Genomic DNA, 72089 nt, shown 5'->3' on the forward strand with positions numbered 1-72089 from the left:
AACAGAAAATAATGAGGTGGGTAGCTAGCTAAGTGTGTCATTGTTACACAGTATTGTGTCATGAACAGAGCTTGTGCCCATAGAAATAGACGTGGTGCGTGTGCACGCGTGGGATGTTCCCCAATGCTAGAAGGAGGGCCCCCGAGTGAAAAAGTTTGGGAACCCCTGAGCTAGAGGTTGGTAGAGAGAAAAGCAATTGATTGACTGACCAGGGTCATATAAACCACCATTTCTCTCAAATGAAAAGTCTGCCGAGATAAAATGATGATTAAAAGCAACACTTATCCCATTTTTCTCAGTTATGCCAGAGTCAGACAGAACTTGCTTAGGCAGAGAAGAAGATGCATTTGTATGTGCATGTACTAATGTTTTCCTAAATGTAAAAGGATCTGCTGCAGAGTCAGAGCTTAAAAAGTAGCTTGATTTAGCTTACTTAATCGAGATAGTACATCTGCAATGTGTCGGGATGTGTGGTGCATGCATGTTTACTAACCTTCCGCTCCCATAGAAAGCTTTTGTTTGTTTAGTAAATGACATGGGTGCTATAGCATCTACAGCAGGGGTAGCCAATCCTCATCCTCCTGGAGACCTACTGGGTGTAGAGGCTTTTGCTCCAGCCCTACTCAAAAAACACCTGAGGTAACGTTGGCCATCCCCGATCTACAGTATGCATGATGCCAGCTCATCTGAGTGGAAGTTCTTTATTCCTGTATGCTGGGCATTAGGAGGAGCCATGCTGTCCATTCCTCCCTCCCTCTAAGATGTGTTTTGTAAAAACAAATGAATGTATTAATCCACTAATTAGTATTGGAGGCAACCTTTTTACAGCCAAACAAATGAAAAGAGGAAAAACATAACTGTGACTGACTGGCAGTCCAGGTGGTGTGTCATTAAGCTCTGATGTGCTGTGTGATTAAGTAGCCCCACAGCAGCTATGAGGCTGTGCTTCGAATGAATGGAGTGATAAATGCCTCAAATGAGTGACTTCTGTCTGCCTGCGGTCGCTATGGCAATAGAGGCAATGCAGAAATGGAACTGTGGAATTGGTTGCCATGGAGGCACGCTGTGATGCTTTGTGAGGCTCTTAAATCTGCAAATGTCCTTGTGCTGGAATGGATAATGGTAGGATTATTTTTTTCAAAGGTGGAAAGAGAGGCTTTTGTGTCAAAGGCTATTATAGAACACAATGGTTGTGTGGGACAATGCAAAGCATGACTCATTGTAACACACGGCTAAGAGAACAAAACATGGATGTCTTTTAGTTCACCCTCACTAAACACTTACCCTTTTCAATATCAATACAATTTTCTGGTGGTACTGAGTACTGACATATTGGTACGAGAATGTAAAAAAGAGAAAGAGAATGTATGAAAGACCTTTTCATTAAATAATAAAATAATATATACCAGAAAAGTATGCTGTGACATTTCAATTTCCCCCCTGGGGATCAATCAATATTAGTTGAATCAGAAATGTTTGTGCACGGACAGAACAAAAGCCAGAAAACCCTTGGCCCTCCAGATCTGCAGCGTCCCACCCCTATGCTAACAGAAACACATCTATCAGACAATCAATCGAAACTGTATTTCCTGTCCCCAGGTGTGTCTCGCCTGAAGGTGAGGTCAGAGGTACCGGTAACGGACCAGTGTTCCCCAACCCCTGCTACAGCCAGGCCATCTGTCATAGCCGTGGTGATGGCTACTCGTGTTTCTGCGTGCCAGGGTTCCAGGGTGTGTGCTGCCAGATAGAGGTGAACAAGTGTGTCACAGCCCTGCAGGAACGGAGCCACCTGTATAGACAGGGTGGGCAGGTACGACTGTCTCTGCAGCCCAGGGTTTACAGGTAAGATGAGAAGAGACAGCTCCTTCAGGGCTTTGTTCAGTAGTTACCAACTGGGAGAAAATGTTTTGAAACAGGCATGTGTTATGTGAATTTAGGTCGCAAACCCTCTTAAATGGTTTAGATCAAGGGGTGGCCAATCTTAGCTGCAGAGGTCCGGTATGTGAGTGCAGGCTTTTGCTCCAGCCAAGAAGTAACACATCTCTTAATAAACTAGTTTTTAATTATAACTTTGATAAGTTGTATCATGTGTGTTCCCGGTCACAGGATGAAGATTGCTCAGCACTGACCCAATGAGTAAAACAGATGCCATCTAGTGGCAATATCTATCTAACCCTCTGTTCTATAGCCTCTTCTATGCTATAGCCCATACATTCAAAAATAGAAATACAAAAACATGAAATCAGGATATCTATAGGCTTTCCATGCTCGATAACATCCAGTTATAGAAATAGAGATTTGCTCATGAAAGATCATCTATGGGTAATCCTAGCTCTTTAGAGAATCTTAGGAAAGATTAAATACACACTTAGAAAATATTATATTTTTCTATGTAGTCCATCGCCCTGTGTTCTGGTTTACAGTATGATTGATCTGCGATTCAGAATTACATAGTAGAACACAGATGAAAGCCACGCAGGGGGGCTTATGTCAAAACTGACACAGAAACAAACATTAACAACAACACGAGTAAAGGAAACAGAGCCTCTAATATCAGTATATAATGATCCGTAAGCCATTCAACATGAAAGAATTTGACATTGAGTATTATCTCCACAGGTGCATGTTGATATTCCCCTTCATGTTTCCATAAACTGACCTGTCCAGATGGTTTGGCCAGTGTGTATTATACAACCAGAGCCCTGTGACTGACTCTGTCGGCCATATTGGATGTTTGATGTTCCAGATGCCACCTGTGAGGTCCAGATTGACGAGTGTTAAGGGTGGGAGTTGTCATGACTACGTCAACAGTTTCTCGTGTACCTGCATGTCCAGTTTCCAGGGAGACCACTGTGAAAATCGAAATTGACGAGTGCCAAGACCAGCCATGCCAAAATGGGGCTCTGTGTCCTGAAGGGGTTTTAATGAGTAAGAAGTTTGTGTGTGTGAGAGATTAGAATTTTGTGGAGTAGAACAAGAAATGCCTGCATAATGCTTGCTTGTATAGCTTCACTTTTTATTGGAAAAGTAATTAGCACTGAAACTGAAAGATCTGTAACTAAAAATCATTATCGTTCAGGTACAGCTGCGACTGCTCTCAGACCACCTTCACTGAGTGACACTGTGAAACTCCTCTCCCTCCATGCAATCCCCAGCCCTGTGTCAACAGCGCCACCTGTGTGGAGGACGAGGGGAACTATACATGTGACTGCTGGCCAGGTACAGTACAGTACAGTCACACAGTTACAGAACAGAAAGCACAGTAGGCATGTCATTTGTTCTTGAAATGGCATCTGCAGCCCCTCTCTAGACGTCCCCTAAGAAGGTATGAGAGTAAGGTGGAGTGAGGGAAAGACAAGGATCTCATTCTAAGAACTTGGTGAGAGCGTGGTTGTCCTATGGTTATTTTGCATTCAAGCTTCCCACAACTTCCTGGAAATAGTGCAGGATAATTGCTTGGTTTTGGAACATTCTCAGCACATTAAGGAACTTGACAAACAAAACTTTATTTTCTTGGTTTCCTAAAGATTCACGAATGGTTCAATTTATTTTTATTTTAAGTATTATTCTAGGAACACTAAATGATTTGACATTGGGAATGTTGTCAAAGTTCAGAGAACTTTCAGAAACAACATCCTTCTGTGGGAATTTCAGTACTTCCATACAACATTCCACACAAGTTCCCATCTGGTTCGATTTAATGTCATGTTTTTACTACATTCTGGGAACGTACTCAAAAATGGTGTGACTTAACTGATGTTCTCAGTTCACCGGATGTGCTACCTGTCCCAGACCTGCTGTTTTAAACTCTCTAGAGACAGCAGGTGCTGTGAAAAGCTATGAAAAGCCAACTGACATTTACTCCTGAGGTGCTGACCTGTTGCACCCTCTACAACCACTGTGATTATTATTATTTGACCATGCGTGTCATCTATGAACATTTGAACATTTTGGCCATGTTCTGTTATAATCTCCACCCGGCACAGCCAGAAGAGGACAGGCCACCCCTCATAGCCTGGTTCCTCTCTAGGTTTCTTCCTAGGTTCCGGCCTTTCTATGGAGTTTTTCCTAGCCACCGCACTTCTACACCTGCATTGCTTGTTGTTTGGGGTTTTAGGCTGGGTTTCTGTACAGCACATTGTGACATCAGCTGATGCAAGAAGGTCTTTATAAATAAATACATTTGAAAAGGTAAACAATTTAATTTGATTGCTTTTCTGATTTCCGTGACAAGGTTGACTGCTGCTAGCAAGGCATAATGCTATGCTAGGCTATGATAAACTTACACAAATGCTTGTCTAGCGTTGGCTGTAAAGCATATTTTGAAAATCTGAGATGACAGGGTGATTAACAAAATGCTAAACTGTGTTCCAATATATTTCACTTGTGATTTTCATGAATAGGAAGATTTTCTAGGAAGATTTATGTCCGTTGCGTTATGCTAATTAGTGTCAGATGATGACAACGTTCACGGGATTGTGTGTCACTACAGGTTAATCTAACTGCATTGTCAGATTTCAAAAATGCTTTACGGCGAAAGCATACCATGCGATTGTCTGAGGACAGTGCCCCAAATCAACATATTTTTCAACCAGTACATTCTTCACAAAATCACAAATAGCGATAAAATAAATCCCTTACCTTTGAAGATCTTCCTCTGTTTGTGATCCCAAGGGTCCCAGCTACAACATGAATGGTCGTTCTGTTCCATAAAATCCTTCTTTATATCCCAAAAAGTCTGTTTAGTTGGCGCCATTGATTTCAGTAATCTACTCGTTCAACGTGCAGACAAATGAGTCCAAAAAGCTACCGCTAAACTTCGTCCAAACAAGTCAAATTATGTTTTATTTAATCCTCAGGTACTCTAAACTGTAAATATCAAATCAAATCAAATCAAATAAATAAACTATAATATGTCACACGGAAAGTAGTATGTTCAATAGGAAAGGCAAATTCGTAAGCGCGCGCCGAAAGACTGATTTGCCTCAGGTGGTAACCTTACAAAAACTCCAAATACTTATTCATTTTTCAAAAAAGAAGCCTAAAACCTTGAATAAAGACTGTTGACATCTAGTGGAAGCCATAGGAATTGCAATCTGGGTGACGGACATCCATAGAAACAATAGGTTTACATAATAAAAAAAATTCATTCTCGCCTGCCATATGAATTCTGTTATAGTCTCAGACATTTTTTTATTTTATTTTACCTTTATTTAACTAAGCAAGTCAGTTAAGAACAAAATCTTATTTTCAATGACGGCCTAGGAACAGTGGGTTAACTGCCTGTTCAGGGGCAGAACGACAGATTAGTACCTTGTCAGCTCAGGGATTTGAACTTGCAACCTTTCAGTTACTAGTCCAACACTCTAACCACTAGGCTACCATGCCACCCCAAAATGTTTTAACAGTTGTAGAAACTTAAAAGTGTTTTCTATCCAATGCTACCAATTATAAGCATATCCTAGGCCTGAGAAACAGGCATTTAATTTTGGGCATGTTCGTCAGGCAGAAATTCTGAAAAAGGCACCCTAGCCCTAACAAGTTATGTCAAGGTTGTGAACGAAGTGCTCCATTGTGGCATTGGGGTTATGGTATGGGCAGGCATACGGTACGGACAATGAACACAATTGCATTTTATCTATGGCAAGAGATGCACAGAGATGCACAGAGATACCGTGATGAGAGCTTGAGGCCCATTGTCATGTCATTCATTCACCGACTTCACCTCATGTTTCAGCTTTTATAATGCACAGCCCCATGTCGCAAAGATCTGTACACAATTCCTGGAAGCTGAAAATGTCCCACTTCTTCCATGGCCTGCATACTCACTAGACATGTCACCCATTGACCATGTTTGGGATGATATGGATTGATGTGTACGACAGCGGGTTCCAGTTCCCGCCGATATCCAGCAAATATGCACAGGCATTGAAGAGGAGTGAGTGTGTGTATCTCTCTCTGCTGGCCTGCATGTGTACATGTGTGTGTGTTGTCTATCCCCTCTATATGCGTTACACTCCGTCTGTGTCCTGTTCAGGGTTCAAGGGTCGTCAGTGTGAGGTGGATGTGAGTGAGTGCAGTAGCAGCCCCTCTCTATGGTGGCTGGTGTATAGAGCTGTCCTGGCATAGCCTGTATGGTTCAGAGCCTCTGCTTCCAGACCACTACAACCCACAGCACGCTGCAGGATTCATATGCAGCTACCAACCAGGAACCACAGGTAATGTCCCATAGAGACATTATGAATGATTATTGAGAACTGTCAAAAATTGTCCAAGGTTCAAATTGCTGGGATGCTTGATGATTCTATGCACTCCCATAACAAATTAGGGCATGCTCAATTAAAATGTGAAAACCATAAGTATGGATATGGATATTGGTCCAGCCTATTATTTAGGGCACGCCCAAGAGTCAATGATCAGCTCTCAGTTTAATAACTATGTGACAGGTACCAAGCATGTGTATGGTTGTGGCTTGGGTTTATTTACAGTTTTCACCCATTCACACTCTTCTTTTACAAAAGAGGAATATTCTAGTCGCCCTGCTGCTTACACAAGCCTGTGATCTGCCTGTAAGGCTCAGCAGGTAAGAGTAGTGGCTGCGTCTCCCAACACTGTTCTATAATTGACTTCCTAGCAGTCACCAGTGCTCACTCTGTAAAATGGCACTAATTGCATTAGTGTTAATCCTGAGGATCTGGCTTTCCCAGACCCCTGCCTGCAGTAGGACTCAGCACTGTGTTTAGTTGTGCATGGCTAAAGACGAGGACAGGGACTGCCGGATACCCTGATGACCTATGGTCACAATGAGATTGTACACGCAGTGGTAGTTGACATCTAGGCATGCGTGCAACTACTGTTTGGAAACTCATAAACCAACGCAATGCTGAACGTGGAAGTATGGATTTCGAGCATTCTATTGCTAAATGCAGGTATGGTTATGTTCTTCTTTGTGCTTTCATGTATGTGACTATTTGTTTCAATGACAATGCTATACAATCTCATTGAAGTAAATGGAATTAAGTGATTATTGTTGATCATCATTGTGTTTTAAGCTTCGGATCTTTTCTGTGTGTTGTTGTAAACTGGATTGAGAAAATATCTTCATCTAGTAACTTTTGTTGCTACTGTATATGAGATTGAATGGGTCTATTGGCCTGAATAGAAGCCATGGTACTGTATTTTACCACTAACATATTCTTATATTAAGAATAGATGCTTATGGTTTCAGAACCTATACTATTCTTTATCTGAAATCAAATGGAATTGAAAACTAGACATGGACCTTTTACTTTACTTTTACTCTTAATTGACATACACTAATCAATATAAATGTTGACACTGCCAGTTCTTCCATCAGAAACTGTCATGAACATAAAGCTCCCCGCTACAATCCAATCAAAGCCACATTTACTTTATCCCACCCCTGGTTAGCCACTATTGGCTTAAAAAGCCAAACGTAACACAATATCTGCCAATTAATTACCAGCATCATTTCCCCTCTGTCTTGTCATGACTGTCCTGTAAGAATCCGAATGGGTCAGATCGGCTTGGCAATGGATGGCAGTAACCAGACCCTCTCTCACCTACAGAGGGGAGGAGGGAGCTGCTGGGGGATTGACAGTTCACACCCTGTTGTAAATTAAAGGAGAGGAGATCTAGGGTCTCCCTCTCCAAAATCCACAAAGGAATGTGCTTTGTCTCCAGAGACTTTCCCCGCTGAAACTTTAACACGTTCAAAAGCGAATACTGGAACAATATTTCTAACATTAGAACGTGGGAAATGGTCAGAGGTGATCTAAAGAATAAAATTGTTATATGGGATGCTATTTTAAAGTGTTATAAAGGAAATACTTTAACTTAAAGTATATTGAATACATTTACGAAGTCTCAATCCTTACCGTTGTATATAAAATATGAACATTTATGAAAGTATTTTTGTTAAGATAGGAATCTGATTTTAGGAGCCATGAGAGAGAATTTGTCTCCTATAAACTTTGCAGAGTAAGTAGCCATGCCCCAAGTGCGGTCAGAGTGCGTGTCAGCCTGACGAAACCGTCCCTTTCGACCAGAGTGCATAAAAGGATAGGTAAAGAAATTAACATTTTAGACCAGAACATCGCCAGGCTGCAGCTGCTTGTGTAAAGTGGTTTGAACTTTGAATACCAACACGGCATGGAGAAGAAAACTCCCCTCTCAGACAGTCACTGGTACAGCTGATTAGCTGTCATAAAAAAGTATCTAGAAAAGTGCATTTAATTGGGACCATTCTACTATCCTTCAAACCATCCTTTTCTACTACTCTTCTAAAATCACTGTAGTACGCTACTCTCATCACCCAATGGGAACCATCGATACGGCTGGCTAGCCTATCTTCAAAGGAGCATCAGTAGATGAGACAGGTCTGGACCCCTTTCAGACAATCAGAGCCTTACAATCATGCCGCTGAAAGGTCCATCACCCTTCCTAAGGAGGGCTGGTTCTCACAGAGACCCACAGCTAATTAAGGCATTTCAACGTAAATACATTCATGATTTTTTATAAATTAGGAATAGAAAAATGAACTCTATATACATTATATATATGTACTTTGGGCCAGTAACCAAAAGGTCGCTGTTTGAATCAACCAGGTGAAAATCTGTCAATGTGCCCTTGAGCAAGGCACTTAACCCTGATGTGCTCCTATAAGTCACACTGGATAAATGTACAGCTATATCATCATCAATAAAACTGTATAACAGATAACTTGTCCTCGGGGCCGAACCTCTGCCTTCACATTTCAGATTAAGATTACTTTAATGGTCAATTGAAAATCCAAAATGTGTGTTGTGGATTAGTGGTTAGGGCCGCTGCCTTCAGAGCGCACATATGGACCTTTCGTGTGGTTACCTAGGTTACTCATTAGTTCACAGCAAAACACAATTTTCTTGTCTGCTTGCATTAGTCAATTACAAAACTACATTTAAGAAAAGTACAAGTCTAAAGATTACTTTTCAACATTGCCTGCGCCTGAGCGTTCTCACTGTTAAGAAAAAACGTAATGTTGCAGGGCGTCCCTCATACTGTACCTCTTTTCATGACGGTGCTAGCAGCCACGTGACCAACAACACAAACAAACGGACTATACAGATACAAGTAGTGATTGGAGTTACTAAACGGACTATCCACTTCATTTTCGAACGTTTTCAAAACTCGGAAGCCAAACGTGGGAACTATGGATACAACTTCCTCTGCGCTCTCGCATTATCATAATTAATATGCACACCACTAGAAGTCTCTGCATTAGCATGTCTCCGTTAGCCGATACATCCTGAAAAATAGTGTAGGCTACCTATGATTTCGTCCCATGTGATACTTTTTTTAGCATTGAGTTTATGAATTATGGGTTAATATGCATACGCTTCTAGTTTAGGCCATAGGCTACAACCCAAGCCTGTCAGTCTTTGTTTTGCTATGGCACTCCATGAACAGTGTTGCCTACACCCTGGGCTATAGGCTATGCAAGCCTCTCCTCATAGGCCATTCCTCTTCTCGTAAAGTCCAAGGAAAAGCTATAGTAAATGTATTTGTATAATTTTTTATTCTAGGCCTATTCAGCACTGAGCCCGTTCTTCAGGATCTCTGCTTTTTGCTGCCACTAGAAACTTGTTTTTAAGTCTTATTTGATAGTGAGGGAAACATTCATTGGTCAATTGTGTTCCTAGAGATTCTGGAAATGTCTCTGTTGACGTTAAAGTTTTTTGAGTGAATCCGAATCGTTTAGTTGGTTAAAGAAGGACTCCAGGCTATGGCTCTTTTCACAACTAGTCATCTGTAACATTAAAAGTAAAAGTCAATATTGTTAATGTAAATGGTAAATTAAATGGCTAGTTGCAGGACGAAGATGCAAGCTTACCTGTCATGTCCACAACAATGGAGCAGCAGACCAAGCAATATGCGAGAGGAGGACAATTATTCTGGTCATGTCAAATTCATTTATTTATTTTATTTAACCTTTATTTAACTAGGCAAATCAGTTAAGAACAAATTCTTATTTACAATGACGGCCGGTAATGGAATTTAAAATTGAAATAAGTTAAATAAAAATATAGGACAAAACACACATCACAACAATTCATTTATCAGGTACTGAGGCCATCGATTCTGTTACTTGTTATTCTTGTGAGATATTTCCATTTTGGGATAGTTATTCACTGAATTGCTAGTACTAGTTGCTCATTCTGCTACAGTGGTTACAAATGTCTCGCTCTCGGTGGAATGTGAATGCATTATCACATGATACTGCCTTCTAATCCCTTCCCAAAGGGCAGTAACCTAAGGTAGGTGCCTTTGGATGCAGATAGGAAGCATCTTTTGTATTTTGGACAATAACAGTATGCTACACCAACATTAGTTTCCCTTCATACAAAGTGTCAAAACAAGTGCCCAGCACTGGGCATGAACTTGTGATGCTCAATGCCAAAAGCATGCTGATCAGACCACTGCACTACAGCAGTTGACCATGCAAGGCATTAGAATACGTGATGGTATGAGGTCGGTTGGTTTGCAGAGCCTTACCCAAATCATAGAGCCTGGGGTACGGTATTGCATTGTGTAGTCCACAAACACGGCATAAATGCCTGTCAGTGACAAAGGTGTCGAAGTTGACCTGACAAGATGTCGATGATGATGAGGGTCAGCTCAGAGATGGCATCACGGGGTACATGACACCGCAGGCAGCTTCCTCTAGTCTAGAACTTAACGTCACACCAATATAGATTACACATAAACAATTATTCTAAAAACATAAACAATACATATATGGGGAAGGCTAACATGTCTCCAGTAACAAGTAATAGTGTAGTCATGTACTATAATAAGTTACATACATTATTCATGATTCATAATAGACGATAGTGCTTTCAAAGATGAGGAGAATAAGTATGTTTTCTGTACTGGAATAGCAGGAAAGGTGAAGAGTAAATAATTCCCACCTGGGAGCAGGGCTTAGAAAAAAAGTTATTTAAAAAAAAGTTATGGGTTTCCACACCTTCACAGACTAAGCTGTGCCAATCATAGTATCATTGACCCACATCAACGTCCAGTCTCCCTTCCCTTCCAGGTACCCTTTGTGATGAGGTAGTGGACATGTGCAACCCCAGCCCTTGTGAGAACGGGTCTCAGTGTCAGAGCCTTGTGGGGGGCTATGTGTGCCACTGCTCCCAGCAAAGCCTTGATGAGTTCCTGTATGGGGGCCAGAACTGCAGCGAAGAGTTGGTGGGCTGTGAGGGCCATGAGTGTCAGAACCAGGGCTCATGCTCTCCGTTCCTAAGCGACGGGCATCATGGCTACTCCTGCCACTGCCCCCCAGGCCACACCGGGCTTCTCTGCCAGACCCGCACAGCCTTCTCCTTCGAGCAGAGCGGCTACCTGTTATTGCGGAGCCCCATGATGTCCACAGAGGCCTCCTGCAACATCACCCTGAGTTTCCGGACAGTGCTGCCCAGGGCCGTCCTCTTCCAGCGGGGCAGTGGAAGGCTGATCCTGGGTCTGGAGCTGTTGGGGTGCCATCTGAGACTCAGCCTGAGGAGGGAGGCCTCGGCTGGGGGTAGGGCAGAGGCCCTGCAACTTAGCCAGACACTGGAGCTCCCCCTTAACGTGACTGATGGGAGGTGGCACTCTGTGGAGGCCGTGCTGGGGGACGGCCTACTCAGCCTCAGGCTCCTGGATGGCGGGGTCTGTCATGAACAGGACTGTGAGAGGGAAGCCCAGGTCACAGGCACTCTGGCTGGGACAGACTCTCCAGAGTCTCACCTCCAGAACACCTTCATCGGTGGGGTGGTGGAGGAAGGTGTGGTTCTGGTCACGGTCCCGGCCTTCATCGGCTGTCTGCAGGACATATTTGTGAACTCCCAGCTGGTGGTTCCGGAGGAGTGGCTGAGCGACTCGGCAGTGAACATGACTATAGGCTGCAGCCACAGAGACAGATGCCAAGACAGCCCCTGTCAGAACAGAGGACAGTGCACCAACCTGTGGCAGAGCTACCAGTGCCGGTGCCCCCGGCCATATGAAGGCCAGGACTGCGCTGCGGGTAAGAATGGAGGAATGAGTGGACAGAGTGGATGGGGGTGCTGAGTATAAGATGTAGTCGGAAAGTATTCAGACCCCTTGACTTTTTCCACATTTTGTTACGTTACAGCATTATTCTAAAATGAAAATTGATTAAACAGTTTTTTTTCCCTCATCAATCTATACACAATACCCCATAATGACAAAGCAAAAACTGGTTTTTAGAAATGTTTGCAAATGTAGTAAACATAAAAAACAGACATTTTACATTAAAATAAGTATTTAGACCCTTTACTCAGTTCGTTGCTGAAGCACCTTTTGCAGCGATTACATCCTCTAGTCTTCTTGGGTGTCACGCTACGCAAGGCACACCTGTATTTGGGGAGTTTCTCCGATTCTTCTCAGCTCTGTCAGGTTTGATGGGGTGCATCACTGCACAGCTGTTTTCAGGTCTCTCCAGTTATGTTTGATCGGGTTCAAGTCCGGGCTCTGGCTGAGCCACTGAGACTTGTCCCGAAGCCACTCCTGCATTGATTTGGCTGTGTGCTTAGGGTCATTGTCCTTTCGGAAGATTAAACTTCACCCCAGTCTGAGGTCCTGTGTGCTCTGGAGTAGGTTTCCATCAAGGATCTCTCTGTACTTTCCTCCGTTCATCTTTCCCTCGATCCTGTCTTCTCTCCCAGTCCCTGCCACTGAAAAACATCCCCACAGCATGATGCTGCCACCACCATGCTTCACCGTACGGATGGTGCAAGGTTTCATCCAGACGTGACACTTGGCATTCAGGCCAAAGAGCTCAATCTTAGTTTCATCAGACCAGAGAATCTTGTGTCTCATGGTCTGAGAGTCCTTTAGATGCCTTTTGGCAAACTCCAAGCAGGCTGTCATGTAACTTTTACTGAGGAGTGGTTTCCGTCTGGCCACTCTACCATAAAGGCCTGCTTGGTGGAGTGCTGCAAAGATGGTTGTCCTTCTAGAAGGTTCTCCCTTCTCCACAGAGGAAGCCTGTAGCTCTTTCAGAGTGACCATCAGGTTCTTGATCTCCTCCCTGACTAAGGCCCTCCTCCCCGATTGCTTAGTTTGGCCGGGTGGCCAGCTCTAGGAAGAGTCTTGGTGGTTCAAAACTTCTTCCATTTAATAATGATGGAGGCCCTTCTCCAGATCTGTGCCTTGACACAATCCTGTCTTGGAGCTCTACGGACAATTCCTTTGACCTCATGGCTTGGTTTTTGCTCTGATATGCACTGTCAAATATGGGACCTTATATAGACAGGAGTGTGCCTTTTTAAATGCTGTCCAATCTATTGAAATGCCCACAGGTAGACTCCAATCAAGTCTTAGAAACATCTCAAAGATGATCATTGGAAACAGGATACACCTGAGCTCAATTTCGAGTCAGCAAGATGGCACCAACAGAGATGGTCGCCTCGCTTTGAGTCCTTAGGAAACTATGCAGTTTATTTTTTTAATGTATTATTTATTACATTGTAAGCCCAGAAAATCTTAAGTGTTATTACATACAGCCGGGAAGAACTGGATATATTGGATATAAGAGCGACGTCAACTTAACAACATTACAACCAGGAATACAACTTCCCGAAGTGGATTCTTCAGTCGGACCACCACCCAGGACATTGGATCTAAATCCCAGATGCCGCCCCAAAACAACGTCGCCGCAGAAGAGGTAGACGGAGCGGCCTCCTGGTCACACCGTCCACCTCTTCCCGAGTATACTACTCGCTAATGTACAGTCTCTAGACAACAAGGTGGATGAAATTAGGGCAAGGGTTGCCTTCCAGAGAGACATCAGAGATCTTAACATTCTCTGTTTCACAGAAACATGGCTCTCTCATGATATGTTGTCGGAGTCGGTAAAGCCACTGGGTTTCTTCATGCGTCGCGCTGACAGAAATAAACATCTGTCTGGGAAGAAGAAGGGCGGGAGAGTATGGTTCATGTTTAACGACTCATGGTGTATTCATAACAACATACAGGAACTCAAGTCCTTCTGTTCACCTGACCCATAATTTCTTACAGTCAAATGCCAACCACATTATCTCCCAAGAGAATTCTTGTCAGTTATCGTCACAGCTATGTATATACCCCCTCAAGCAGTTACCATGACGGCCCTCAAGGAACTTCAGTGGACTCTATATAAACTGGAAACTATATATCCTGAGGCTGCATTTTTTGTAGGTGTTTATTTTAACAAAGCACATTTGAGAACAAGGCTACCTAAATTCTATCAGCATATTGATTGCAGCACTGGTGCGGGCAATACACTGCTACTCTAACTTTCGCAATGTATACAAGGACTGCGGGACTCCCCTCTCCTTTTCCATGGCTGAAGTGAGTTAGGCATTTATATGTGTTAACCCTCACAAGGCTGCTGGCCCAGACGGCATCCCTAACCACATCCTCAGAGCATGCGCAGACCAGCTGGCTGGTGTGTATACGGACATATTCAATCAATCCATATCCCAGTCTGCTGTCTCCACATGCTTCAAGATGGCCACCATTGTTCCTGTACCCAAGAATGCAAAGATAACTGAACTAAATGACTATCGCCCCGTAGTGCTCACTTCTGTCATCATGAAGTGCTTTGAGAGACTAGTCAAGGATCATACCCCCTCCACCTTACTTGCCACCCTAGACCCACTTCAGTTTGCATACCACTGCAACAAGTCCACTGACGATGCAATCGCCATCACACTGCACACTGCCCTATCCCATCTGGACAAGAGGAATACCTATCTAGGAATGCTGTTCATTGACTACAGCTCAGTATTCAACGCCATAGTGCCCAAGCTCATCATTAAGCTGGAGGCCCTGGGTCTCGACCTCGCCCTGTGCAATTGGGCCCTGGACTTTCTGACGGCCGCCCCCAGGGTGCATGCTCAGCCCCCTGCTGTACTCCCTGTTCAACCATGACTGCGTGGCCATGCATGCCTCCAACTCAATCATTAAGTTTGCAGATAGTCGACTCCTGAAGTGTGAGTGGACTGAGCAATCCTTACTACTCTCTACCCCTACTCGGTCCCCATCTTTCACCTGCCCTACCCTTTCCTTTGCCCATGCATACCCAGTCCTGCCTTTCCCTGCCCTGCACACAGCCATGCCAACCTCAGGAGGCTGAAGAAATTTGGCTTGTCACCTAAAACCCTGTCACAGATTTTTACAGATGCACAATTCAGAGCATCCTGTCGGGCTGAGTCACCGCCTGGTATGGCAACTGCACCGCCCTCAACCTCAAGGCTCTCCAGAGGGTGGTGCAGTCTGCACAATGCATCACCGGGGGCCAACTACCTGCCCTCCAGGACACCTAGAGCACCCAATGTCACAGGAAGGCCAAAAAGATCATCAAGCACAACAACCACCTGAGCCATTGCCTGTTCACTCTGCTACCATCCAGAAGGCGAGGTCAGTAAAGGTGCATCAAAACTGGGACCGAGAGACTGAAAAACAGCTTCTCTCTCAAGGCCATCAGATCACTAACTCAGAGAGGCTGCTGCCTACATAGAGACTCACTCATTTTTTAAAACAATTATAACGTCTATTGCATCTTGCCTATGATGCTCGGCCATCGCTCATTCATATATCTATATGAACATATTCTTATTACATCCCTTTAGATTTGTGTGTATTAGGTAGTTGTTGGGGAATTGTTAGATTACTTGTTAGATATTACTGCACTGTCGGAACTAGAAGCACAAGCATTTCGCTACACTCGCATTAACATCAGCTAACCATGTGTATGTGAACAATGAAATTTGATTTGATTTGACTTTGATTTGAGGCTCATAGCTAAGGGTCTGAATAATTATGTAAATATTTCAGTTTTTATTTTTAATACATTTCCAAAATTGTCTAAAAACCTGTTTTTGCTTTGTCATTGTGGAGAATTGTGTGTAGATTGAGGATAAAACGTTTTTATTTAATTCATTTTAGAATAAGGCTGTAACGTAGCAAAATGTGAAAAAAGGGAAGCGGTCTGAATACTTTCCGAATGGTCTGTATATAACATTCTAATATTTATTTATAATCATTTTATTTGAAAATTAAGTTTTGAATTAAGCTTCATTCATAAACCATATGCCATGGAATCGGTACATCAAAGAACTCTTCCCATCGAATTTGCAATCTATATGGCACAGCTGTCAATTTTTTGGTCCTTAAATTAAAGTGGTTTGCCTTTTTTTATCACCATTTTCTTTAAAACCTCTTAGTGATTCCTTCACGCGCCACTCCCGTTGACGGGATTGATTTGACATCACCCAGTGAAAAAGTAGTGCGCCAAATTCAAAAACAGAAACTCATACAAGTGTTATATATGGGTTTAAAGATGAACTTCTTGGTAATCCAGCCACAGTGTCAGATTTCAAAAAGGCTTTACAGCGAAAGCAAACCATGCTATTTTCTGAGGACAGCACCCCAGCAAACATACACATGAAAATCAGAATTCAACCCGCCAGGCACAACACAAAAGTCAGAAATAACATATAATGCATGCCTTATCTTTGAAGATCTTCTTCTGTTGGCACTCTAATGTGTCCATTAAACATCACAAATGGTCCTTTTGTTCGATAAATTATGTCGTTATATATCCAAAATCCTTTTATTTGGCGCATGTGATTCAGAAAATACACCGGGTCCAACTCGCGCAAGATGACTACACATTATCTAATTAGCTACCTGTAAACTTGATCCAAACATTTCAAACAACTTTCCTAATCCAACTTTAGGTATTTTTAAACGTAAATAATCAATAACACTTAAGACGGGATAAACTGTGTTCAATACCGGAGGAAAATAAAGTGTAGCGAGCTTTCAGGTCACGCGCCTCAACCACATCAGTACACTTCACTCGACCCTCGTTCTGAACAGGGCTACTTCTTCATTTCTCAAAGGAAAAACATCAACCCATTTCTAAAGACTGTTGACATCCAGTGGAAGCAATAGGAATTGCAAGCAACTGCCTTAGAATTCCAGATTCCCAATGAAAGCCCATTGAAAATAAAAAAAATCCTGGATGGTTTGTCCTCGGGGTTTCGGCTGTCAAATAAGTACTGTTATACTCACAGACATCATTCAAACAGTTTTAGAAACGTCAGAGTGTTTTCTATCCAAATCTACTAATAATATGCATATCCTAGCTTCTGGGCCTGAGTAGCAGGCAGTTTACTTTGGGCACACTTTTCATCCAGATGTGAAAATAGTGCACCCTAGCCTAACGAAGTTTTAACCTATTTTGTTCTTTAGTGCAGGGCTGACAGACAAATTCCTTACTTTCTCCTCCTTTCACTTGCCTCTTCCATTTTTGCGGTAATGCTGCAATTAGTTGGTTGTAATTTTGAGTAGAGCAGACATTTCCACATATTTTGTGTGACATAACTCAACCAATCCTATATATATAGTATTTTTTATATTTTGTTCTGTCTTTTCTGGTGGATTAAACTGAAATTGCAACCAACTTCCTGTGGCTTGTTTTAAAAATAGTGATATTTTGGAGATTATTTCATTTTCAAATAACTGTGTGGATAGACGGACCAAGGCGCAGCGTGATTAAAATTCCACATTTTATTTAAGCAAAACTTTCAAAAACAGAAAACGAACCGTGACATCAGCGGTGCCCCATGCACTAACTCAAAACAATATCCCACACAGCAGGTGGAAACAGGGAACCCTTATGTATGATCCCGAATTAGAGACAACGAACCTCAGCTGCCTCTAATTGGGAACCATACCAAGAGCACCAACATAGAAATAATAAACCTAGAACACCCCCTAGTCACGCCCTGCCCTCTATACCACAGAGAACCAAGGGCTCTCCATGGTCAGGGCATGACAGTTATAATCTAAATAAATGTTAAAAAAAAGCCATTCTTGCACATGGGGTGAGACATTCTTACTTATCTGCTGGAGAAGGAGTTTGAATTTTCAGTATACATTTTGTATGACTGAAGCCTTCAGTGAAAGTTCTAATGCTTTGATATTTAATAAAAAATGTAACAATTCTGCCCTCCAAAGTCATTCATTATATAAAGTAGAACATCCTTAGTAGACCTACATAATAGAGAGAGCATAGAGCAGATCAGTCAGAAGTCACAGTGAGAGATCTGTGTTGGATACAATGAGGTAAGGCAATGCCTTACAGGAACACAGCAGCGCTTACGACACCTACAATACAAACAAAAATGCAAGGTATAGTCACACAAATGTCAGTCGGGGTACAGACCCTGGTAAGTAATTTTGATTCTTTCTTTTCAGAGAGGGATATTAATGACCAATTGCCACGAAAGCAAATTAGTAATCTGGCAGTACCCAAGAAAAGACACTGAAACACAAATGCTGTTACGGTTTTCTAGGTGTGAAGGAGAGTCGGACCAAAATGCAGCGTGTAGATTGCGATCCATGTTTAATAACGAACGTAAAACACGAATCAATAACAAACACTACAAAAACAATAAACGTAATGAAAACCGAAACAGCCTATACATGTGTAACCTAACACATAGACAGGAACAAGGACACTAAGGACAATCACCCACGACAAACTCAAAGAATATGGCTGCCTAAATATGGTTCCCAATCAGAGACAACGATAAACACCTGCCTCTGATTGAGAACCACTCCAGACAGCCATAGACTTTGCTAGATAACCCCACTAGCTACAATCCCAATACATATACACCAAAACCCCAAGACAAAACACACCACAATACAAAAACCCCATGCCACACCCTGGCCTGACCCAATACATGAAGATAAACACAAAATACTTAGACCAGGGCGTGACAAATGCTGCACACACATGCTGAGATCTAGAGTTAAACTACTGCTATCCTAGATGGTATGGTTATTTAAAGTCCTTTGCTCTTAAATGCATGCAGATCACCAACGCTTGTGTGTCTTTATGTAATACGCATGCATGTGTATGTGCTTGATGTTGGGGATGTGCAAGCAATGTGTGTGTGTCTCTGAAAGTAGATTCACAAGGATGTGGGGCAATTAACACACTATTACCCCCCTGCCTTATTTAAGTACAGCACCTGTAGCATGCTATCTGCTACTGGAACGGGAAGTGGGTGACAATGAAAGATTACATTTGTTCTTTGTCTATGGACCTGTGTGTATGTGTGTCATGTGGAAAAAAGGCAGACAGTGCAGTCTGTGAGTGCTATCTTAGACAGATCAGAGTGTGTCCTATCTAGTGTCGTCTGGGCTGCGTCTGTAACATGGGAACATATGGGCTTACCACACACAATATAGCATAGACTTCTTGGACAGTGAGCGAGAAAGTCATACCACTAGAAGTTGTATTTGGTATTTTTGTCACACAAAACAAATGCATAATTTGTACTATTTGGGAACCAGTAGTTGAAACCCTGAATATGTTATAATAAAACAATTACCCTCATCTTCTGTCCTCTCCCTCCCTGTCCTTCTCTGTAGAGTATGAGACGGCCCGCTTCGGCAATGAGGACTCTCAGAGCTACGCCGTTTTCACCATCACAGATGATGCAGGAAGTGACATCACTGTCTCCCTCTTTCTGCGCACACACCACCACGCTGGCCTCTTGTTGGTGCTCGCCAATAGCACCAGCCAATACCTGCACCTGTGGCTGGATAAGGGGCGGGTCAGAGTTCAGCTCCATAACTTTGAGACCTTGACCAGTGAGAGTTTGGTTAACGATGGGGACATCCACTTTGTGAGCGTGGTGGTGGACCGTGAGCATTTGGTCCTATACGTGGCCAACCAGAAGCAGGGCTCGGTGGAGGTCAGGACGGTGGACAGTCAGATGGGGGATGTGGTGTATGTGGGGGGTCTGGCAGAGCAGAAGGCTTCATCAGCATTCGGGGGCTACTTTAAAGGCTGTATCCAGGACCTGAGGATCAACAGTGAGAGACTGCAGTTCTTCAGGCTGGACACCACAGTGACATCATATCCTCTGGTGCTCATGGCTAATGTCACAGCGGGCTGCGCTGGGGTCGACTCCTGTAGTGTGAGTGGACTGAGCAATCTTTACTACTCTCTAAACCTGCCTCTTCTACCCCTACTCTGTCCCCTTCTTTCACCTGCCCTACCCTGTCCTTTGCCCATGCCATACCCAGTCCTGCCTTTCCCTGCTCTGCACACAGCCATGCCTTGCCCCTGCCCTACCAATTCTGCCCCAATCCCGGACTACCCTGCCCCTTCTGATCCATTCTCAGCCTTCATTATCTTACTCGCCATCACTGCGTTTAAAAGCCACATGTCACCAGTCCCACACAATCAAATTAAATTGTGTTTAAGGGTGAGGTTAAAGGTGTTAATTGGAAATGCTGTTTCGTAAGAGAAGACGAAAGAGACAAGAAGATAGGGAGACAATAAGGAAATGTCAACTGTTAGGGTGTGTTTATACAGGCAGCCCAATTCTGATCTTTTGCCAAATTATTGATTTGATTGGTCAAATGACTAATTAGAGGGAAAAGATCAGAATTGGGTTGCCTGTGTGAACGCAGCCATAGGGCTCAGTTAGGATCAGTGCTGGGGCTAGATTACCTGACTAAAGCACTTGAAACCTTTTAATAACATAGGCCGTAATGGCTTAATGTCCTCCATCTCACAAGGTTCGCACAAAGTAATTGAGGTGCTTAAAATACTTGAATTTACAACTCTGAAATTGGTACTCTGAAAATGTATTAACATAAGTATTCAGACCCTTTTTATTTATTTTACCTTTGTTTAACCAGGTAGGCAAGTTGAGAACAAGTTCTCCTTTACAACTGCGACCTGGCCAAGATAAAGCAAAGCAGTTCGACACATACAACAACACAGAGTTACACATGGAGTAAAACAAACATACAGTCAATAATACTGTACAAAACCCAGTCTATATACAATGTGAGCAAATGAGGTGAGATAAGGGAGGTAAAGGCAATAAAAAGGCCACGGTGGCAAAGAAATACAATATAGCAATTAATAACACTGGAATTGTAGATTTGCAGTAGGTGAATGTGCAAAGTAGAAATGCTGAGGTGCAAAGTAGCAAAAATAAATAAATAATAAATACATACAGTAGGGATGAGTAAATTGTTTGGGCTATTTATAGATAGCCTATGTACAGGTGCAGTGATCTGTGAGCTGCTCTGACAGCTGGTGCTTAAAGCTGGTGAGGAAGATAAGTGTTTCCAGTTTCAGAGATTTTTGTAGTTCGTTCCAGTCATTGGCAGTAGAGAACGGGAAGGACAGGAGGCCAAAGGAGGAATTGGCCCTGGGGGTGACCAGTGAAATACACCTGCTGGAGCGTGTGCTGCGGTGGGTGCTGTTATGGTGACCAGTGAGCTGAGATGAGACGGGACTTTACCTAGCAGGGTCTTGTAGATGACCTGGAACCAGTGGGTTTGGCGACGAGTATGAAGCGAGGGCCAGCCAACGAGAGCGTACAGGTCGCAGTGGTGGGTAGTATATGTGGCTTTGGTGACAAAACGGATGGCACTGTGATAGACTGCATCCAATTTGTTGAGTAGGGTGCTGGAGGCTATTTTGTAAATGACATCGCCGAAATCGAGGATCGGTAGGATGGTCAGTTTCACGAGGGTATGTTTGGCAGCATGAGTGAAGGATGCTTTGTTGCGAAATAGGAAGCAAATTCTAGATTTAACTTTGGATTGGAGATGTTTGATGTGAGTCTGGAAGGAGAGTTAACAGTCTAACCAGACACCTAGGTATTTGTAGTTGTCCACATATTCTAAGTCAGAACTGTCCAGAGTAGTGATGCTGGGCGGGCGGGCAGGTGCAGGCAGCGATCGGTTGAAGAGCATGCATTTAGTTTTACTTGTATTTATGAGCAGTTGGAGGCTATGGAAGGAGAATTTTATGGCATTGAAGCTCATCTGGAGGGTAGTTAACACAGTGTCCAAAGAAGGGCCTGAAGCATACAGGATGGTGTCGTCTGCGTAGAGGTGGATCAGAGACTCACCAGCAGCAAGAGCGACATCAGTGATGTATACAGAGAAAAGAGTTGGCCCAAGAATTGAACCCTGTGGCACCACCATAGAGACTTCCAGAGGCCCAGACAACAGGCCCTCCAATTTGACACACTGAACTCTATCGGGAAAGTAGTTGGTGAACCAGGCGAGGCAATCATTTGAGAAACCAAGGCTGTTGAGTCTGTTGATGAGGATGTGGTGATTGACAGAGTCGAAAGCCTTGGCCAGGTCCATGAATACGGCTGCACAGTATTGTTTCTTATCGTTGGCGGTTAAGATATCGTTTAGGACCATGAGCATGGCTGAGGTGCACCCATGACCAGCTCTGAAACCAGATTGCATAGTGGAGAAGGTACGGTAGGATTCGAAATGGTCGGTAATGTATTTGTTAACTTGGCTGTCGAAGACCTTAGAAAGGCAGGTTAGGATAGATATAGGTCTGTAGCAGTTTGGGTCAAGAGTGTGTCCCCCTTTGAAGAGGGGGATGACCGCAGCTGCTTTCCAATCTTTGGGAATCTCAGATGACACGAAAGAGACGTTAAACAGGCTAGTAATCGGGGTTGCAACAATTTCGGCAGATAATTTTTGAAAGAAAGGGTTCAGATTGTCTAGCCCGGCTGATTTGTAGGGGTCCAGATTTTGCAGCTCTTTCGGAACACAAAATGAGTTGCTGTGGGGGGTGCAGTGCTGTTGACCGGGGTAGGGGTAGCCAGGTGGAAAGCATGGCCAGCCGTAGAAAAATGCTTTTTGAAATGCTCAATTATAGTGGATATATCGGTGGTGACATGAGCCATGAGACTTCGAAATTGAGCTCAGGTGCATCCGGTTTCCTTGATCATCCTTGAGATGTTTCTACAACTTGATTGGAGTCCACCTATGGTAAATTCAATTGATTGGACATGATTTGGAAAGGCACACACCTGTCTATATAAGGTCCCACAGTTGACAGTGCATGTCAGAGATGCGCTCTGAGACATGATTGTGTCGAGGCACAGATCTGGGGAAGGGTACCAAAAAATGTAAGCAGCATTGAAGGACTCCAAGAACACAGTGGCCTCCATCATTCTTAAATGGAAGACAAGACTCTTCATAGAGCTGGCAGCCCGGCCAAACTGAGCAATCGGGGGTCTGGCATTCTCTGGATTTATGGTGCTTTCAAGACAATTGGGAACTCGGAAAAAAACAAGATTGAATCATGATGTCAGTGATCTTCAGGTCGGAGCTCTAGAAAGATGCCTGAGTTGGAATTCCGAGTTGGATGACCGTCCAAAATGTATTTTCCTAGTCGGAGCTCAGTTCCAGTTGTCTTGAAGTCACTGAAGTCTGAGATTTCCCAATTCCAAGTTTCCAATTGTTTTGAACACGGCAGAAGTCATGCTGGATTGACAGCACGGCCAATGTATTCAACCTTTTCTGGCCCATAGTGTTGAATTCTTATAATTTTAAGCTTGGAAAAGAGACCTTTAAACCCAGAATTAGGCCACACACCCACTCCACTGAACAGCGGGCCAATGATTGCTTTGCAACGCTTACAGTTAGTCACTGATTCCTTCCAAACCACTCATTGTTAAATTTGCTATTTTGTCACACAACACAACGCCACAGAAGTTTTGAGGGAGTGTGCAATTGGCATGCTGACTGCAGAAATGTCTACCAGAGATGTTGCCAAATAATTTAATTTTAATTTATCTAGCATAAATTTCTCTACCATAAACTGCCAACGTCATCTTAGAGAATTTGTCTAACCGGCCTCAGAACCGCAGACCACATGTATCCACACCAGCCCAAGACCGCCACATCTGGCTTCTTCTTCACCTGCGGGATTGTCTGGGACCAGCCACCCAGACAGCTGGTGAAGCTGAGGAGTATTTCAGTCTGTAATAAAGGCCTTTTGTGTGGGTGGGCCTGGCCGCGAGTGGGTGGGCCTAAGCCCTCCGAGGCTCACTGATGGCTGCGCCCCTGCCCAGTCATGTGAAATCCATAGATTAGAGCCTAATGAATTTATGAATTATAAAAGATAACCTGACTGTCCCTATATCGTTTAAGAGAAATAATAATATTAATAATATTAATAAATGGTATTTTCTTTCTCTCGCTCTCCAGAGGAACCCTTGTCAGAACGGGGGGATGTGCTACTCCATGTGGGATGACTTCACCTGCATCTGCCCCCACAACACTGCAGGGCGGCGCTGTGAGAAAGTCAAGTGGTGTGAGCTAGCCCCCTGCCCCGCAAAGGCGGAGTGCCGCACCCTCAACCGGGGATATGAATGTGAGTCATTCTTCCCTAAATCTGCCCGTCGGTCTGTGAGGTAGGACTGGGATTAGGACAGATTAGCCCGTGGTTGTATTAGTGATGATTTACATGGCCGTCTGTCTGCCCAGTCACCCCTATGATTAGCTGTTCTGGAATGAAGACAGAAACAACACTGCCACTCAGAAAAAGCAGAGGATACAGTGTTGTTGTGTCTGCCCAGCACACATTCGCTCATCATTCACCCTCCTTGTGGTTGATTTTCTATTTATTTGTTAATGTATATATTTCGCTTTAATCCTACTTTTATTCCATGGTCCATATTCCATCACGTTTTGGACTGATCCTGAGGGTTAAAGCCTTTATTCATTGACCAAATATTTACATACATATCCCTTCTTTTCCTTCCCAGGCTTCTCCAGCGCTACCTTCCTTGACGACAGCAGTGTACTGTCTTACCGTGGTAATGGCCGTATCCAACGTGGCCTGGCCAGCATCACCGCCAGCCTGCGCACCCGTAAACGCCACGCCGCCATCCTGCATGCCGAGCGTGGGCCGGAGTTTGTGACGGTGTCTGTGCAGCATGGCCTTCTCTTCTTGGAGCTACAGAGCGGGGAGGGCTCGTCAACGGTTTCCCTGAAAAGCCGCGTGGGGGTCAGCGACGGGGATTGGCACAGCGTCCACCTCTTCATGGTCACCCCATGGGCAGAGGTGTCCCGCTGGACCCTAGTGCTGGATGAGGAAGTGGATGAAGCTGGGAGCTCCAGCAGCGAAGGGGGCAACCTGGACTTCCTCAGGGAGGGGGTGGACATCCAGCTGGGGGGGCTTGGACCCAAGGCTGGCTGGAGCCTAGAGGGGTGCCTGGGTACTGTGGAGGTGGGGGGCATCGCCCTGCCTTACTACAGCCCCTTAGAGGTCAACCAGCCCCGGATTCAGGAGGAGCAGTTCCTTCGGACATCCCCCAACCCACCCCATAGCGGGTGCAGTGGAGGCCCGGTGTGCCAGCCCAGCCCTTGCATGAATGGAGGTAGCTGTCAGGACCTCTGGAACCTGTTCAACTGTAGCTGTGAGGAGGGCTGGACCGGACGCCGCTGTGAGCGCAACACAGACACCTGCGCCTCCAATCCCTGTATCCATGGCAACTGCAGCATTCAGGGGCTGGCATATGAGTGTGCCTGTGAGTTTGGCTACACCGGGGTGGACTGTGAGGAGGAGGTGGATGTGTGTGAGAACCATCTATGCGCTCATGGAGGCACGTGTCTACATGGAGTGGACAAGTACGCCTGTCTGTGTGCAGAGAACTACACCGGACCTTACTGCAAGTGAGTCACATGGGTGGGGTTAGGAATGGAATGGAATATCATATTTATTTTTATACAGAGGAATGAACACACAACTAAACAGTCACCTTCATTTTATCTGCAAAGTTTTGTATTCCAAAATTGCAGTCCCTTTGAGATTAAACACAATTTGCTAAATGTTTAAGTATTAAGTCCACAAATAGGCTTTAATAACCAACAGTTGAAAGAATAACATCATAAAAAATATTTTATGTTTTGAAAACATGGATTCTGCATTTGGAATATTTCTATGAGATAAAAGTATAATCCAAGGATCTCAAAGCAATAGGACACACCAGTGGGACTCCCTTTTAGCTCTATTACACAGTAAGGAAAAAGGAAACCATGTAAATGTTCAGATCTCTGTAAAGCACTTAAACCATGCATGAACTGTGTGTTTTAATGCAGCATTTCTGTTCGACTTAACGTCATATATGGCTCTAGTGTGTCGCTGCAGTCTGTGTAGTAACATTGCTGCAGTGTGTCACTGTAGTGCACTATGTGTGGTGTATTTATCTCCCTGGTGGTTCAGCGCTACTGCCTCTCATCTCCCGTTTGCCTTGGAGCATCATCGAGGGAATGCCTTCATCCATTTATCTTGTAAACACACACTCTCTCTCACATGCACTACCAAACACTCTCTCTTTCTCTCTCGCTCACACACATTCTCTCACATCGCTCCTTCACAAGGGCGTTTTTGAAACAACTTCCCTCGGCAAGCTCGAGTTTCAGACAAGATATCTATCTTTGCTGGAAAGTTTTCATCCTAAATCATTTTTTTTTTATTCTAAACTCAGCAAAAAAAGAAACGTCCTTTCACTGTCAACTGCGTTTATTTTCAGCAAACTTAACATGTGTAAATATTTGTATGAGCATAACAAGATTCAACAACTGAGACATAAACTGAACAAGTTCCACGGAAATGGAATAATGTGTCTCTGAACAAAGGGGGGGGTCAAAATCAAAAGTAACAGTCAGTATCTGGTGTGGCCACCAGCTGCATTAAGTACTGCAGTGCATCTCCTCCTCATGGACTGCACCAGATTTGCCAGTTATTGCTGTGAGATGTTACCCCACTCTTCCCATCAAGGCACCTGCAAGTTCCCAGACATTTCTGGGGGGAATGTCCCTATCTCTCACCCTCCGATTCAACAGGTCCCAGACGTGCTCAATGGGATTGAGATCTGGGCTCTTCGCTGGCCATGGCAGAACACTGACATACCGGTCTTGCAGGAAATCACGCACAGTATGAGCAGTATGGCTGGTGGCATTGTCATGCTGGAGGGTCATGTCAGGATGAGCCTGCAGGAAAGGTACCACATGAGGGAGGAGGATGTCTTCCCTGTTACGCACAGCGTTGAGATTGCCTGCAATGACAACAAGCTAGGTCCAATGATGCTGTGACACACCGCCCCAGACCATGACGGATCCTCCACTTCCAAATCGATCCCGCTCCAGAGTACAGGCCTCAGTATAACACTCATTCCTTCAACGATAAACACAAATCTGACCATCACCCCTGGTGAGACAAAAGCGACTCGTCAGTGAAGAGCACTTTTTGCCAGTCCTGTCTGGTCCAGCGACGGTGGGTTTGTGCCCATAGGCGACATTGATGTCTGGTGAGGACCTGCCTTACAATAGGCCTACAAGCCCTCAGTGCAGCCTCTCTCAGCCTATTGCAGACAGTCTGAGCACTGATGGAGGGATTGTGCATTCCTGGTATAACTTGGGCAGTTGTTGCACAGGTACATGTTCATTAATTGTTTATGGCTCATTGAACAACCATGGGAAACAGTGTTTAAGCCCTTTACAATGAAGATCTGTGAAGGGTCCTGAAAAAGGGACGTTTCTTTTTTTGCTGAGTTTATGTATTTTCTCTCTCTCTCTCTCTCTCTCTCTCTCTCTCTCTCTCTCTCTCTCTCTCTCTCTCTCTCTCTCTCTCTCTCTCTCTCTCTCTCTCTCTCTCTCTCTCTCTCTCTCTCTCTCTCTCTCTCTCTCTCTCTCTCTCTCTCTCTCTCTCTCTCTCTCTCTAGTGATCGCATTGAGGAAATGCCATGGTACATAGACATCAGAAAATTGTAAGTTTTATTATTTGATACTCCTCCCACCTATTTCAAGAAATGACATAACAACCAGCACCAGTGTTTTCCCCCTACATATCCGGACATTGTAAGTCCATCAGAGCAGGACAGAGTCTGTGATGTTTTAAAGTCCTATAGGAGTGGTTTAATGTCCTGTTCTTGAGGAGCAGTCAGGGGTCTAAATGTCTCTATCCTGATCGCCCCCTACATCCTGTAGTCTCCCAGTGGGGAGACAGACGATACATCCCACTCCCCCTAGTTCACACACACATATTAGTAGACAATAAAACCCTTTACCCTATAACCCCCTGCCCCCCATTGTTTAACGTCAGGTGGTGCTTCTTCTACGCACCACTACTCGCTCAACCCTACCGGAAGCAAGACAATGTCTACCGGAAGCAAGACAATGTCCTGCCCCCTTCCCATCGAAATCTCTCGTATGCACACACACCCTCTAGGGGAGTGTGCCTGTCTGACTGTGTGGCCTGTATGTGGTTTTCTCTCCTCAGTAGGCCCAAGCTGCCCGTGTCTGTCTGTGGAGATGCGGCCAGAAACTACATCTGCTTCAACGCAGGGAACTGCACTGAGAGGGACCTGTCTTGCGACTGTCTACCCGGCTTCACTGGACACCGGTAAGAGAAAGAGTTAAATAAAGAAAAGAGAAGGATACAGAGTGAAAAGGAAGGTAGAGATAATCTAAAAGTATACCCAGAAAATAGGTGAACTTTGTAAAACATTCATTAGACACAGACCATCTTGATGTTGTGTGTTGTCTCTTTTTTTTGCCTCTGTTTCTATATCTGACCCTCATCCTGCGTGAAGCTGTGAGCAGGAGGTGGATGAGTGCAAGTCCAACCCCTGCCTGAACGGGGGCTACTGCCGAAACCTCATTAACAACTACCACTGTGTGTGTGACATGAGTTTCGCCGGGGACAATTGCCAGGTCGACGTAAGCGACATTTACTTTTACATGGCCGTTCTGTTCTGGCAGAACCTCTTCCAGCTGATCTCTTTCCTCATCCTGAACCTTGATGACGATCCTGTGATCGACTGGGGAGGGCAAGACGACTGAGAGAGAGAGAGTGTGTGTGTGCGCGCGTGCGTGTGTGTGTGCATGTGTTTGTGCATGTGCGTTCGAGTGGTGTATAAACTTGAGATTTATGGTAATGGGTGTTTAAAGTGTTAAATGCCTGTTCAATGAAAAACAGCTATGTTCTAAATAGTGTGAGTGCTGTTATATCTGTGTCTGTGTATTACATTACCACTGGGGTTAGCAGAGAGGATTCTTTAAACTCGGTGTTTAGGGATTAAATCCAGCTGTGACAGCTGACCACTAAGAACTTGAATTAAGAAACAATAGGAGTTGTTCCTGAACTGGGCCAATGAGAAATTGGAGCCCTGGACAAGACTTAATGTCTCTGAGTGTAAAAGTACAACTTAGCAATAGGTTTAATTGTTTTTCTATTGTTCAGGTGAGTCCAAGTTTAAATGTATTATCTTCCTTTTCTGACAAGAGCACAAGAGCTGTTTTTTTTGTGCCTTAAAACAACACGTTTTTTTATGGCAGCAGATTTTTATAAAAAAGTGGTGTGAGTTTGGAATATCCTCTCTGTTGGATATGACTATATGAATATCCTTTGGGCGATGTTGCTAAGCTAACACAGATCAGGTAGCATTATATTGTACATTAGACTAAGCTATACAGAAACTATAATAATGGGTATTTTCCATGGACCAAACGGAAAACAAGACACAGGTTTTTGCAATTACACAGAATCGTCAGTGTAGAACCACCATTCCCAAAAGGAAGGTTTTGTTATTGAAAAACAAATTCACTTTTGGAAAATAAAAATATAATACAGTATTTTCTTGGATGAATCTTGTCTCTGAAAGCAAAATGTCTCACAATATATGGTCAGGCTCATGTCCATTTGATGTTGTGTGTTCCTTGAGGATAATGGTACTGTACATACAAATACTGTAAGTGGTGTAGCTAGATGGATTCCCCTAGGCCCTTGAAGGCAGCGAATCACACTTACCGTTTATCAATTTTAAACGAATCAAAATTCTGTCACACGTTCTCTGTTGTTGTCTATACCTACAAATCAGTCTGTCTCTATGTCCATCTCTCTATCTGTATGTCTCTATATATATCCACCTGTCTGTCTGTCTGTATACAAAAGTATGTGGACACTTCATATTAGTGGATTCGGTTATTTCAGCCACACACGCTGCTGACAGGTGTATCAAATCAGGCACACAGCCATGCAATCTCCATAGACAAACATTGACAATAGAATGGCCTTCCTGAAGAGCTCAGTGACTTTCAATGTGGTACTATCATAGGATGCTACCTTTCCAACAGGTCAGTTCGTCACATTTCTGCCCTGCTAGAGCTGCGTTGGTCAACTGTAAGTGATGTTATCATGAAGTGGAAGGTCCAAACAACCTCTGGAAGCAACATCAGCACAAGAACTGTTCGTCGATTTCCATGGCCGAGGAGCCGAACACAAGCTTAAGATCACCATGCGCAATGCAAAGCGTTGGCTGGAGTGGTGTAAAGCTCACCGCCATTGGACTCTGGAGCAGTGGAAACGCGTTCTCTGGAGTGATGAATCACGCTTCCCCATCTGGTGAAGTCTGACGGATTAATCTGGGTTTGGCGGATGCCAGGAGAACGCTACCTGCCCCAATGCATAGTGCCAACTGTAAAGTTTAGTGGAGAGTAAAAATGTTTTCATGGTTCAGGCTAGGCCCCTTAGTTGCAGTGAAGGGAAATCTACCACCACAGCATACAATGGCATTCTAGACGATTCTGTGCATCCAACTTTATATCAACAGTTTGGGGAAGGCCCTTTCCTGTTTCAGCATGACAATGCTGAAACAGAGTGAGGTCCATACAGAAATGCTTTGTCGAGATCGGTGTGGAAGAACTTGACTGGCCTGCACAGAGCCCTTTGAACACTGACTTCGAGCCAGGCCTAATCGCCCAACATCAGTGCCCAACCTCACTGTTCCAACAACTAGTGGAAAGCCTTCCCAGAAGAGTGGAGGCTATTATAACAGCAAAGCGGGGACCAAATCCATATTAATGCCCACGATTTTGGAATGAGATGTTCGATGAGCAGGTGTCCACATACCTTTGGCCATGTAGTGTATCTTGCTCTCGATGGGTCTGTGTCCATTCTGAGGTGTTTTGTCATGTCTTACTTTTTTAAACCACTTTCTGTCTTCAAATAAACATTTCCTGTTTTTTTCAACCTCATCTGTTGTTTATCCTCCTTTCACTACCTGTCTTAATATATCCAACATTTTGTCTTCCAGTCCTAATTCTTTCCACCACAATGATCTGAGAAAATAAATCAGTAGGTTTTGGAGAAAGTTGGATGGCTAAAGCTTGCCATTTGAAACGGCTCCAAAACATCCCACCTGGCAAAAACTGGTTGACTCAATGTAGATTCCACATCATTTCAACAACAAAAATTCTATGTGATGACGTTAAATCAACGTGGAAAACTGATTGGATTGCAAAACGTCATCAACATTGCAAAACTAAATCCAATGTGACATTTGTTGTTGAACATAAATTAATCAAACGGTTGAATGTTTTGGGTACACCACTTTAAATCTAAAATGTCCAATGGCAGAGGTGTGTGTGTCTGTTTATGTGACATTTGTTGTTGATTTCTGGATTTAGAATCTGTGCGCATTGATCTGGTGGCGTACCTGCAGGTTGGGACTGCTTCACAGAAATGCACGAGGGCAGCTTAACTGGCAGACATGCTCGTTCCTCTAGAGACAGTCTCACACACACACACACACACACACACACACACACACACACACACACACACACACACACACACACACACACACACACACACACACACACACACACACACACACACACACACACACACACACACACACACACACACATACTGTATATATAGGCACACAGTACAGGACACATCTACCTGTCAGACAGGTGCTGAGATGCGCACTGTGTAGCTGCAGTAGGGAGAGACTGTGTGTGAGGGCTTGCTCTGCTATAGAAACTGCTTAGAATGCAGACTGGTTAGAGAGTAGAGTCCTGAACCTGTCTGCCTCTGACTGATGAAGACCCTTGGCTGTGGAGTTCTCTGGGTCTGGGTACTCTGTGTTACGTTCACCCTGAGAGTAAACCCGTCTCATCTGACAGGTAAACAAACAACATATTATTGTTGAAACAAGACAGAGTAGTATGGTTCCGGAATGTTGTTGTGGTGTTATTGTTTTCATTGAGGAATGTTTTACAGTAGCACCGCAAGGGTATGTTGCTAACTCTTTACCTGTGTGGAGGGAAGTAACTGTTGACTTGTTTTAACTGGCCATATCTCCCAGAAGCTCCTCAGCATGGCTCCAATATGATACCAGGCAATATGACATGTGTAATTGCATTTTGGCGGTGGCTCAGTATGATGGCACGTTTTGTCAAAACCATCAGATATACAACACACAGATTGCTGTGAATCAGTGTCAAAAACAGTGATGATTTCACTTGCATATTCGGTCATTAGGAAAATGCTATGATTTTGTGTTGTTTGATGGTTGTCTGTGGTTTGGATTCAGATTGTGTTTACACAGTGTGTGTGTGTTTCTGGGTGTGTTGATGCGACCCTGCGTGTGTGATTCTCCTCTGACGGAGCGTAACCCCAGGTGTCTTGCACAGGGCGGCGATGCTTGTGCCGTGTGTGGTTGGCATGATGATAGTCCTGTTGCTGGTGTTAGTCGCAGCCAAAATCTGTGAGCAGCAGCAGATGGAGGCAGGGTTCACCCCTCCAGTCTCCTACCCAGTCTGGGTCAGTCCCTGGTACGAGCTCTACTGCCTACGGGCTCGAGAACAGATCCCTCATGACGCTGGTAGAGCACTTGGAACCGGAGTGCCTTGTGTCTGTGTTCCTTCTCTCCCTGGTCTGACCAGTATTTTTTATCATGATGTTAAGGCACTTTTGCACCTTTTTTTTGATGTTCATGTTTTTCCTGCTTCCCCATTTTTTGTGTATTGTACTTACCCATGTCTCCCCTCCCTCCCCACTCCTCCTCTTCCTCCCCTCTCCTCAATCCATTTCCCTCTCCAGTTGACCTCTGAGGGCCTAACCTCTGACCTGTTGCTGTCAGTCACTCTAGTGTCTGTTGTGCTACTGCTGGCCCTGGTCAGTACCTCCGTGGGCCTGGTGCTGAACCGGAGGGCCATCCACGGCACCTACATCCCCAGCCAATAGGAGAAAGAGGGATCTCGCATAGAGATGTGGACATAGCCCATCCGACACTCATGGAGAGACTCATATAGAAGACTGGGGCCAGTTCCAAACCCACCACTCAACACTGTCCTGACATTGTTCCATTGAGAGACTCATATAGGAAACACACTCACTGGCCTGGACCCAGTTTCAAACCCATCACCCAACATGGCTTTTCCAACAGTCTTGAAGGTGTTCCCACATATGCTGAGCACTAGCTGTTTTTCCTTCATTCTGCAATCTAACTCATCCCAAACCACCTCAATTGGGTTGAGGTCGGGTGATTGTGGAGGCCAGGTCATCTGATGCAGCACTCCATCACTCTCCTTCTTGGTCAAATAGCCTTACACAGCCTGGGAGGTGTGTTGGGTCATTGTCCTGTTGAAAAACTAATATTAGTCCCACTAAGAGCAAACCAGCTGGGATGGCGTATCACTGCAGAGTGCTGTGGTAGCCATGCTGGTTAAGTGTGCCTTAAACAAAGCACCATCACACCTCCTCCTCCATGCTTCACTGTGGGAACCAAACATGCGTAGATTATCCATTCACCTACTCTGCGTCTCACAAAGATACGGCTGTTGGAACCAAAGATCTCAAATTTGGACTCATCAGACCATCAGACCACCTGTGGCTACGTCTCAAATATAAAATATATTTTTATTTGTTTAACACTTTTTTGGTTACTATATGATTCCATATGTATTATTTCATAGTTTGGATGTCTTCACTATTATTCTACAATGTAAAAATAAAGAAAAACCCTTGATTGAGTAGGTGTGTCTGTATATACAGTGCCTTCAGAAAGTATTCAGACCCCTTAATTCTAAAAATGTATTTATGTTCGATCGGGTTTAAGTCCGGGCTCTGGCTGTGCCACTCAAGTATATTCAGAGACTTGTCCCGAAGCCACTCATGTGTTGTCTTGGCTGTGTGCTTAGGGTCGTTGTCCTGTTGGAAGGTGAACCTTCACCCAAGTCTGAGGTTCTTAGCACTCTGGAGCAGGTTTTTATCAAGGATCTCTATTTACTTTGCTCCATTCATCTTTGCCTCCATCCTAACAAGTGTCCCAGTCCCTGTCGTTGAAAAACATCCCCACAGCATGATGCTACCACCACCATGCTTCACTGTAGGAATGGTGCAAGGTTTCTTCCAGACGTGGTGTTTGGCATTCAGGCCAAATAGTTCAATCTTGGTTTCATCAGACTAGACAATCTTGTTTCTCATGGTCTGAGAGTCTTTAGGTGCCTTTTGGCAAACTCCCAAGTGGGTTGTCATGTGCCTTTTACTGAGGAGTGGCTTCCATCTGGTCACTACCATTAAGGCCTGATTTGTGGATTTCTGCAGAGATGGTTTTCCTTCTGGAAGGTTCTCCCATCTCCACAGAGGAACTCTATAGCTCTGTCAGTGACCATCGGGTTCTTGGTCACCTCCCTGACCAAGGTCCTTCTCCCCCGATTGCTCAGTTTGGCTGGGCGGCCTGCTCTAGGAAGAGTGCTTCCAAACTTCTTCCATCTAAGAATGATTTAGGCCACTGTGTTCCTGGGGATCTTCATTGCTGCAGAAATGTTTTGGCACCCTTCCCCAGATTTGTGCCTCGACACAATCCTGTCTCGGAGCTCTACTGACAATTCCTTCGACCTCATGGCTTGGTTTTTGCTCTGACAACTGTGGGACCTTATATAGACAGGTGTGTGCCTTTCCAAATCATGTCCAATCAATTGGATTCACCACTAGTGGTGTAAATAAGGTATATAGGTTGTTTTTTTAAATAAATTTGCTAAAATTTATAAAAACCTGTTTTTGCTTTGTCATTATGGGGTATTGTGTGTAGAGTGCTGAGGATTCTTTTTTACTTAATCCATTTTAGAATAAGGCAGTAAACATAACAGAAACAGCAGAAAGTCAAAGGTGTTTTAGCCAACTTATGAACATATGCTTGTATGTCCAAAGGCCTGTGTTACATCAAAGAGAACATCCCATTCAAATGATGCTAGTTTTTTTTATTAATTTGGGACTGTAATGAGTGTATGGCGTAGGCTGGACTATTGTTGGTTTTGAATGTGACAGCATGCCACCTGGTTTGGTATCTCCTACATGGCTATCAGATATTTATGGATCTCACTCTCTTATAATCAGTTATAATAATAACAGTAATTTCACTGGTAGGCTCAATTGAATAAATCTTTGTCTCCCCTGAAATGCATTTCGTTGCACTAATATAAAGCATTTACTGAGGATGCAGTAGCATGTCTAGCCACCAGATAGCAGTGTGTCTCCATGTTGAACTATCCATTAACATTCTCTGAGATGGGAAACAGAGAAGAGTGAGGCAGATGTCTATCCCCTGCTGCTGCTAGTGGCTTACCACCATATCACCTGCAAACATCAGATTTTGTCAGATAAAGGCATACCTACAGTCAGTGGTGTGCTGCCTCATAGTCACCAATGGTCAAATAAGTACTGTCTTCATCTTATAGTGTGTGTGTGTGTGTGTGTGTGTGTGTGTGTGTGTGTGTGTGTGTGTGTGTGTGTGTGTGTGTGTGTGTGTGTGTTTTGCCTTGCGTGTTAGCTGCAGTGGTTTGGGCTATCTCTGGCGGTGTGGTTGTTTGACTGACTGGCAGACTCTTTAGGAGGACAGGATAGAGCTCTGCCTCTCGCCCTGCATCTACACACTCCCTGTGTGTCGTCGTATCTCGACACAGAGAATGCTAGTCATGGCTTTGTTTTGCAGGGATAAATACAAAACTCATACAATGCCACAAAATAGAGTAGTACCACACCACACAATACCACACACCACCTACACCTAGAAACAGGCATACGCGACCTAGGATACAGGGATAGGAATGACACACACCCACAGTGGGGTTATTATAGACGGGAATTACACTGAGACGACATAATTGGAGAGCTGAAGATCGGAACCAGGAGCAGTGTGTCCTCTCCCTCCTTCTCTCTCCTCTATAGGAGCTGAACGAAAGGTAAGACAATTAACATAGCACGTCGATGGATACCCTGAAGAAAGACATTCTTCCATGACACTCTCTCTCCCCACAGCGACAGATCTGGTACATTCACCGGAATAAAGAAGCTTCTTCTCCCTCCCAGCACCATTAAATGTTGATGTACGGTATCAAAAATATATAACAAGTATGGATGAATACATATTTCAGCTGAAACAGTAAAGCGCTATCATATTCACTCACATAGGCTACATATGCTGCTGTGTGTGTGGGTGCGTGCGTGTGTTTGAGGGATCTCAGGGATGCCAAACGTATTCCTGATACAGTGTGAGAAATGCATACATTTTTTAATGTGTGCATACAGAGATGCGCAGCCATGCGTTTCTCTTCCATCATTCTATTCCTCTCCTTTTCTAGTAGAGGCCTCCCTGGAGATAATGCCTTGCACTGGCAGGCCTGATCCAACACACAAACACAGACGTGCACAAACACAGACGCACACACACACATCGCAGCATTCTCCCTCCTTCCCTCCCTCCCTCCATCCATTTCTCTCTCCCTTCCAGTGGACACAGGGAGCTGCCAGTCATTCCAGCAGCAGCTCTTCTCTTCTTGTCAGACAATAGCTCTGCAGGATTTTCGACAATTCATACCTCTTAAATACTGTATTCTCATGCTCTGTAGCTCTCATTTGCATCCATTCATATTTCACGACAACTGCCCCCACAATAACAATACACTGCCACATTACTGACCACACTGAGTATGGAACAAAGTATCTGAAGAGTTACAGTGCCTTCAAAAATGATTCCCACCCCTTGACTTTTTACAGACTGAATATGAAATTGATTACATTTACCTAGCCTACACATAATAACCCACACTGTCAAAGTGGAAAATATGTTTTTGGTAACGTTTGCAAATTAAATAAAAAATGAAAAGATGAAACGTCTTGAGTCTTTGTTAAGGCAAGCCTAAAAAAGTACAGTAGTAAGAATGTTCTTAAACAAGTCACATAAGTTCTGGTCCCTCAGTAGAGCAGTGAATTTCAAACATAGATTCAACCAAAAAAGACCAGGGAGCTTTTCCAAAGCCTCGCAAAGAAAGGCACCTATTGATGGATGGGTAAAAATAAAAAAAGAAGACATTGAATATCCCTTTGAGCATGGTCAAGTTATTAATTACACTTTGTGTTGGGTATCAATACACCCAGTTACTACAAAGATACAGGCATCCTTCCTAACTCAGTGGCCGGAGAGGAAGGAAACTGCTCAGGGATTTCACCATGAGGCCAATGGTAACTTTAAAACAGTTACATAGTTTAATGACTGTGATCTGAGAATTGATCAACAACATTGTAGTTACTCCACAATACTAACCTAATTGACAGAGTGAAAAGAAGGAACCCTTTACAGAATACAAATATTCCAAAACATGCATCCTGTTTATAACATCGCGCTAAGGTAATACTACAAAAAATGTGGCAAAGCAATTCACTTTTTGTCCTGAACACATTACTGAGTACAACTCTCCATATTTACAAGCATAGCAGTGGCTGGATCATGTTATGGGTATGCTTGGGGAGTTTTCAGGATAAAAGAATAAATGGAATGGAGATAAGCATAGGCAAAATCCTAGAGGAAAGCCTGGTTCATTCTGCTCTCCGGAAAACAGAAAGGAAAATGTTGCACACTACTGCTCAGGCTCCCAGGTGATATTTATTTACAGTCATCATCAAGCATCCATATCCCATGTGGGGGTGGAAGGTCCTATATATAGGGGCAGTATTCAGTGACATCACTTCCTGAAACAGGAGGTAAAAAATGTATAACATAGTTTCATTCTGCCGTCCACCAGACACTGAGAAATTAATTCCCCTTTCAGCATAACAATAACCTCAATCACAAGGCCAGAAATACACTGGAGTAGCTTATCAAGATAACATTGAATGTTTCTGAGTGGCCTAGTTACAATTTTGACTTAAATCGTCTTGAAAATCTATGGCAAGACTTGAAAATGGCTGTCTAACAGCCAGCTTGAAGAACAAAAAAAAGAATCATGTGCAAATATTGTATAATCTAGGTGTGCAAAGCTCTTAGAGACTTAGCCAGAAAGACTCACCTATGGAATTGCTGCCGAAGGTGATTCTAACATTTGTGCAAAAATGTATTAAAAAAAAAACATGTTTTCACTTTGTCATTATGGGGTATTGTGTGTAGATGGGTGAGAAAAACAATCTATTTAATACATTTAGAATTTTGAACATAACAAAATGTGGAATAAGTCAAGGAGTATGAATACTTTCTGAAGGCACAGTATATGAGTCTATATTATATTAGTTAGGACTGTATTGCGGAAGTGCGATTATAGTGCACTTTAAATGCAAAGGAAATGTTCCTACATTCACGAATACTGCAATCATGTTAAACGCTCATTTCTATTGCGGTATAATGCAGATCTTCCTCGTTACTGATTTCATCTAGCCCCTAGTTATCAATTACAATTATTCATTTTAAATAAAATCAAGGTTTATTGGTTGTGTACACATTTTTTTATTATTTTTATTAGTCAAGTCAGTTAAGAACACATTCTTATTTACATTGACAGCCTAACAGGGAACAGGGGGTTGAATGCTTTGTTCAGGGGCAGAACGACAGATTTTGACCTTGTCAGCTCGGGGATTTGATCCAGCAACCTTTCATTCACTGGCCCAACACTCTAACCACTATGCTACCTGCTGCCACAAACATTTGCAGATGTTACTGCTGGTGCAGTGAAGTGCTTGTGTTTCTAGCTCCAACAGTGCAGTAATAGAAAACAACACACACATAATCAAAAAAGTAAAAAATTAACAAATATCAGAACGAGCAATGTTATACATATATAATAGTGTGTTTAGACAGTATGGATAGTATATGAATAGAAAAGGTGTGTACAGCAGTAGTTAAATATAGGTTCCTGGATATTACGATGTATTGAGACATATCTTTATTATCTATATAAATAATATTGGTCTCTCTTTTAAAACTTGTAATATTAATTTACATGCAGACAATAATATTATGTATGCCATAGGTGCCCAAAGTAAACTGCCTATTACTCAGGCCCAGAAGCTATGATATGCATATAATTGGTAGCATTGGATAGTAAACACTCTAAAGTTGTGTACAGTATAATAATGTACAGTATGTGAGTATAATAGAACTGAAATGGCAGCTCACCTCTGATTATGATGGCTGGGAATGGGAATATAAAGGAGGTCCTCCCAGATTGCAGTTCCTAGGGCTTCCACTAGATGTCAACAGTCTTTAGAAAGAGTTTCAGGCTTGTTTTTTGAAAAATGAGCTAGAATTTGTAGTTTTTCTAAGTGGCTCCCATTTTGGCTGTAGTGTTTGTTGCGCGTTCCGGTGAGGGCTTGCACTTCGTTATTTATCTCCGGTAATGGTCTCCGGTATTCTCCGTCTTAAATGTTATCGTTTATTTACATATTAGGGTACCTGAGGATTGATTAGGAATGTTGTTTGATATGTTTGGAAGAAGTTTATTGGTAACTTACGGGATTTATTTGTATGCATTTTGAACGAGGGAAACCGGTGGATTACTGAGTCAAGCTCGCCAATGAAACTTACTGTTTAGGGATATAAAGAAGGACTTTATCGAACAAAAGTACTATTTTTTATGTAGCTGGGACCCTTGTGATTGCAACCAGATGAAGATCTTCAGAGGTCAGTGATTTATTTTATCGCTATTTCTGACTTTCGTGATGCATCTGCTTGGTTGGAAAATGTATGTAATGCTTTTGTGTGTGGGGCGCTGTCCTCAGATAATCTCATGGTGTGCTTTTGCCATAAAGCCTTTTTGAAATCTGACGAAGTGGCTGGATTAACAAGAAGTTAAGCTTTTAAATGATGTATGACACTTGTATTTTCATGAATGTTTAATATTACGATTTCTGTCATTTGAATTTGGCACTCTGCAATTTCACCGGATGTTGTCGAGGTGGGACGCTAGAGTCCCAATGACTCGTAAGAAGTTAATGGTTCTCCCATCGATCAGGTTCCCACCTATAAATAGCTGGGCTTTTGGATTGACAAGGAGACAACGTTTAAAAAACATACTGATGAGTTAGCTAAAAAGCTAAGATTTAAAGTGGGCTTTGTTTTAGAAAAAGACCTTGCCTCTCCATAACACAGGAGGTTGGTGGCATCTTGATTGGGGAGGACGGGCCCGTGGTAATGGCTGGAGTGGAATGAGTGGTTTCCATGTGTTTGATGCCATTCCATTTGCTCTGTTCCAGACATTATTATGAGCCGTCTTCCCCTCAGCAGCCTCCAATGCTCCCTAAACAGCAGGAAAAGATTGTATCATCAACTTTCCTGCCAGTTCTTGAATATGGTGACACAATTTACCAGAATGCAGCAGCCACTACTCTTAACCTTTGGAAGCCGTCTACCTTAGTGCCCTTTGCTTTATCACAGGTGACAGTTTTAATACTCATCACTGCATCCTCTATCAAAAGGTTGGCCGGTCCTCATTAAAGTCCCGCAGATCACTTCACTATTTCCTTTTTGTTTACAAAGCTATCGACCTACCTAACTTTGTTTTTGAAGTATAAAAACATGAGCTACCAAACCCGCCAATCAGTCATGGGTGAACATGGAGTACAGGAGGGGGCTGAGCACGCACCCCTGTGGGGCTCCCATGTTGAGGATCAGCGTGGCGGAGGTGTTGGTCCAAAAGCCTTGCGAGGATTATCATGCTTAAATGACTTACTCACATTGGCCACGGAGAACCAGAGCACACACTTTATAACTGATTGTAAATAACAAACTGATAAATATGGATAAACATTTTACAGTCTTTTTACCCTGAAATCAAACTGAAAGAAAGGTTATATATTTCTTGCTGTAAACAGCAAGTCTGAGTAAGAAGATGCGGACAAACCCAGTGGTCTGATAGTAATACACACACAGCTCTGCTCTGAATGGCCATTTATAAATTTGGACAGCAGTTCACTGACCTATTACTAACAAGAGACACACACACACACACTAATGAGGCGCAAAGTCACTGCCATTCATCCAACCACTTATCTCCTGACCGACCGCACTTGACCACTTGAGCCTGATTACACCACAGTTCACTAACGTTCAGGCTGACTAACTATAGTCCACTGTACTTAGAGTAAGTATAACTACATACCATACTGTAGCTTCAACATGGAGGACTTTTTACACTTGCTCTATCCTCTGTTCAAACTGGGGGGGGGAGTAAAAAATGTCAGCTCACAACCAAATGACCACTTTAAACAGAAGGGACAGACTCTTTACCTTTTTTTGATTAAACAATTAAGGAAAATATACTTCAAAGCACACAGTGCTTCCAATAGGTCGGCATGAGGGCGCGAGCCTCCACGTAGCCGTGATTGGTCTGTATCAGCAAGTGGGCCTGTGTGACAACAAATGTAGTAGTCAGAATGGATCACAATTTGTAGTGAACTTTAAAGTAATTCACAGTGGGGATCGAAATGTATCATAATATAGTTATTTTAGAGTCCAAAACAGGGTCCATAAAAAAATGTTGGGCCATTCTGGTGATCATAATTTACATAGGCTTCCTAGGGCAGACCAGGGCTTTTGGCACCACTAGGTTATTAGGCAGTAGACGACCAGCAGAGCTCCTGACTTCATGCTCCAGCCGGGCACTGGTGGCCTGTTTAAGACAAAACCTTGGATCAGTTTTTAGTCACCCTACTATGGACTACAGCTGACCACTCCTAGTCAAGGGTTTCTATGGTGACTAGTCCAGCTTTGCATGAGAGCGAGAGAGCGAAAGAGAGAGATAGCGAATTGGAGAGACTTCTCTACCACATTGCCTCTCAAGACAAGTGGTAGACCGTTCAAAATGTAGTTGAATTACACAATATACGATGTTCCACGATATACGCTTGCTGTTATTCCAGAAAGCTCACTAGGCAGTATGTGGCTGAGCGATGAGGAGACATTGATAATTTATTGTTAAAACGAGAGGCTGCCTGGATCTTTAACTTAAAGACCCTTGCTCCCTTCGGTCTCAAAGTAGACTTTGATCTGAAGCCATTTTTGTGATTATTGTGACTTTGCCATTGTAATTGTTTGTAAGCTTGTGTAGTCAAATTCATTTTTGATCGTATGCTATTCATTTGTTGTTTGTATGCTGTTCTTTGTATGCCATTTTAATATTTGATAATTAACCAATAATATTAGGCCACTCTTGGCCATGATTACAGACACCTGTGTCTTTTGACACTACATAAACGAGTCATCCCGCAGTGTTTGTGATTATACCCTGATGAAGACAGCTTGGCTGTCGAAACATTGGTAATTACATTTTTTGCATCTGAGCTCCTAGAGTGTGCGGCTCTCTTTTATTTTCAAGTTTTCTACTCCGCTAGCCAGCACCTCGCCTAAATAGGTGCGTTTCTTTTTCTTCTAGATTGAGCGATGAGGAGAAACTGAAATGTTTTTTTTGTTCATTGTGAATTTCCGTTTGCATAATATTTAGATACCATGTGTTTGCCAAATAAACCATGAGTGTTTGATGGTAGATTTAAGTTGTCTGTGTTTTTTTTGTTCTCACTGTTACTTTTTCACTATAATGATTTGCATGATTTATGTTACGGGTCTCGTTTCCATCCCCCCTAGACTGCAGGGCCAAAGGGATTTGGAACAACGACACCTTGTCAGCTCGGGGATATGAAATTGCAACCTTTCGGTTACTGGTCCAATGCTCTAACCACGAGGCTACCCTGCCGCCCCAAACACACATCTACAATTCTTTGCTAGGTAAAGCCCCGCCTTATCTCAGCTCACTGGTCACCGTAGCAGCACCCACCCGTAGCAGGTATATTTCACTGGTCATCCCCAAAGCCAACTCCTCTTTGGCCGCCTTTCCTTCCAGTTCCCTGCTGCCAATGACTGGAACTAATTGCAAAAATCACTGAAGCTGGAGTCGTATAGCTCCCTCACTAACTTTAAGCATCAGCTGTCAGAGCAGCTTACCGATCATTGCACCTGTACACAGCCTATCTGTAAATAGCCCACCCAACTACCTCATCCCACATATTTTTTTTTCTTAAAAAAAAAATATGTTTTTCTCCTTTGCACCCCAGTATCTCTACTTGCAGATTCATCTTCTGCACATCTATCACTCTAGTGTTTAATTGCTAAATTGGCATTTCGCCACTATGACCTATTTAATGCCTTTACCTCCCTAATCTTACTACATGTGCACACACTGTATATAGATTTTTATTGTGTTATTAACTGTATGTTTGTCCCATGTGTAACTCTGTTTGTGTCGCTTTGCTTTATCTTGGACAGGTAGCAGTTGTAAATGAGAACTTGTTCTCAACTGGCCTACCTGGTTAAATAAAGTTGACATAAAAAATGTTTTGCTTCTGTGGTAAATGGCAAGTGTGTGTATAGGCTTGTCTCCCACATTAATCTTCTCTTTGCTAGACTGGATTCAAATGCCTTCTGTTAAATTTGTGCATTTATTTATTTTTATGTTATGTATATTACTGCTCTAGGGATATAATTGTTTTATTTACTATTATGTATTGATTTTTATCTTAAATTAATTCATTCTTAATGCAATGAGCACTGCAGAGAACACCGGAAGAATTATCACTGAATTATTGTAATGTTTGTTTGTGTCAATTAATCCAGTAAGAGATGGGTTGCCAGCTGCCGATTTGACACGAAAAGAAAACAATATTCATGAATTCATACATACACTGCTGTCTATTACACCGTCAACATTTAACTTTACATGTTTGAACGATATGACATTCTGATTTAAGAGGAAATATACTATACTTGTGCTGAAAAATATCTTAACGTTGACTGCTTTGTTCTCTTGTTTCTTACAATGCTTTAAAAAAACAATTTTGGTCGCTCTGATAACATGCTTTGTTTTACATATGAGTTCTGCAACTATTCCAGGTTAGATTATCATGGGAGGGAACATTCTTCCTCTCCTTTTGGTCTTAGGCACTCCAGGCTAGAACTGACTGTTAATTCAAAATATATTTGTTCTGGACTGTCAATATTTGGTTGTCGGAACTAACACCAGTAAACCAAAAACGGGTGTTTAAGTGATACCTCTTCACAGGGTCCCTCACCCACTATTCTAATCTCTCCCGTGAGTACCGCTTTGTGAATGAGCTGAAGACCTTGATCTAGGCCCAGTCACTGCAGCGAGAGGTACGCTGACCTGGCCACTGTAGACAACAGACATTATCGTAGACAGGGGTTACAATATGATGTTATGAACAGCTGCAGGGGGTCTATGGTAGGCAGTCACTGGAGTGATGGCGAAACAAGTCCTGTGTTGTCATGACGAAATGTCTGACAGCAGATATTCCAGTGAACATTTATTCATCAGCTACGATGGTGAGAATCAATTCATATTTTCTGCTCTCAAAAGCTACAATCACCCAGACACTTTTACAATTGAGCGCTTATTTATACTGATTTATAAAAACACAACAGTATTTAAACTGCTTATCCAGCATTCACAAACCATTTAAGGGAGACAAATGTAAAGTCTGGATTGTGCTGTACATACTTTCTCACATACAGCTCAACTACAGCAGAATAATGTTTACATAGGAGAGGCTATGGGCTGCAGAGCGGTTTAAAGCTACTGCAGTGCGGAGACAACCCCACAGACCTGGCCAGCGTGAGTAACCAGGATGAGAACGACGAGATAGCTGGTGACCCGGTGGTGTGGATTAGCCTGTACAGGACGTGGTCAAACTGGATCGAGTGACAACCGCAGTAACTGTCTATTCTGGCCACTGGGCGGAGAACTGTGTCGCATTTGGCATCAAGGGCAGATGGGTACTGTGACACCGAAAAGGCCTTTTTTTGCTGCGGGGGTGAGTGATCTCCTCTACAGTGAGAAACCGGGCTTTCCTGCAAAACGCAAAATAAATATACTCCTTTACAGAATATTAAGCATCGATAATCTCCCCCTGTAACACGAAATGGCTTAATGCCATAGATTCAAATCAAACACGACCTTTATCTGACTCATATGAAGTGCTAAAAGATCAATCATATTCCACAAATCATGGTGGTGGTTAATTCATTCCATTTGATGCCATTTCAATGAATTCCATTTAAAACATTCCTGTTTATTCCTTAGCCTCCAAAAACCAAGAGGCATTTCATGAGAGTGGAGCTGACCCCAGACTCTGATCTGGAACTGAATGATCCTGCTGTGAAGGAGGCCATCTTACAGCATGCAAGTCTCAACCTCTTTATCAACGGCCAGCTAACTAAGAACACATGCAGTCACTTTAAATAAAATAAGTGTCCATTATATAGACAGAGTAGACCTACAGTATAAAACGATTGGAAGTCACTGAATCATCCCACTGAATCCTCATACAGGGCTCAGACATCAATATCATTTTATTGAAATGGTGTGGAAACAATGTTGATTCAACCAGTGTATGCCCAGTAAGATGTAATTAGACACTTCTGTTGTTCAGATAAAGATGACACTGGAAGATAAAGGGAAGACTGGTATCTGTATAGACACCAGTTGTTTCCCACATGATGATTGTATAAGGAATCATTGTTACTGTGGTGCAGTCTCTATTATTACAACTATAAACAGCAAATACATATGGTGAAAATATATGAAAAGGGTCATATTCTTTGACGAGGTAAATAGATACTCAAAAACGGTTTGAGTCAACATTGTTTCCACATTTCAACAACAAAGAATATACACCACCGTTCAAAAGATTGGGGTCACTTTAGAAATATCCTTGTTTTTGAAAGAACAACTTTTTTTGGTCCATTAAAATAACATCAAATTGATCAGAGATACAGTGTAGACATTGTTAATGTTGTAAATTACTTTTGTAGCTGGAAATTATTATTGATATGGAATATCTACATAGGCGTACAGAGGCAATTATCAGCAACCAACCAAGTTTATGATTTTAAAAGGCTAATAGCTCATGAGAAAACCCTTTTGCAATTGATAGCACAGCTAAAAACTGTTTCTCTGTCCAGTGTCTGTGTTCTTTTGCCCATCTTAATCTTTTCTTTTTATTGGCCAGTCTGAGATATGGCTTTTTCTTTGCAACTGCCTAGAAGGCAGCATCCCGGAGTCGCCTCTTCACTGTTGATGTTGAGACTGGACAGAGGAACTCTGCCTAGAAGGCCAGCATCCCGGAGACGCCTCTTCACTGTTGATGTTGAGACTGGACAGAGGAACTCTGCCTAGAAGGCCAGCATCCCGGAGACGCCTCTTCACTGTTGATGTTGAGACTGGACAGAGGAACTCTGCCTAGAAGGCCAGCATCCCGGAGTCGCCTCTTCAATGTTGATGTTGAGACTGGTGTTTTGCGGGTACTATTTAATGAAGCTGACAGTTGAGGACTTGTGAGGTGTCTGTTTCTCAAACTAGACACTCTAATGTACTCATCCTCTTGCTCAGTTACGCACTTGAGCCTCCCACTCCTCTTTCTATTCTGGTTAGGGCCCAATTGCGCTGTTCTGTGACGGGATTAGTACACAGCGTTGTACCAGATCTTCAGTTTCTTGGCAATTTCTCGCATGGAATAGCCTTCATTTCTCAGAACAAGAATAGTCTGACGAGTTTCAGAAGTAAGTTCTTTGTTTCTGGCCATTTTGAGCCTGTAATCGAACCCACACACGCTGATGCTCCAGATACTCAACTAGTCTAAAGAAGGCCGTTTTAATGCTTCTTTAATCAGCACAACAGTTTTCAGCTGTGCTAACATAATTGTAAAAGGGTTTTATAATTGATCAATTAGCTTTTTAAAATGATAAACTTGGATTAGCTAACACAACGTGCCATTGGGACATAGGAATGATGGTTAATGATAATGGGTCTCTGTACGCCTATGTAGATATTCCATATCAAATCTGCTGTTTCCAGCTACAATAGTCATTTACAATGTCTACACTGTATTTCTGATAAATGTTATGGTTTTTTTAATGACAAGAACATTTCTAAGTGACCCCAAACTTTTGAACGGTAGTGTAGATGTGATCATGCTGAATCAACATGGTAAACTGATTTGATTTTTTTTAAAGTAATCAATATAAGGGAATTTTGTATTTTTTTCAACCATCTTTTAACCTAAATCCAATGACATGGTGATATTGTTTGTTGGTTTTACGTTTTCTTTTTACCTTTACTTAACTAGGCAAGTGAGTTAAGAACAAATTATTATTTTGAATAACGTCTAGGAACAGTGGGTTAACTGCCTTGTTCAGGGGCAGAACGACTGATTTTTACCTTGTCAGCTCAGGGATTCGATCTTGCAACCTTTCGGTTATTAGTCCAACGCTCTAACCACTAGGCTGGCTACCTGCCGTTAGTTGACAACTCAACCAAATGTAAATCAAAAGTAGACGTTGAACTGATGTCTGTGCCCAATGGGTATATACACAATGATTATGCAATGTAGTCTTTCTTTTTTTGGTCATTTCACAGATGCTCTTATGCAGAGCGACTTACAGTAGTGAGTCCATAAATTTTCATACTGGTCCCCCGTGTGAGTCGAACCCACAAACCTGCCGTTGCAAGCACCATGCTCTACCAACTGAGCGACACGGGACAATTAACTTGAGAATCGCGTTCTCAGCTCAAACGATGAGGACAGTTGATTTATAGACAAAGGAGTAAAGGGTAACAGTTAATTTATTTGAATTAATAAAGGAAAACCCTGAATAGCATAGTAGTATTCCCCTGAGTGAGCTCTATTCACATTGCTACAATTCATAGTCAGCAGTTTTAAGGTAGCCACACACATATACACAGCACGCTGTCTTTGTTAAGTTGAAAGTGTTTGTCTGAATGTGGTTCCAGCTGAGAGGGGTTCAAATCCGATTGAATCGATATCACTGGAGAATTGGGCAAGCAACACAAAGCCTATAGGGACCGTCTCTCCTTCCCTGTCTGTCTGCAGCCATGAGTTGAAATAGAATTGAATAATCTGAATCCTCACTGGTGAATGTTCACCAACTCAATACTCACTGTATCGTTAAATCCCCACGCATTGCATTCAGATACACCAGGGTTAGGCAGGGTATTACCATCTCTAAGTTAAAGGTAATATGCCAAAATACCCCTAGAAAGGATCAAACAAGTATACCACATTGGGTGGGGAGGTATTAGGTAGAGCTGGGTCCAAATAGCATTTATTTTCTTTCAAATACTTTGGGTGCGTTCATTTCGAAAGATAACAAATACTATCTGGACCCAGATCAGGGTGCAAGGCTAGAGTGTGGGGAGTGAGGTGGCCTGGGGTGGTGTTAGGGAAAGCCGTGTCGTCATTGTGATACAGTATATGTGTCAGTGTGTGTCGTCCAGCCCAGCCCAGTGTGCGTCCAGCCCCCATGTCAGCAGTCCCAGCCCCACTCATACATCATGCAGGTCGTTAGCAGAGGATCAGCCTGGACCTTTGGCCGCGGCACCACGGAGCACCGCCGACAGAGCACAGTGAAAGCCCCAGGCTCTGTCACTCAGTGTCACTTATACGACTATTTATCTGCTCTATCTGCCTTTGGCCCCACTGTCTCTCTGCCTCGGGGTCACTCTCACACACACACACACACATGCATCCTCTCTGTCGTACTGGGATCCTAATGAATAATGGATGAGGCTGTACTCAGTGTTCAGATATTAATGGGGCTGAAAATAACAGGGAGGACCATCCTTTGTGCTGGCAGCCATACTGCTCTGACTTACAAGATCTCTCTTCCTCTTCCTCTTCCTCCTCTTTCTCTGCCGTGCTGATCAGACTGCCTCACAGGATCTCTCCTCTTTCTGCTTTTCCTGTGCCTGTCGGGCTGGACACTAATTCACACTGGCACGCTCTGCCCCCTTCTCTCACCTCTGTGCCTCTCACTCCTCTAACCCTCTCTCCTCCCATATCCATGTCTCACCCCTCTCCCTCTCAATTTCTCCTCTCTCTCTCCTCTTACTCCTTCCCTCTCCCCAAATCATATCTCACCGTCATGCATTTTTTTCACAGCCAGATAATGTAGACTTACTGTGACAACCCTGAGGATGTGAAGAAGAGTGAGGTCAGGGTTCATTGAATTTAGTTTTACAGGAGATATGAAAAGAGAAATGAAAAGCTGACCAGGGCTATAGATAAGTTGGCCATTGTCTGGTCTCTCTCGGTTTCTCTTTCAAGGATGTTGCAATGGGTCATTGTCCTGTCTTTCTTCCAACTCCTCCATGATCTGTCCATCTTGGCCAGAGACAGCATCGTTGCCAGAATGCTTTAGTGGTGAAGCCTAAAAAGTAGAGTTTGTCATTGTTCTCACTGTCACTTTGAACCAGGGTAGGCTGGGGGTTGCATGTTCCAGGATGGGTCTGCCAGTTAACTCCCGCATGGCAGAGAGTGAGGCCTGGCCCTCTGTCTCTCTCCCTAACTCTTTGTCTTACAACCAGGCCAAAAAGCACAGACGAGTGGGCACAGCCTGGCTAACCCTAGCCTGGGTGCCAGTCTGGTTTCTGCTCTCAATAATGGCACACCGTTGTCACATTTGGCAAGTTACCGACAGGTTGGCTAAAGCAGGAATAGATTAGCACCAAAAGATACAGTATCTGCACACTATAGGTGAAAATCATTCACTTTTAAAGTCTCTTGCAGGAGAAATTCAGTTCACAAATTCTTGTCTTTGAGAAAACATTATTGAGACAGAGAATTCAATAATTTTGAGACAATTTGCACAGAAAGCTCATTAGGCTTCTTTCCCCAATTCTGCATGTTGTCTGATTGTTCTTTGTCAAGGTGACACAAAATGGATGTCCAGTCATCCACCTGTCTCTGAATTAGGCGTTAAAAAGACGGAAATAGGCCTACAATAAGTTTCCGTTTGTTTTCTATTGGGTGAATAGGTTTTGAGCATTGAAGGAAAAAACTAGTGTCTTTAAAAATATATTTTAAATAAGAAGCCGAGTATATTTTCCAAAGTTAAAATGGCACAATTTTTGTCTCGGATGGGAATACATTTCAGTTAATTACGTGCAAAACCCCTCACGCACACATCTCTCATCCACCGCCATCTCCGTGAGGACAAAGAAAAAAAAACAAAGGAGAGAGAAAAACAAACATTAAAAAATGTAAAATAAAGATACCAGCTCAGCTGAAGCGACGGCATCATAGCGTCTAATCAGCCGGTTTGCCTGTGCCTTCAGTTTGAACGAGCCGCATCGTGGTGCTTCCCTCTGATCAGTGCGCTCCCCCATCGCGCTCGCTCCCGCCCATGAGCTGCGGGTCAGTATTTGGTGAGTAGGCTGTCGCCTTTATACCCACAACCCTCACCCTCATTACCATGCAGTGGAAGTGTGTGTGTGGCAGGGAAAATGCACCCCAGGACTAGCCTAGAGGGGCACGTAGATTCATGGCCTCTGCTGGGATGCGGAGTGCAACGGTGGGGGGCTGCTGTTACTGTGTGTGTGTGTGTGTGTGTGTGTGTGTGTCAGGGAAAATGCACCCCAGGACTAGCCTAGAGGGGCACGCAGATGCATGGCCTCCGCTGGGATGTGGAGTGCAACTATAGGGTTTCTAACGGTGGGGGACTGCTGTTGCTCTGTGTGTGTGAGAGTGTGTGTGTGTGTGCTTGTGTCAAAGAGACAAGAGAAGCATCAAGTGACTCCTGTGTGCCTCAAGGTCACAGAGAGAGAGGTAGCGGGTGTGTCTCTGCTGAGCCACGTTGCGTTGCGGGGTAAACAACAAACTGAGCCTGTTAGATCTCATCACCCTCATCGCAATCCTCATCACAACGCTGCGTTATGCTGATTTGTTATGGAGAGGAGAGGATGTTTGCTTCTCTGCACTGAACTTTCTTCTGGTTGTGCTGTGAGAGGGGTGGAGTGATGGCCTGTCACAGAGTGCATGTGTGTGTGTGAGCATGTGTGTTTATGGACAGAGTGCAGAGAGTGTGTTGAACTCTGAGGGATTGAGGCTGTACATAGTGATCAATAGGTCTCTGTTTGCTAATATTGGCCTTTATATGACTTCAACCAACACTTTTCCATCTTCGTTCATTTGCATTAATGTATATTTCACTCATTTCACAATGCATATTTACTCAGCGTAGAACAAAATGTTAGATATGCAGTGAAATGATCAAGTTCACATTGTCTATTTATTATGTTGTGTCAAAACAACTTCTCACAACTGTCTCCATGTAAACCACTTCCAACTGCATCATGCACAACACTGAGTTAAAGGAGAAATCTATATATTTTCTGTAAATTATATAATAGAAGGGTCCAGACACTTTTGTTTTGCTTTCACTTGTTTTTGACACAAAAAACTATTGTGCAGTTCGGGGGCTCTGAAAAAACAAATGAACAAATGCTCCAAAAACACTCAAATACATCCTTTGAAAAATGGAAACGCTGTCAGTATAGTGATGCTTTAGATGTTGTACACATGAAATTTTGTCATTCCGAACTTTATGTTCCGCAATGTTATATTCGACTTTGTGCGACTCAAGCCGTTTCCCCTATCCAGTTGTTCCATTTTCCATGTAGCTTGCTGCTACAGGAAAGTGACTAAATAAAGGAAATACCAAGAGAAATGATCTTAACACGGCGTTGGGCCACCACAAAGCGCCAGAACAGCTTCAATGCTCCTTAGCCTAGATTCTACAAGTGTCTGGAACATCCTGTGTGGAAGCACCTGCTTTTAATACGTTGTAGCCCTAATTTACGAAAGTGTTGCCTTTTATATTGGTAATTACCTGTAGAATGGACGGAGAGGTATCGCTCGAGTCGCAAGAAAATGGAATATTACATTGCGGACAAAGTTCAGAATGACACAATTTCATGTGTACAAGATATAAAGACCTGCATCACTATACTGAGAGCTTTTCAGTTTCTAAAAGGACGCATTTGGGTGTTTTTGGAGCATTCATTCATGTTCTTTCAGAGCGAACATTCTGCCCAACAAGGATGAGGAAATTAATCACTGGTTGGGGATAAGTTTCTCAAAAACAAGTGAAATAGCAAACTAAATTGTCTCAGGACGCTTCTATAACATGTAAATCAAAAATAGAGCTTTGGTTGTAAAAGGAAAAAGCTAAGTTCACCTTTAACATAGTGCCCCTAGGTCCTGCCTTTCAATTGCCCTTGTCTTAACTTCTAAACTGAGCATGTTCCATTAAGTGTGGCTTGATGTTATTGATAAAATATAGTGAAACCTTTCAGCAGCAAACAAACACTACAGTAAAATGTCCTCTCTCTCTTTCACACACACACATCCGCACACACATAGAAAGAGATGGGTAAAGCAGCTACGGAAAGTGTTGAAGCCAGGAAAAGGGTGTTAATTGGAGTTTGGGGGTGAAGGTAGTGTATGTCAGGCCCATAAGCACAGATCTAGGATCATCTTACTGTAACTGCAGGCTCAGCTGTAACTGCAGGCTCAGCCCTGTGTGGCATGAAATAAAATACAATATAAAAATTTGCACATGTGCCGAAATACAACAGGAAATGCTTACTTACAAGCCCTTAACTAACTATGCAGTTTTAATGAAAATAAGAGTTAAGAAATATAATTACAAAATAAACTAAAGTGCAACATAAAAGAGCAATAAAATAATAATAACAATGAGGCTATATACAGTTACCGATTAGTCGAGGTAATATGTACATGTAGGTAGGGGTAAAGTGATTACGCATGGATAATAGAAAATAAACAGTGAGTAGCAGCAGCATAAAATGGGGTTTAATGCAAATAATCCTGGTACCATTTGATGACCTATTCAGGGGTCTTATGGCTCGGGGGTAGAAGCTGTTAGGAAGTCTTTTGAACCTAGATTTGGCGCTCCGGTACCACATGCCATGAGGTAGCAGGGAGAACAGTCTATGACTAGGGTGGCTGGAGTCTGACAAATTTTAGGGCCTTCCTTTGACACCTCCAGGTATAGAGGTTCTGGATGGCAGGAAGCTTGGCCCCACTACCCTCTATAGCGCCCTACAGTCGGAGGCAGAGCAGTTGCCATACCAGGCGATGATGCAACCAGTGCTCTCGATGGTGTAGCTGTAGAACTGTTTGAGGATCCATGCTAAGTCTTTTCAGTCTCTTGAGGGGGAATAGGCGTTGTTGTGCCCTCTTCGCGACTGTCTTGGTGTGTTTGGACCATCATAGTTTGTTGGTGATTTGGACACCAAGGGACTTGAAGCTCTCGATCTGCTCCACTACAACTCTTTCAATGAGAATGGGAGCGTGCTCGGCCCTCCTTTTTCTGTAGTCCACGATCATCTCCTTTGTCTTGATCACATTGAAGGAGAGGTTGTTGTCCTGGCACCACACTTCCAGGTCTCTGACCTCTTTCATATAGGCTGTCTCATTGTTGTTGGTGATCAGGCCTGTTGTCGTTTGCAAACTTAATGAGGGTGTTGGAGTCGTAAGTCGCCATGCAGTCATGAGTGAACAGGGAGTACAGGAAGGGACTAAGCACGCACTCCCGAGGGGCCCCCGTGTTGAGGATCAGCGTGGCAGATGTGTTGTTGCATGCCTTACCACCGGGCCAGCTCGTCAGGAAGTCCAGGATCCAGTTACAGAGGGAGGTGTTTAGTCCCAGGGTCCTTAGCGTAGTGATGAGCTTTAAGGGTGCTATTGTGTTGAACGCTGACCTGTAGTCAATGAACAACATTTTCACGTACAGTGGGGCAAAAAAGTATTTAGTCAGCCACCAATTATGCATGTTCTCCCACTTAAAAATATGAGAGAGGCCTGTAATTATCATCATAGGTACACTTCAACTATGACAGACAAAATGAGAAAAAAAATCCAGAAAATCACATTGTATGATTTTTTATGAATTTATTTGCAAATTATGGTGGAAAATAAGTATTTGGTCACCTACAAACAAGCAAGATTTCTGGCTCTCACAGACCTGTTAGAGGCTTCTTTAAGAGGCTCCTCTATCCTCATTACCTGTATTAATGGCACCTGTTTGAACTTGTTATCAGTATAAAAGACACCTGTCCACAACCTCAATCAGTCACACTCCAAACTCCACTATGGCCAAGACCAAAGAGCTGTCAAAGGACACCAGAAACAGAATAGGTAAGCAGCTTGGTTTGAAGAAATCAACTATGGGAGCAATTATTAGGAAATGGAAGACATACAAGACCACTGATAATCTCCCTCGATCTGGAGCTCCACGCAAAATCTCACCCCGTGGGGTCAAAATGATCACAAGAACGGTGAGCAAAGATCCCAGAACCACACGGGGGGACCTAGTGAATGACCCGCAGAGAGCTGGGACCAAAGTAACAAAGCCTACCATCAGTAACACACTACGCCGCCAGGGACTCAAATCCTGCAGTGCCAGACGTGTCCCCCTGCTTAAGCCAGTACATGTCCAGGCCTGTCTGAAGTTTGCTAGAGAGCATTTGGATGATCCAGAAGAAGATTGGGAGAATGTCATATGGTCAGATGAAACCAAAATATAACTTTTTGGTAAAAACTCAACTCATTGTGTTTGGATGACAAAGAATGCTGAGTTTCATCCAAAGAAGAAGCGTCGAAACATGTAGGTATTACATGTAAGAAGAAACATGTAGGTATTACAGACTCGGCCAAGGACAGGTTGAAAATGTCAGTGAAGACACTTGCCAGTTGGTCAACGCATGCTCGGAGTACAAGTCCTGGTAATCCATCTGGTCCTGCATCCTTGTGAATGTTGACCTGTTTAAAGGTTGGCTACGGTGAGCGTGATCACACAGTTGTCCGGAACAGCTGGTGCTCTCATGCATGCTTCAGTGTCATTTAGCTTGTCTGGTAGGCTTGTGTCACTGGGCAGCTCACGGCTGGGCTTCCCTTTGTAGTCCATAATAATTTGTAAGACCTGCCACATCCGACGAGTGTTGAAGCCGGTGTAGTAGGATTCAATCTTAGTACTGTATTTACGCTTTGCCTGTTTGATGGTTCGTCTGAGTGCATAGCGGGATTTCTTATAAGCGTCTGAGTTAGAGCTCTACCCTTTAGCTCAGTGCGGATATTGCCTTTAATCCATGGCTTCTGGTTGGGGTATGTACGTATGGTCACTGTGGGTACAACCTCATCGATGCGATTATTGACGAAGCCAGTGACTGATGTGGTATATTCCTAAATGCCATTGGATGAGTCCCGGAACATATTCCAGTCTGTGCTAGCAAAACAGTCCTGTAGCTTAGCATCTACGTCATCTGACCACTTCCGTATTAAGCGAGTCACTGGTACTTCCTGCTTTCGTTTTTGCAGGAATCAATAGTTTATTCCCCCTCGTTGGACATGTAACATGCAGGTAGAAATTAGGTCAAATGGATTTAAGTTGCCCTGGCCACTAGGGGCCCCACCTCTGGATGAGCATTTTCTTGTTTGCTAATTTGGCTTTATACAGCTCGTTGAGTGTGGTTTGTGGTGGTAAATAGACAGCTACGAAAAATATAGACAAACTCTCTTGGTAAATAGTGTGGTGTACAGTTTATGAGATACTCAGGAGTGCAAAACTTTGAGACTTCCTTAATATTCGATTTTGTGCATCAGCTGATATTGACAAATAGACACAGACCGCCACACCTTGTCTTTTCGGGTGCAGCTGTTCTGTCTTGCCGATGCATGGAAAAACCAGCCAACTGTATATAATCCATGTTGTTGTTCAGCCACGACTCAACGAAACATAAGATATAACAGTTTTTAATGCCCCGTTGGTAGGATAGTCTTGAACAGAGCTCATCCAGTTAATTCACCAATGATTGCACGTTGGCCAATAAGACGGATGATCGAGGCGGGTTACTCACTCGCCACCGAATTCTCACAAGGCACCACGACCTGCGTCCCATGTATCGGCGTCTTCTCTTCATGCGAATTATGGGGATTTGGGCCTGGTCGCGTATATCGAGTAAATCCTTTGCGTCCGACTCGTTAAAGAAAAGTAATCCACTGTTCTGATATCCAGAAGCTCTTTTCGGTCGTAAGAGAAGGTGGCAGAAACATTATGTACAAAATAAGTTACAAACAACACGAAAAAAACACAAAAATAGCACAATTGGTTAGGAGCCCATAAAACAGCAGCCATCTCCTACGGCGCCACTGGGAGGGGTTTAGTTTACTGGAGATCATAACAGAGTTACAGAATGCACACCACGAGAGACAATGTGTATACACACACACACAATAGGGTCGGGGGAATAACAGATTACAAAAAACGAACAACTGTAATCAGTTACATTACCAGCAAAAATACTGTAATCAGATTACAGATGCTTTAGAAAAACTATGACAGCTTTCTGTTTTCTCAATGACATTCAATTCAGCATTAAAAAGTTCAAGTTTGTTTTAGAAAGTAACCTACTCAACCATGACACACACACTGACGGTGGAAGACAGGGTACTAAAGCAGGACCTTGAATTAGAGTTGGACAGTGTGGAGAAATTAGTAGGTTTGTTGTGCATTACATTTTAATCAGTGAAAGCAACATATTTCTTCAAAAGCTCCGTTGTTCCTCCAGAGTAAACAAATGAAGACGCATTCAATTCAATCCATTTTAATTATTTTTTACAGTCCTGTTACATGAATTTCAGATTTTGCATTTGATTGTGATGTCACCGGTTGATGTAGCCATTCTCTTTGAGTGTCTGCCTCCTCGGTCTTCCTCTGACTAACCTCCCTCCATCTTTGAACATGTGTCTTTAGGGCCATGGTCAGTCAGACTGACAGAAGTGGTTATTTTGGGACAGCTCAATAGCCAGTTTACGAGCCAACTACTTATTTTCTAGACCCAGACACATGTGACAGTGACAGTGAAGGAAATCCTTTAGGAAGTCTGGCATACAGGCTGAAATATAGGAGGCCTAAGGAGGCCGTAAAACTGCCTGATGGTAATAACCAAGGTTCTATTAGTTTTAAGATTTTTTTTAAATTTGAAATTCATTTTAGTTTCAGTTAGTTTAGGCCGTCATTGTAAATAAGAATTTGTTATTAACTGACTTATCTTATTAAATAAAATAAAAAATTAAAAATAAAACATTTTCAGATCTAGTTTTAATAGTTTTTATTTAGTTTAAGTTTTCAAAAAAATATTTAATTATTATATATTTATTTTTACATTAACCTTTTTTTCCCTCCCCAATTTCATGGTATCCAATTGGTTGTTACAGTCTCAATACTACAACCCCCCTACAGACACGGGAGAGGCGAAGGTCGAGAGCCATGCATCCTCCGAAACACGTCCTGCCAAGCCGCACTACTTCTTGACACACTGATCGCTTAACCCGGAAGCCAGCCGCACCAATGTGTCGGAGGAAAGTCAGCTTGCAGGTGCTCGGCCCGCTACAAGGAGTCACTAAAGCAAGTTGAAACCCTCCCCTAACCCGGACGACGCTGGGCCAATTGTGCACCGCCTCATGGGTCATGGCCGGCTGTGACACAGCCTGGGATCAAACCCGAGGCTGTAGTGACGCTCAGCACTGCGATGCGCCACTCGGGAGGCTCTATTTAATTTTTATGTGATTTATCTTCCGTTTAGTTTTAGTGTTAGCGATAGAAAGAAGTCGATGCATCGGAGGCTAGCCATTTGTGTTTAGTTTTTTTCTGTCACTTCTTGCAACTGCGGGTCAGTAATGTATAAGGTGATGGGTTAGGTCATGGGTTAGATTAGGTTTAAAGGTAGACTCAGCGAGAGGACGTAGATGGCACAAAGTAACAGTAGTAATGGTCAATTTCCATAACAACCAGAGGGGTATACTATGATACATGCTAGATCTACTCAGAGTTTTCTAAAGCTAGCCAGCTTCAGTTAGCTTCACATTCCAGCTGAGGCTAGTTGAATGCCGAACTCTTCGTTGAGACAATGCTGCAACATCAAGCCATGGGAGTGTCAGTTCCACATTTTTATTTGTGCCGAAATCAAAGTGAAAGAAAAGTTATTTAGCAAATTCAGCAGGCTATGGTGTGAAATATGTCTTTAGAAGTGCAGTCTTTATTTTAGATTCCATCTTATCAATGCACAAGCACCTTTTTTCCCCCAATCCTATCGATAAAATCATTGTATTAAGTCATAGAAACGTTTTATTGTGCCTGAAGTTTCAAATGCATTAGGTCATTACTACATGTATAATGTGATAAGTAGTCATGTAAAAATACCGAACAAACACATTTTTTGTATTAATAAAATATTTTATCAGTCATCTTTCTCAAATTAAAAGGAAGATGATGCATCTTTGCAAGAGGCAGGGAATCTGATTTCATTGGTCCTCAACTCGCAGCTCAGACATAAATGGAGTTAGCCTTGAGTTATCCTGCCCTGGAGCAGGTTAGTCCTGACAAAATTGCTGGTATAGAAATGTGCCTGGCTAAAAGGTGAGCCATTTGAGAGGTACTGGTTATCAAATAAAATAGCATTTTATTGGTCACATACACATGGTTAGCAGATGTTAGTGCGAGTGCACCAAAATGCTTGAGCTTCTAGTTCCAAAAGTGTAGCAATATCTAACATGTGCTCTAACAATTCCACAACAACTACATAAAACACACAAATCTAAGTAAAGGAATGGAATAAGAATATATACATATAAATATATGGATGAGCAATGATAGTTGAACGAGTTGAAGTCAGAGTTGACCAAAGTTACCTCGCTAACTCCTCAAACCAGTTATGTAGTACAGGGCTCATGAGCATTGAAGGGCGTGCCTAAACTTCTCCACTGTTTTGGTCCCGTAGCTACTACGTTGTAGCACCACCTTTTAAAGTGTGTTGCCTTCTTGGGATAAAAAATTTGACTGCATGAACGTTGCAAAAATGATATGATCAAAGGTCATGAACCGTCTAGTCGGTTGCTTTAGACCCCCTATTTTAGTTAGTTGTGGAGTCAAAGATAATAGTTTCAGTATAGTTTTAGTTTTCAAACTTATTTTTTTATTTCAGTGAACTAATAATTGTTTTCATGATTAGTTTAAGTTTTAGTTTACTATAATAACTGTGCTGGACACATGACGTTAAAGTCACCTGTAAGAGGCCAGAAATTAAATCAAACACTTAGATTTTATCCAGATTTCTCAAAACATAGTGTTTTTATTAAAAATGACCTCAATTGAAAGCCAAACAGAAACCAACATCCCAAAAAACCATGGTGTCCTTATCTTAGACTTACTGTCTCTCCTGACTGATCAACAGAAAGTGGGTTTGGGGTGAGTAAAGTCTCCCCCAGGAAGTGAAACCAGCTGTGTTGAGATGTGCCCCGCCACCACAACCACCTGTAAAGCCACATTGTGGATCAGGTTTCTTTTGAACCACTTTAACACAGCATTTGTTTCCAATAGTTACAGTTTGTGAAAACGCCAATTCCGGAAGGCTCCAGTGATGCTTCCGAATTCCGTTTACAGGCCCGGGGTTCTATAAACTCTGGTAGTGCTTCTGCACCAGGCCGTGCGTGTCTTTTAAAACCCCCTAACTGTTTTAGAGAGGTATTTGGCATTTTATTTTGGCAGCTTGTTCTTCACTGTGCTCCCTCAGCGCTGGACTGACCATAATAGATTAAGGATAAGCAGTCATTGTAAGTGTGTGATAATGTTAGCTGCCAACTGGGCTATGCAGCTTATCAGTTAAAGGACGGATGTCACTGTACTGTAGATCAAAACACTCTCTCTTTCTGTCTCTCGTTCTCACTCTTTCTACCCCACACTCTCTCTCTAACATGTTGCCCTTTAGAGCACTGAGACTGACAGAAATGTTAAATTGAACCTGTTTATAGTTTATACAAATTCATTAGGACACATAAAAAAATACCTTTTAACAATACCAGCTTTCAAATAATAAACCAGGGTGTATATTCTTGAGGTTGGAGACATTTCCTGGTGAATCTTGTCAACTAGCAAACTAATGTCTTTAAAGCTTTGGTTGCCATTCATGCACCACGAGAATTTCAAATGTGAGAATACTATTGATGAATCAGACAAAGAAAAGGCTTTGGCTTCCTGCAAAACAACGGCATATTCCTACCTTTCCTCATCCACGTGGGACAAAATTATGAAAAAAAAGCTCTGTATTTTGCAAGACACATACTATATACAGTTGAAGTCGGAAGTTTAAATACACCTTAGCCAAATACATTTAAACTCCGTTTTTCACAATTCCTTACATATAATCCAAGTACAAAATCCCTGTTTTAGGTCAGTTAGGATCACCACTTTATTTTAACAATCTGAAATGTCAGAATAATAGTAGAGAGAATGATTTATAATGATTTTGCTTTTATTTCTTCAATCACATTCCCAGTGGATCAGAAGTTTACATACACTCAATACACTAGTATTTGGTAGCATTGCCTTTAAATTGTTTATCTTGGGTCAAACGTTTGGGGTAGCCTTCCACAAGCTTCCCACAATAAGTTGGGTGAATTTTGGCCCATTCCTTCTGACAGAGCTGGTGTAACCGAGTCAGGTTTGTAGGCCTCCTTGCTCACACACGCTTTTTCAGTTCTGCCCACAAATCTTCTATGGGATTGAGGTCAGGGCTTTGTAATGGCCACTCCAATACCTTGACTTTGTTGTCCTTAAGCCATTTTGCCACGACTTTGGAAGTATGCTTGGGGTCATTGTCCATTTGGAAGACCCATTTGCGACCAAGCTATCACTTCCTGACTGAGGTCTTGAGATGTTGCTTCAATATATCCACATAATTTTCCTTCCTCGTGTTGCCATCTATTTTGTGAAGTACACCAGTTCCTCCTGCAGCAAAGCACCCCCAACAACATGATGCTGCCACCCCTGTGCTTCACGGTTGGGGATGGTATTCTTTGGCTTGCAAGCCTCACCCTTTTTCCTCCTAACATAACGATGGTCATTATGGCCAAACAGTTCTATTTTTGTTTCATCAGACCAGAGGACATTTCTCCAAAAAGTACGATCTTCGTCCCCATGTGCAAACCATAGTCTGGCTTTTTTTCTGGCGGTTTTGGAGCAGTGGCTTCTTCCTTGCTCAGCAGCCTTTCAGGTTATGTCAATATAGGACTTGTTTAACTGTGTATATAGATGCTTTTGGTACTTGTTTCCTCCAGCGTCTTCACAAAGTCCTTTGTTGTTGTTCTGGGATTGATTTGCACTTTTCGCACCAAAGTACGTTAATCTCTAGGAGACAGAACACCTCTCCTTCCTGAGCGGTATGACGGCTGCATGGTCCCATGGTGTTTCTACTTGCGTACTATTGTTTGTACAGATGAAGATGGTACCTTCAGGCATTTGGAAATTGCTCCCAAGGATGAACCAGACTTGTGGAGGTCTACAATGTTTTTTCTGAGGTCTTGGCTGATTTATTTTGACTTTCCCATGATGTCAAGCAAACAGGCACTGAGTTTTGAAGGTAGGCATTGAAATACATCCACAGGTCCACCTCCAATAGACTCAAATGATGTCAATAAGCCTAATCAGAATCTTCTAAAGCCATGACATAATTTTCTGGAATTTTCCAAGCTGTTTAAAGGCACAGTCAACTTAGTGTATGTTAACATCTGACCCACTGGGTTGTAAACGACTGTTGGAAAAATTACTTGTGCCATGCACAAAGTAGACGTCCTAACCGACTTGCCAAAACTATTGTTGTTAACAAGAAATTTGTGGTTGAGTGGTTGAAAAACAAGTTTTAATGACTCTCACCTAAGTGTATTTAAACTTCCAACTTCAACTGTACATGTGCACTGGAATGGCATTTGTTTGTCTTTTTAAAGTACGTCTTAAATCCTTGCAAAAATGCGAGAAGATTGGCTCATCAGATATCGTTTCCCAAAACCAATCTGTACTTTCTGCAGAAAAATAGTCCCATCTGTCTCTAAAAATGCACTTTCTGGTAAATGCACCATGTGCCAAATCTTCCAACAGAGCAAGATCAGCCATTTCTCATTCAATGTTCCATTATCTCAGTCTTTTATTGTGTTCCAACAATGGTTTCACTTTCACACTTGTCTGTAATTTAACAAATTACTGTACTTTATATAGATTATTAGGGGGATGAGTGGGGGAGGTCTTGAGAGGCAATGGTAGTAGACACATTTGGTTAATAGCCTCATAACAATGCTTACAGGCATTCCCAGAACATTAGCTAAAATTCCCATTCGATAAAACCCTAACATTAGGATAACATCCCAAAAACATGCAGTTTTTGATAACTATACATACAGTGGGGAGAACAAGTATTTGATACACTGCCGATTTTGCAGGTTTCCCTACTTACAAAGCATGTAGAGGTCTGTAATTTTTTATCATATGTACACTTCAACTGTGAGAGACGGAATCTAAAACAAAAATCCAGAAAATCACATTGTATGATTTTTAAGTAATTAATTTGCATTTTATTGCATGATATAATTATTTGATACATCAGAAAAGCAGAACTTAATATTTGGTAGAGAAACATTTGTTTGCAATTACAGAGATAATAATTGTCCTGTAGTTCTTGACCAGGTTTGCACACACTGCAGCAGGGATTTTGGCTTACTTAAAAATTAAATTATTTCTGGATTTTTGTTTTAGATCCCGTCTCTCACAGTTGAAGTGTACCTATGATAACAATTACAGACCAGACTAGATCTGAATGAATGAAATATTCTTATTGAATACTTTTTTCATTACATAGTTGAATGTGGTGACAACAAAATCACACAAAAATGTATCAACCCATGGAGGTCTGGATTTGGAGTCACACTCAAAATTAAAGTGGAAAACCACACTACAGGCTGATCCAACTTTGATATGTCCTTAAAACAAGTCAAAAAGAGGCTCAGTAGTGTGTGTGGCCTCCACGTGCCTGTATGACCTCCCTACAACGCCTGGGCATGCTCCTGATGAGGTGGCGGATGGTCTCCTGAGGGATCTCCTCCCAGACCTGGACTAAAGCATCCGCCAACTCCTGGACAGTCTGTGGTGCGTTGGTGGATGGAGCGAGACACATGTATATATATGTAAATATTTGAGTATATCTTTTCATGTGACAACACTGAAGAAATGACACTTTGCTACAATGTAAAGTAGTGAGTGTACAGCTTGTATAACAGTGTAAATTTGCTGTCCCCTCAAAATAACTCAACACACAGCCATTAATGTCTAAACTGCTGGCAACAAAGGTGAGTACACCCCTAAGTGAAAATGTCCAAATTGGGCCCAATTAGCCATTTTCCCTCCCCGGTGTCATGTGACTCGTTAGTGTTACAAGGTCTCAGGTGTGAATGGAGAGCAGGTGTGTTAAATTTGGTGTCATTGCTCTCACACTCCCTCATACTGACTGGTCACTGGAAGTTCAACACGGCACTTCATGGCAAAGAACTCTCTGAGGATCTGAAAAAAATAATTGTTGCTCTACATAAAGATTGACTGGGCTATAAGAAGATTGCCAAGATCCTGAAACTGACCTGCAGCACGGTGGCCAAGACCATACAGCGGTTTAAGTGGACAGGTTCCACTCAGAACAGGCCTCGCCATGGTCAACCAAAGAAGTTGAGTGCACGTGCTCAGCGTCATATCCAGAGGTTGTCTTTGGGAAATAGACGTATGAGTGCTGCCAGCATTGCTGCAGAGGTTGAAGGGGTGGGGGGTCAGCCTGTCAGTGCTCAGGCCATACGCTGTACACTGCATCAAATTGGTCTGCATGGCTGTCGTCCCAGAAGGAAGCCTTCTAAAGATGCTGCACAAGAAAGCCCGCAAACAGTTTGCTGAAGACAAGCAGACTAAGGACATGCATTACTGGAACCATTACTGGAACCATGTCCTGTGGTCTGATGAGACCAAGATTAATTTATTTGGTTCAGATGGTGTCAAGCAACTTGTACAAAGACAAGTGTGTCTTGCCTACAGTCAAGCATGGTGGTGGGAGTGTCATGGTCTGGGGCTGGATGAGTGCTGCTGGCATTGGGGAGCTACAGTTCATTGAGGGAACCATGAATGCCAACATGTACTGTGACATACTGAAGCAGAGCATGACCCCCTTCCCTCAGAGACTGGGCCACAGTATTTCAACATGATAACGACCCCAAACACACCTCCAAGACAACCTTGCTAAAGAAGCTGAGGGTTTTTTATTTCACCTTTATTTAACTAGGCAAGTCAGTTAAGAACAAATTCTTATTTTCAATGCGGCCTAGGAACAGTGGGTTAACTGCCTGTTCAGGGGCAGAATGACAGATTTGTACCTTGTCAGCTCGGGGGTTTGAACTTGCAACCTTCCGGTTACTAGTCCAACGCTCTAACCACTAGGCTACCCTGCCGCCCCAGGGTAAAGGTGATGAACTGGCCAAGCATGTCTCCAGACCTAAATCCTATTGAGCATCTGTGGGGCATCCTCAAACGGAAGGTGGAGTGCTAGGTCTCTAACATCCACCAGCTCCGTGATGTCGTCATGGAGGAGTGGAAGAGGACTCCAGTGGAAACCTGTGAAGCTCTGGTAAACTCCATGCCCAAGAGGGTTAAGGCAGTGCTGGAAAATGATGGTGGCCACAAAAAATATTGACACTTTGGGCCCAATTTGGACATTTTCACTTAGGGGTGTACTCACCTTTGTTGCCAGCGGTTTAGACATGAATTGCTGTGTGTTGAGTTATTTTGAGGGGACACTGTTAAACAAGCTATACACTCACTACTTTATATTGTAGCAAAGTGTCATTTCTTCAGTGTTGTCACATGAAATAATATATTCAAATATTTACAAAAATGTGAGGGGTGTACTCACTTTTGTGATATACTGTATATGCATTTGTTTGTCACAGATCCCTTTAAAAAAAGGTAGGGGCGTGGATCAGAAAACCAGTGACTATCTGGTGTGAGCACCATTTGCCTCATGCAGTGTCACACATCTCCTTTGCATAGAGTTGATCAGGCTGTTTATTGTGGCCTGTGGAATGTTGTCCCATTCCTCTTCAATGGCATGCGAAGTTGCTTCATATTGGCGGGAACTGGAACACGTTGCTGTACACATCGACCCAGAGCTTCCCAAAAATGCTCAATGGGTGACATGTCTTGTGAGTATACAGGCCATGAAAGAACTGGGACATGTTCAACTTCCAGGAATTGTGTACAGATCCTTGTGACATGGGGCCGTGCGTTATCATGCTAAAACATGAGGTTATGGCGGCGTATGAATGGCACAAAACTGGGCCTCAGGATCTCATCATGGTATCTCTGTGCATTCAAATTGCCATCAATAAAATGCAATTGTGTTTGTTGTCTGTAGCGTATGCTTGCCCATACTGTATGCATACCCATACCCCAAGCCACCATGGGGCACTCTGTTGACATCAGCCAACCACTCGCCTACACAACACCATATGCCTGGTACAGATGAAACCGCAATTCTTCCGTAAAGAGCACACTTCTCCAGCATGCCAGTGGCCATCGAAGGTGAGCATTTTCCCACTGAAGACGGTTACGATGCCGAACTGCAGTCAGGTCAAGACCCTAGAGAGGACGATGAGTATGCATATGAGCTTCCCTGAGACGGTTTCTAGAGAAAGGTTTCGGTTGTACAAATCTACAGTTTCATCAGATGTCCGGGTGGTTGGTGTCATACAATCCCGCAGGTGAAGAAGCCAGATGCTGAGGTCCTAGCTGGCATCGTGACATGTGGTCTGTGGTTGGGAGGCCGGTTGGATGTACTGCAATGATTATACCATTTAATCATCTTCTTGATATGCCACACCTGTCAGGTGAATAGATTATCTTGGCAAAGGAGAAATGCTCACTTTTTGTGTGTATGGAACATTTCTGGGATCTTTTATTTCAGCTCATGCAACTAACACTTTATAGGTTTCATTTACATTTTTGTTCAGTACAAAAAGACCAAAAATTACCCTACAGAAAATTGTTACAAACAATGGAGAAATCCTTCTCACCAAAGGAGGAAAATATTTTAACAAAGTTCTCTTGTCAAGTTCCTCCAACCTCCCTTGAGGATGAGTTTTGTGATATCCTTCTTCCAAAACAAGCATGTGAAACTATACTCAACACAAAACAATTATTGTGAATGCCTATGTTTGGAAATTGATTCCTTTCAGAAGGGGAAACCCCTGGCCTCGATGGCATGCCAATCAAACTTTTTATGAACTACTCATCTATAAATGGCAACCTGTTGGACACACAAAAAGACAGACTGATATCTCTTCTACTGAAGGGCAGTACAAAGACCCAGTCTCTTTAAAAAAAAATCCAAGGCCTCTCACCCTTCGATGTTCCGAAGCACAAATACTGGCAAAATGTATTGCTCATAGAATTAAAAAGGTCCAACCAAACATTATTCATCACGATCAAATGGGATTCTTAAAAGGAAGATATATTGGCAACAACATCAGACAACTACAATAAATACTTGAAAACTATGAGAATGCAGGGAAACCAAGTATAATTTTTACAGTGGATTTTGAGAAAGCCTTTGATACAGTACGTCTAGAATATGTTTATAAATGCCTGGATGAACTTTGTAGAATCTCTTATAAGATGGGTAAAAGTAATGTACAACAATCCTTTAATTTACTGTTACTACTCTGAGAAGTTTGACTTGCTAAAAGGCGTTAAAAAACGGCGCCCTCTGTCACCATATTTATTTATTATGGCCATTGAACTATTAGCTTTAAAATTCTGATCTAATGAAATCTTAAGTCCTCCAACCAGGGGCGAGGGGGCCATTGGGATTATCGTGGACAGATTCATGTGGATGCTACCATGATTATGGATAATCCTGAGTGAATCATGCATATTGATTAGTGAGAAAGTGAGACACACAAATATCATATGCCTCCCCTGTTATTGTAATGGAGAGAGGTTAGCATGTCCTGGGAGTATGATATTTGTGCTTCAGTGACTTTCTCACTCATCATTATTCATGATTCATTCGGGACTATCCGTAATCATAGTAGAATCCACATTCATATAGAAGTGTTTAGAAATATATTATTTTCTTATTTACAATAAAAGTGACTCCAAAATGAAACAATACATTATTTACCATGAATTTCTAATTGTGCACAAACTAATCTGAAACACGATCAAAACAAACAGCAAATACATCCAACAAATTTGTAGAGTCACAAGCTTGATGTAATCATTGCATGCTTGGAATATGGGACCAAATACTAAATTATTGACTACTTTAATACACATATATTGTAAGTGAATTTGTCCCAATACTTTTGGTCCCCTAAAATGGGGGTACTATGTACAAAAGTGCTGTAATTTCTAAATGGTTCACCGGATATAGATGAAAATACCCTAAAATTAAAGTGGACAGTCTGCACTTTAACCTCATATGCATTGTATCATTTCAATTTGTCACTGTCCCAATACTTTTGGAGCTCACTGAATATCAGCATATTTCATGATGCATCTATTAAGATACCTAAATATGAGCTCTTGCATAGCAAGACATGAATGTGCTATGGATATATTTCATTAACTTTTAATAATGCGGTTGGAACCTGTTATAACGTTCAAGAAATTATTTCAGATGTGTAATAAATGTGTTATGGATACTTAGTCAAAGTAAATCGTTACCAGTTACAAACAGTATATACATACAGTTTATTAGGTACACCAACCCATTCATGAAAATGTGAATCACGCAGCGGTGATCCGTCATTCAGTGCAGGTGGGGCAGAGCCCGAAATTTAATGCAAAAAAATATTATTAAAAAAATGTTTTATTTTTTGGGCTGGCCTATTTTGCCATTAATACGTGTCACATATCAGCAAAACAATGTAAACAAATATATATCATTGAGTTAATAAAGCCGCATAGCAAGGGAGCTCCAAAATGCAGGTGTTTCAGCCTAGCTCAGTGTTTCTGTGGTGGTGGGACAAGCCAGCAGAAAATATAGAGCGTTGCACTGTGATTGGCTCAGTGTTCTGTCACTCATGGGGACACTACGTAGCCGCCAAGTCTCAGGGTAGAGCTCGAAAATTCAAGCCCCTTGGGTGCTGCCATAGAGTTAAATCAGAAGTGCCCATCCAAGAAGACTAAAGGTCATTGGCCACAGATAAAATGACATCAAATCACATTATATATACAGTAGCTTTGATTGGACTGTCAACATCATACTTTTAAAATCTTAGCTAGCAGTCATCGTCATAAATCAAGTCAACAATCTACTGGCAAATCCTTTTTAATCCTTGTCATTTGAAGAGAAATAATGAATAGAAATTATAGATAAAACGTATCAGTGTTCATCGGCCATTGGACATAAATATTACACAAGTTAGAAATTGCAAATTCCACAATGAGTGGTTTGGAAGGAATCAGTTGCTATTTGCAAGCATTGCAAAGCAATAATTTGCCTGCTATTCAGTGGAGTGGCTGTGTGGTCCCAAGTCTAAGACTAAGGGTCATTAGTCACATTGACCATGCTGTCAACAAAGCATGATTTGTGCCGTGCTCACAACAACTTGACTTGGAACTGCAAAATCTGACTTCAGTCAGTTCAAGACAACTGGGAACTCGGGGAAAACGAGCTACGGCTGGGAAAATCCATTTTGAACTTTCATCCAACTCGGAATTATAAATAGGGAACTCAAGCCTCTTTCTAGAGCTACGAGTTGAAGATCACTGACATCATGATTTAACTTCCCAGTTGTCTTGAAAGCACCATAAATTCAGAGAATGCCAGACTTTGATGACAAAGTTTGATAACAAAATTGGTCACGAAGGACCGCCGCACCACCTTTCTGTTCAAGTGAGCACAGCACAACATGGTAAGTCCAAAAATGTCTTGTATGCTGCTACATAAATTATATAATATGCCAGGGAGATAGGTATACTGTAGCTAAGAAAGTAATTCTAAGTATGTTATGTAGTAAGCTGTTAGTAGCCCATGTGCCTCACCCTAATCATTTTAGCTAAATTCACCTGTTAATTTCACCTACTGTTCTGACTTGGGGGTGCACATGTAGCCTATAACCTTAATCCAGGATGGCGTAGCAGTGAAGACGTGTTTTGTTCGTCCTCTCGTGTACTATTGTATTTTTTGTATATATATTTCAATTTTATTTTCAATCTCTTTTCAATTTTTAATTCGATTATACCTTCCGGTAACCTGCCTCACCCAATGTGATACGGAATCGCTATTATTTTAGAACACATTCAAGAACCTCCAGAAGCTAACCAGCTAATTAGCTACAAGCTATTTAGTCATTGTTTGCCACTGCTAAGGGCTTTTACCTTCTGCACAGGTACCAGCCCTGTTTTTAGCCTTGATAATACTCGCCAGTCTACCAGTATCGGACTGTCTCTCCACAACAATGCTGGATTCCTGCCGTAATCCCTGGACCACTACTTCTGATCTTCACAGCTAGCTTACAGCTAGCTAGCTCACAGCTAGCTTGCACTCACCGTGGCACCCAGTACCGAAGCTATCCCTGAGGCCCACCTCCCGGCCCACTCAGCTGTTCACCCGAACCCCACTCAAACACGGCTAGAGACCAATACTCCCCCGGATCCTTGCTGTAAACTCTGGACCTTGGCACTGGATCACCGCTGCTACCGATTGGCTATAGTGGCTAACCCCACTGCCACAAAGCTAGCACCAGTTAGCCGTGATCCAGGCACCTCTCCCGGCTAGCAAACTAAATTCTACAATACCTCTTTCGCCATCTGGCTTGGATTCTCTGTCAACACGGCGCCCCGCCGCACCACCACGACTGGTCTGCCGACGAATACTCCATCCGCTGTGCCTTCAACCGGCCTCCGTCGGAGCAGACGCTCCTACTAGCCCCGGGCTACTAACTTTAAACGCTGTGTCACCCGTGTGCTAGCGTAGTGGCGGCTTCCCTGTTCCATCTACTGCTGCCCCCTGGACACTATGATCACTTGGCTACATAGCTGATGCCTGCTGGACTGTCCATTAATCACGGTACTCCATTCTGTTTATTTATTTATTTTATCTGTCGGCCCCAGCCGCGAACTCAGGCTCTGTGTGTAGTTAATCCGACCCTCTCTGCCTAGTCATCGCCATTTTACCTGCTGTTGTTGTGTTAGCTGATTAGCTGTTGTTGTCTCACCTGTTGTTTTAGCTAGCTCTCCCAATCAACACCTGCGATTACTTTATGCCTCGATGTATGTCTCTCTCAAATGTCAATATGCCTTGTATACAGTTGTTCAGGTTAGTTATCATTGTTTTAGTTTACAATGGAGCCCCTAGTTCCACTCTTCATATCCCTGATACCTCCTGTGTCCCACCTCCCACACATGCAGTGACCTCACCAATTACAACCAGCATGTCCAGAGATACAACCTCTCTTATCATCACCCAGTGCCTGGGCTTACCTCCGCTGTACCTGCACCCCACCATACCCCTGTCTGCGCATTATGCCCTGAATATATTCTACCACACCCAGAAATCTGCTCCTTTTATTCTTTGTCCCCAACGCTCTAGGCAACCAGTTTTGATAGCCTTTAGCTGCACCCTCATCCTACTCCTGTTTCGCGGGTGATGTGGAGGTAAACCCAGGCCCTGCATGTCCCCAGGCACCTTCATTTGTTGACTTCTGGGATCGAAAAAGCCTTGGTTTCATGCATGTCAACATCAGAAGCCTCCTCCCTAAGTTTGTTTTACTCGATGCTTTAGCACACTCTGCCAACCCTGATGTCCTTGCCGTGTCTGAATCCTGGCTTAGGAGGGCCACCAAAATTCTGAGATTTCCATACCCAACTAAAACATTTTCTGTCAAGATAGAACTGCCAAAGGGGGAGGAGTTGCAGTGCAGAGATAGCCTGCAAAGTAATGTCATACTTTCCAGGTCCATACCCAAACAGTTCGAACTTCTAATTTTAAAAATGAATCTCTCCAGAAATAAGTCTCTCACTGTTGCCGCCTGCTACCGACCCCCCTCAGCTCCCAGCTGTGCCCTGGACACCATTTGTGAATTGATCGCCCTCCATCTAGCTTCAGAGTTTGTTCTGTTAGGTGACCTAAACTGGGATATGCTTAACACCCCGGCAGTCCTTCAATCTAAGCTAGATGCCCTCAATCTCACACAAATCATCAATGAACTTACCAGGTACAACCCTAAATCTGTAAACATGGGCACCCTCACCCCAACTGGCCCTCCAAATCCACCTCCGCTGTCTTCAATCAGGATCTCAGCGATCACTGCCTCATTGCCTGTATCCGCGGTCAAACGACAACCCCTCATCACTGTCAAAAGCTCCCTAAAACACTTCTGCGAGCAGGCCTTTCTAATCGACCTGGCCCGGGTATCCTGGAAGGATATTGACCTCATCCCGTCAGTTGAGGATGCCTGGTCATTCTTTAAAAGTAACTTTCTCACCATCTTAGATAAGCATGCTCCGTTCAAAAAATGCAGAACTAAGAACAGATATAGCCCTTGGTTCGCTCCAGATCTGACTGCCCTCGACCAGCACAAAAACATCCTGTGGCGGACTGTAATAGCATCGAATATTCCCAGCGATATGCAACTGTTCAGGGAAGTCAGGAACCAATACACGCAGTCAGTCAGGAAAGCAAAGGCCAGCTTCTTCAGGCAGAAATTTGCATCCTGTAGCTCTAACTCCAAAAAGTTCTGGGACACTGTAAAGTCCATGGAGAACTAGAGCACCTCCTCCCAGCTGCCCACTGCACTGAGGCTAGGTAACACGGTCACCACTGATAAATCCATGATAATCGAAAACTTCAACAAGCATTTCTCAACGGCTGGCCATGCCTTCCTCCTGGCTACTCCAACCTCTATTACCAGCCTGTTCAACCTCTCTTTCGTATCGTCTGAGATCCCCAAGGACTGGAAAGCTGCTGTGGTCATCCCCCTCTTCAAAGGGGGAGACACCCTGGACCCAAACTTTTATAGAAAGCCAAGTAAACAAACAGATCACTGACCATCTAGAATCCCACCGTACCTTCTCCGCTGTGCAATCTGGTTTCCGAGCCAGCCACGCTCAAGGTACAAAACGATATCATAAAAGACAGTACTGTGCAGCAGTCTTCATCGACCTGGCCAAAGCTTTCGACTCTGTCAATCATCATATTCTTATCGGCAGACTCAGTAGCCTCGGTTTTTCTAATGACTGCCTTGCCTGGTTCACCAACTACTTTGCAGACAGAGTTCAGTGTGTCAAATCGGAGGGCAT

General features: G+C 43.0%; 1 pseudogene; it reads left to right on the forward strand.

Annotated features, from left to right (window-relative positions):
- The first annotated feature begins 6772 nt into the window (after window positions 1-6772).
- On the forward strand, window positions 6773-33209 carry LOC112250975 (annotated as a pseudogene).
- The last annotated feature ends 38880 nt before the right edge of the window (window positions 33210-72089 follow it).

The sequence above is a fragment of the Oncorhynchus tshawytscha genome, linkage group LG01 (genome assembly GCF_018296145.1).
Source record: "Oncorhynchus tshawytscha isolate Ot180627B linkage group LG01, Otsh_v2.0, whole genome shotgun sequence".
Classification (NCBI taxonomy): domain Eukaryota; kingdom Metazoa; phylum Chordata; class Actinopteri; order Salmoniformes; family Salmonidae; genus Oncorhynchus; species Oncorhynchus tshawytscha.